Below are 56,631 nucleotides of genomic sequence, written 5' to 3'. Positions count from 1 at the left end.
TTATACAGATGCCTTGTTTCTTTCTGGATTAGTGGAATTCTAAAGCTACATTCAATGTCTACTAAACTACATTCAATTCAAACATAAATACTAAATCTATGGTACAGTCCTTCCTTGAAGGAGCTTGGAATCTCAGGGAGGGGAAAGTATTCTAGGCATGAAGGATAACCAAAAGAAAAATTCCCAGAGCTGAGAGATGGTTTGTTTTGTTCATGAAAAGGCAGTAAGCCAGTGTCACTGGATGGGAATAGTATATCTTAGGGAATAAGATATAAGAAGATTGGAAAGACCAAAGGGGACTAAGTTATGAAGAGTTTTGTACAACAGAGAATTATACATTTGATCATGAAGATGATAGGAAGCTACTGGAGTTTATTGAGTAGGGGGATGACATGGTTGGATGCATGACTGTGTTTTTGTAAAGTCACTTTGGCAGCTTATAGGGATAGGAACTAGGCTTGTGATTTCATTGATATGGGGAATTCTCAAATGAGGCAATTCCTTCTACCATTGTGGATAAGTACAGGCTCTGCAACTTAGAAACTTAAAGAATTGGTCAGAACATTAGAAGTTAATTAGGATATATCAAGTGTTCAGAAAGAACTAGTACCTCTGCTTGAGGACTTGCTTTTCAGGGTTTCTCATCCACCTCTGGTCACCCTTCACTTAATTCTCACCTGCATCTCCAAGAAGCGGTAGCATGTGTAGTGGCCACATCCTAGTAAAATCATCATGGCAGATAGGCTAAACTAAACCTAATTGATAACCAATGGACCTCAAATATGTTTGTGAGTTGGGGGGGGTGAATACCCCAAGAATATAAAGACTTCCCTTGGTGGAATGGGTAGATGAGAACAATTTGGTCCAATGGCCATGAAGGCAACTGAATTAGGCATGGTAGGATACATGGAGCTTGGTCAGACATCAAAGACTAAGGCCATCTACTGCATCCAGTGCTTGAACAGGGACCTGAAGATAGAGCACAAAGGAGAGTGCAAGTGATATTACTTCAAATGTTATCAACCCCTTTTGACAAATAGTATAACCACCCTAAAAAATAAACCCAGATCTTCTGACTCCAAATCCCATGGTTTTTACCATTCCACACTGGGTGATTTTAAACTTGTTTTCAACATGTTACACATTGCTTCTCACTTCCTTCTAGAACTAGGCTCTAGGGCAGCTAGGTGGCACAGTGGATAAAGCATCAGCCCTGGAGTCAGGATTACCTGGGTTCAAATCTGGTCTCAGACACTCAACAATTACCTAGCTGTGTGGTCTTGGGCAAGCCAATTAACCCCATTTGCCTTGCAAAAAAAACCTAAAAAAATTATACTAGAATTAGGCTCTATCCAAATTGTCTTTGAGATCTGTTTGCCTTAAATAACATGGCCACCATCTCAGTTTACTTCAGTTCTTTTTTTAAAGATGATTTCCATTACTGAATGTCATAGGGCTGCTCATATGGAGAACCTGTTTCTAGGAAGATATATTAAGGTAAAAAACACAAGCTATTATTAGTTTCCTTGTATTCTTTAAAGTCAGAAGAATTCAGAATGCAAGGAGGAAGATCTGTACTTACATTCTTGATGGGTCACCCTGAACACCAGTGGGTGTTAGTCCAAAGATGAGACTCGTTTGGGCCATCAAGAACATATAAGTGGGAAAGAACCTGTTTAAGGGTCCCAGCCCAGACACTAATTGCTTTAAAGCACACCAGATGGGTCTTCCTTCCTGCTCTTGCTTGGAACAGGAAGAAGAGTATGGGTTTTAATCTTTATTAATACCCTCACTTAACCTATTTGTAAAAGTAGGATCTAGAATGTACCAGAAAAAAGAGGCCTAGAGCCAAAAGAGCATTTTGGTATGAGGTAACTAATCTCAAATAGTAAACATAGAAATGACTAGCATGGAGAATATATCTGCCCCCACTCTAGTAGAAACATCTGTTAATGGTGGATTTTAACCCAAGCAAAACTAATCCCTAGAGGCAATGAAAATTTTCATAAGACAAAACTGACTATGGTCAAGTAGAAGTTTCCTTGTTCCTTAGACGGTTTTTAACCTGACCCCAGGACAGCTTTCATGAAATCCCTCAATGCCCCACCTCTAAATCTCTCTATAAACCCTATTTCCTTGCAGTCTCAAAGGAAGAGCTTGTCTTTCTTCCCAAAGTTAGACCCTCCACTTATTCTATTGATCCTATCCTTTCCAATTTCTATCTTGTTCTACTAGTCATCCCCCTCTCCCTCCTAAATCTTCATCCCTTCCTTCTTTACTGGTTCTTTACCACATACCCATAAGTATCCTCAGGACTTCTTTATCTTAAAACACTCACTCCTTTCTTTATCTTTGGCATTTTGGGGGGGACTATCTTTTCTCTTCTCAACCAGACTTTTTGCCTCCAACTCCTCACCACTCCCCTCATTCTTCAACCTGCTGATGAAGATAAAATGTTAAAAAATGTTGATGAGTTTAATCATCTTTGTTTGTGCCCCATTTTCGAATTAAGGCACTTGGTCATAAAGAGCTACTTCTGTGAAGACTTCTGCATATGGAAGTCATTTCCCACTTCCTGCCCTGGAGGGAGAGTTCCAATTAGTAACTCAGCTCACTCACTCTTTCAAAGGATATCTCTTGTAACTATGAGGTCTTTGTCTCGTGAATTCTTCACTAAACCCACCAATTCACACACAAGTCAAGACATAACCCACAATATCACTGGTCCTCTTCAAAAAGAAACAATAACCATCACCCTACTAAAACTATTACCTCTCTAGCCAGCAATGAGCTCCTAAGGATCAAGCTTAATCACATTTATTGCAGACTTCTCTGAATTTTTTGTGGCATTCAATACTGTTAACCATGCAAGCCTTTTTGATTGTCTTCGTTCCATTGGCTTCTATGATATTCCATTCTTATGACCTGCTCCTACCTGCCTAATCTATCCTACACCTCTCTTTCTGCTTCTTCATCCACTTTTTGCTCCCACAATTGTGTCCTTGGTCTTCTTCTACCCATATGTTCTAAATTAATGATTGCATACACTTCCATGAATTTAGTTATCATTGCTTTGCAGATGATTCCTGAATCTTTATCTCTACCCCAATTCCTCCTTTTCATCACTTTCCAAATGCTAGTTAGACTTCTACACTTGAATATTTCATTGTATCTTAAAAATGACATCTCCAAAAGGAATCCTATTCTACTTCCCAGGAATTAATCTCAACATAATGTCTTTATTTTTCTTGAAGGTACCACTTAAAATCCGAACTCTTCCAGTTACTGGCTGTGTGACTTTGGGCAAGTGAGTTAACCTCTCTTAACCTTAGTTTTTTTCATCTGTAAAATAAGGGTGCTCGACTAGATTAGCCCTAAGGTCCCTTCTACCACTAGATTTATAATTCAAGAATCCCAATCAACCAGGCTAGAAAATTTAATATTTTTTTGGCTTTTTGCAAGGCAATGGGGTTAAGTGGCTTGCCCAAGGTCACACAGCTAGGTAATTATTAAGTGTCTAAGGCTGGATTTGAACTCAGGTCCTCCTGACTTCAGGGCCAGTGCCCTATCCACTGTACCACCTAGCCACACCCCCCCAATCATTTTTAAAAAACATTTTTCTTTTCCTTACCATCCCCTCCTTTACCAGAGACTTGTAAAATCTTCTCAATTCTTCCAATGCATCTCTAAGGGAACCTTTTCTAGTTCCATTTACTTGCTCTGTAGTCATCCTAGCTTATGTCCTCATCTCTTCTCACCTAGATTATTGTAGTAACCTCCTAAGTGGACTTGCCACAAATCTCTCCTTTCTCTAATCAGTCTTATTACTGTGGCATCGTGAACCATTTGATGTACCACTCTAATCAGAGAATCCTCCATCAAAACAAAACAAAAGACCTTCCATGTCTCCCTATTGCCCACAGATACTAATACTTCAATGGATTTCTTCCAAGGGCACTAACTACAACCTATCTCCTTACTATCCTGTGAAATTTTTATCACAATTCTTTGGGGACCATTCTTGTGGGAAAAAAATATTGGGGAGACAAATCATATCCTTTTCCCAGGAGGAAATGGATAAATGTTCTCTGAGCTGTAGATTAGGAGGGCTAGAAGGAAAATAAGTCAGACCAGAGGCAAGATATGTTGTGCAATGTAAAGTGGTTAGGTATCCAAATGATACTCTATGTTCCCTCTTCCCCAGGAATTTCTTTTTTTTAGGGTTTTTTTTTTGCAAGGCAATGGGGTTAAGTGGCTTGCCCAAGGTCACACAGCTAGGTAATTATTATGTGTTTGAGGCTAGATTTGAATTCAGGTACTCCTGACTCTAGGGCTGGTGTTCTGTCTCCTGTGCCACCTAGCTGCCCCTTCCCCAGGAATTTCAAAAAGAGCAAATGCAGACAAGTAGATTTAGCAATAGACTTTGAGTCATAAAATAATAGCATCTTAAAGTTCTAGAGGTAATCTAGTCCAATTTCCTCATTACAGATGAAAAAACTGAAATACTGGGAAGATAACTAGTTTGCTATGATTATATGAATAGTTAATAGAGGAAGCAGTTTTCAAATTCAAGTCTTCCAACTCTGAATTCAGCAATCTATCAATCAACCAATCAATCAGCTAAAATCCTTTGATAAAAAAAACTTTCCTTATCCCTCTTCCCTCTGTTGACTAATTCCAATTTATCCTGTATATTGAGGTTGCTAGATAACAAAATGTTTAGTGTGCAAGGCCTGGAATCAATAAGACCTGAGTTCAAATTGAGCCTCAAAAACTTACCAGCTGGGTAGCTCCTATTTGCCTCAGTTCCTTATCAATAAAATGGGGACATACTGGAGAATACTAGTAATCTTTACTAATAAAATCCCAAATAAAGTCAAGAAGAATGGGACAAAAGGTAATAGCAACAAAGTAGAAGCAAGGAATAGGGACTATACTTTGTCAGTATAGTTTTTCAGTGAAAAATAAGAAAAACAGCAGATTGAAAGGATATGGGATTAAAGGAAGATTTCCTTAGGGAAGACATGTCTTTTTTTTTTAGGTACCTGGGGAAATGATAGTAGATAGGGAGAAACTGAGGATAGAGATGGGGCAATCAACCAAGGGAAATGGAAAGACTTGAACATAAGGACACATATGGAGTAGCCACCTCATCCTCTGAAAAGATGGCAAGTTAGGAGAGGTTAGAGAAATATTTGAAGTGGAGAGAAAAGATGATGACCATCCACAATGGATGGCCTTCATTTTCTTAGTAAAGCCGCAAGGTTTGCCAAAGGGGCACTAGGTTTTGGGAGCTTGAAAAGTGAATGTGCTAAAAATAGCCACCAAGGATCAATCATAGATGTAGATGGATGAAAATATTGCCATATAGTAGCAAGTGCTTATTTGATGTCAGGGATAGTTATAGGGCCTATGACTTACTAACATTGGAAAATCCCTGATGAAAGTAGTCCCTCTAACCAATTCAAATTGGTACCTTTTTTACAACTTAGTTTTCTAGAGCGCTGAATGGTTTTCCCAATGTCACACAACCAATGTGTATCAGAAGAGACTTGAACTCAGATAGTCTTGTTTCTTAATCTGGATCCCTAGTTAAAGTTCAGTATCATGAATTTGTGGTAGACCCATTTGGCACTGTGATTTATTTCAATAATGAGTATTGCCCATAAGACTATAAATTGCTAGAAAGATACCAATCTGAATTGATAGGTGTTTCCTAACCTGGAATTAATTCCCTACTCTAATGGGATCTGAGGTCCAGTCTTTATCTCTTATCCCAAATAGATGAGGATGAGAACAAAGGTAGAATAAGAAGTAGGGGAAGGGAAATGCAAAGATGAGTCCAGTTTACAATGGGAAAGAGTCAGGTGTGGGAGGTCCTTGAATGAATGAATAGGTTCTTTGGAGTTCAATGATTCTGTCCCAATCTTCCATACTCACATTGGTCCTTCCAACCATCCAAGGATGTAGGAGAGATATGTCTCACCAGAAGACCATGGTCCAGCTTGCTTCATTGAAAATAATTAAAATTAGGAGATAGAGTATCTTGTGGGAGGAACATCAAGGAGTCCAATGTTACTTGACAATAAAAATAAGTGAGGATGATTAAGATGTATCAAAAAGATTTTATATTTTCTCACTGGAGTTGATTAAATGGGGGTTGGGGTTAGTGGCATGGTCAGATTTGAGCTTTAGGAAAATCAATCAATAAATGATCAAGTAAGTGTTTATTAAGCACCTACTATGTATCCAACAAAGACAAAAGGAAGTCCCTAATGTCAAGGAGCTTACATTCTATTAGAACATTATTATGAAGCATTTATTATATACAAATCACATTCTACAAATTAGGCATATGAAAATAGAAGTTCAGCTATTCCAGATAATATCTATTCAATCAGCAAACATTATTAAGGCTACATTGTGTGTATCATGCTAGGGGAGATACAAAGATAACTGTTTAGTCTAGCAAGCACAATAAGGCAAATATACAAATAACAATATAAGTTTCATTTCACTGGTTTATTTGCAAGCAGCATCAATCCAAATATATCATACAGCACATGCATATTTGGTGTAAAAGAGAAAACTGTACAAAAATACAACTCTCAGCAGTAAACAGAACATACACTCAGTTCAGCACAATCTGTTCCTGATGATAAGATTAAAAAGAAAGAGAAATATTTCAAAACAAAAAATATTTAAAAAAAATCTAGAAAGCAAAGGTTCCAACAGTTCTATGATCCAAAAAAAAGTTCCCTGCAGAGGGAAGGTGTGCAAATTGTATCCTTCCCATTCAATTAAATTCAATTTGACATGCATTTATTAACTCTCTCTACAGTGTGCAAGGCACTAGATAGGGTAGGTCTTGGGGATGCAAAGACAAAATTTCTTCCCAAAGGGACACTGGAGTCTACTGGTCGATACAACATGTAAACAGTTAATTATATACACAGTAATTTCAGAAAGGAGAACCAACTAATACTTGGGATAATGAGAGACAGTGTGTGAGGAGACCAGCAAGTGAAACATCCCAGGTATAATACTGTCAGGGTCCTTCCTTTCTCAAAGGTCCAGTTACACAGGCCTATTAGGAGTTGGGGGCACAATCTGTGCAAAAGTCATAAAAGTCTGACAAGAGTTGGAAGCTCACATACTGAGTTTGGGCAGTAGGTAGGAGGGCAGTGCCATTCCACCCCCCACCCCACCTCTAGATAGACACAACACAACAAATCAACTGGAGCACATTTTTGCCAATGTTTCTTCCTCTGTAGGTTTCACATCACCAGAAGCTGGCTCAGTAAATGAAGGGTGAACTAAAGCTGGAAGGTACCCCAGAAGCTGTCCTGTCCATTCTTTCTCATTTTACAGATGAGGAAGCTGAGGTCCCTGAATCCTAAATGATTTGCAAACATCAAAGGCAGGATGTGGAACCAGACTCTCCTACTGCACAATGTTCTCTCAATTGTTTTACACTACTTTGTGAGTTTTTTTAGATGGTATCAGATAGCTGATCTTAGGAGTGTAGAGAATAGCTGCTTTCCTGGCTTCCATTTCAAATGTAGGGCATAAGAATTTCTTACCAAGTAGGAAACTCCCTATGAGGAACTAGTGAAGATAGCTAAGGCAAGGGTTCTTTTTAACATTCATTTAAAAAAGTTTTTGAGGTCCAAATTTTGCCTCTTCCTCCCTCATTTTCTCCTTCTTTGGGATAATAAACAAATTGATATAGATTACACATGTTTAATCATGCAAAATATATTACCCTAACAGGCATCCTTAAACTTTCATGTCAGGACCCCTTTTGTCAAAGGGGTAGCTAAGGGGCTCAGTGGATAGAGTACCTGCTCTGGAGTTGGAGAACTCGAGTTCAAGTCAGGTAGGTGTAGGGATGTGTGTGTTTGTGTGTGTGACCCTGAGCAAGTCACCTAACCCCAATTGTCTAATCAATAATAATAAAAACAATTGAAAAACCTCTCCCCAAAGAGCTTTTGATGTTTTGTTTGTTGATATAAATGACCAATTAAGACACCTAAGTGTTATTATAAAAAATAATTTTGACCTCTCAGATTCCCTAAAATGTGTGCTAGCACAAAGGAAAACAAATTCTGATCTTGGAGTCAAGACAGCCTGGGTTCAAAACCTGAACCCCCACTTTTTTTTTTAAATCTAGATTCCATTGTTCTAGGAAGTTCCCTGTGAGGACTTGATCAAAGCAGATCAATACTGTCTCTGGAATTTATAATCTTGGAGAGTTACCTGGAGCACTGAATGGTTGAGTGGCCAGCCAGGTCACACAACCAGGATGGGTCAGAGGTGTACTTTTCCCCTCTAAGGTCAGTTTTCCAATCACTGTACCATGTCTCTGCCATTTCCCAACATATCACATGAATGCATTTTTCTCATCTATAAACAGTGGACACTAGTACAAAGGAGCATCTAGGTGGCAGGATAGACCACTGGCCTGGACTCATCTTCCTGAGTTCAAATCTGGCCTCACACTCTTACTGTGTGACCCTGGGCTAATCACTTAACCCTGTTTGTCTTAGTTTCTTCATCTGTAAAATGACCTAGAGAAGGAAATGGTAAAATCACTCCAGTATCTCCATCAAGAAAACTCCAAATGAGATCACGAGGAGTCAGATGTGACTGAAACAAGTGAACACCAACAACAGTTGTGCAAATGGTATCTCCCTCACAAAGCCATGCTGAGTATCAAATGAGATAATGGGTGGAAAACATTTTGCAAATGTTAGAGTGTTATGAAATGCCAGTTATTATTAAAGTGTTTTGGCATGTGATTCATTTTCTTAATTGATTCATCATTCATGTCATGATTATAAATTTCATTGGGGAAAAAAAGCAGAGGGATTGGAAGGCAAATTGTAGTTGGAAAAAAATGGAGATAAATATCCTCCTATCCCCAAAACCAATCATCTAGGTCTTGGAGGAGATAGAGCATCACAGGGCCAAAATGATGACTTTTGCAATTGGGAGCTATGATATGGATGCTCTACAGCTCATTATGTGTCTTTTAAAAAGAAAAGCTAGAAAACAACTTCCATTAACATTAAGATCTCATTTCAATACCTCAAGCCTTACCAGGTTGCCAAGCCATTGAAGATGAAGGTGGAATCAGACTGTCTGTATAATTATATTCAAAGGGAGTCCTTTTCCAGAGATGTTTTGGCTGTTTGTTTTGCCACTGCAACTCATGAAGATCTACTAAATCACAGAGATTGCGAGTTGTTAGAAAGAACATTAAGTGAGAAAATAACTTTTTTTTGGTGGGGAGGAGGGTTCTAGTGATTTCATGGGTGTAATGAATGTCTACACCCTGTGACCAGTACAGATTGGCACCTTCTCTCTAATTTATGGTCTTAGAGAAATTACTTGAACCACTGAGAAGTTAAGTGACTTGCCTAGGGTCACACAGTAATTGTCAGAGACAATTTGAACCAGGGCTGGATTTTTATCTACAACCCTAAGATGGCTCTCACGATATTTCAATGACAGAATCTTCAGGATGTCTTTGGTCATCTTTGAGAACAAAGGATCAACAACAAGCAACAATTACTAGAACTTTTTAAATGTTGAAGAAGGGAGGGACCAGAAAGAGCCAGAGAGAGGCTTTGTTGCAAATCTTGTACATAGAAAACACAGGAACAATGCTGTCTGCTGAATATCTATCTCTTAAAACTCAACTAACTGATGTGACCCTCCCCTAGAAGTCTTCCAGGTTTTTCCCAGTCAGTAATAATCTTTCACTTTTAATACAAATTACAGCTTCACAGAACATTAGTGAGAAGAACCTTGATAGAATCCTAGAGCTTTGGTTGACTGGGACTTCCAAAGTCATTTACTCCAACCCCTTCATTTTATGGTTGAGGACCAGTGCAGTAAGCAAGGTGACTTACCCAAAGTCACTATGCAATTACTCTCACTGAATATCATAGTAATCCAAATGTCCATATCTTGGTCTACTGGACTATAAGTGCCATGAGATTAGAGAACCCATTTCATATAATCTTTGGATGGATCCCAGGTCTTACCACAAGTTTTCACAAAGATTAGAAACTTAGCAAATATGTGTTAAGTTGAATTTGTTGAGCACCCCAGAAAGCCAGGGAGGAGTAGATAGCAAGAGGAAGCTGGGGTGAGCTTAGTCCTGGAGGCTTCCTGGATATGGAAGAGAGGTCGTCCACACCAAAGGTATTGACTGTTCAGGAGCTGATCTCTAGTGAAAAGTTCACCAATAACAGAGAATGAGCCATCAGCATCCAAAGAGCTAACTTAGGGAGCAGAGGCAGCTATTTGACCATTAATAGGTGGCTGTACATTGTGAAAAGAAAAAGGGAGAGGCAAAAATCAAAATGCCACGCTGAGTAGAATGAAGCAAAAATAAGTTCAAGCTAACAGGAGGAAACTTTTCCTTCTTCTGCCCTCCTTTCTCCTGCCAATGGATGTTTCCAACAAGTTAAATGAGAGGAGAGCCCATTTAAAATTTGACTTGGACAAAGCTCCAACTCAAAACACAAGATAAGAGAGAGAGAATCATGGTACTTGAGAGGAGGGAAATCAATCGCAGAGAACTGGAGGACTTGTATGATGTTACACAGCTGGAAGCTAATTGGGTCATGGAACAAGTGAAATACAAAATTAGACCAACCAAGCTAGGGTATTTTATGAGTGGCTGTCTTGAGAGAACCCATAGCTGACACACATCCTGGCAGTAGTTCTTACTTTTCTTCTTGGAGCTTAATAAAACTTAATCTGAAATACTTGCTGAGGGAGGCTCCTGACTTTTAAAACAAGAGAACTGACAATAGATGGGTTGAGATTTCACAGAATCTAAGAGATGGAAGGGACTTCAGAGGCCATACTTGACCTCTGTAACATCCCTAACAAGGATCATCTAGCCCTGTTTGAACATCTCCCGTGACAGGGAATTCACTACCTTTTCAGGAAGCCCATTCTCCTTTTGGACAGCTCTAATTGATGAGAATTTCTTCCTTACACTGAATTTAAATCTTCTTACTAGTTCTGTCCTGTGGAGCTAAGCAGAACAAATCTAATCTATATTTTTCTCAGGAAGGTCCTTTAAATACCTGGAGATGTAATACCTTCTGAGATTTATTTTTCATAGACAAAGAGAATGAGGATGGCCCACTCCCACCTAGCTTTTTTGAAAGCCCTGACCATTTACTCAATGGGTCACCTAACATTAGCTTTTCAACAACTCCAGGACCTTGGTAAAAATTCTAGCTGGGAGAAGTTTGTTTTTAGTGCTTTTAACTCTTCTAGCCTCATTATGGCCCCTGATAGTTTAGTTTCCCACTCTCCCCAGGAGGACATCTTTTCTCATTATAATGTCCTTATCATAATGTTCTCATTCTTTTAGGTAAACTAGTAGAGTTAATGCATGAGAATAGCAAATATCTCCCTTCACCTCAAATATTAAAGGTGCATTTTAATTTGAAATGAACCCAAAGGAGCAGACAATGTGAGAGATTCAGACCCGGGGCAGGCTGGTAAGGTAGGACTAATTGGAAATACACACATACACTAATACTTTCTCATAAAATTCATTTCCCTTCCCCCCCCCCACACTATATTTTTCATAACTTCTCACCCAAACCCATAGTTCCCCTTTCAATATATATTTGAACCCCAGCTTCTTTTTCTTTGAAAATGTCTTACAGGATGCAATTCATGTTCTTCCCAGACAAGATGAAAGGCAATCTGAACTTTGTGGAGCACCACCTGTATGTGCTACTGGCATTTCAAGCCCCTGGGAATCTCCTGGCATTTATTCACACACTCAGCATGTGTATCTGAGTGGGTTTTCCTAGAGTAGGGACAGGGAATGTCCAGTCCATGGACATTGCAAAATTACATTGAATTTAAATCTTCTTGTTACTAGTTCTGTCCTGTGGAACCAAGTGAAATCATTTGGTCTGGGGCCTGCCAAGGCAACTGCAGGGAGGACTTGAAAATCAATAAATCTAGGACCTTTTTTAGGGATGAATTAAATAAATGTTTGACCTAGTATAGCAGTTTAATTTTTAAGTTGGTAATTTCATATGGTCTGCAAATGGTGTTATAAATATCCAAATGGACCTTGGCCAAAAAAAAGGCTTCCCCATCCTTGTCCCAGAACAATCAGAGGGTGAAGGTCAGGGGTAGAACTCAGTTGAGCTGCAATATTTGTCCATGGTTCACATTTTCACTTGGTTTTCAGACTTTATCTAGTTGAGCTTTGTAGCTGACATAGGTGGTAGAAGCCAGAAGCTAATTTGAAGAGGAGACAACCATAGATCACATCACTAGTACTTCTCAGATGAATGACTTGGCCAAGGCTAACATTCCTAGCTAGTCTCTCCCATTCCAAGAGAGGAAGGGACCTAACATGGCTGATGGAGTTTAGTTAGCAACTCTGGCTCTTCTCTGCGGGCTTCACTTTTCCCAGAGGCCTCTGGGCTGTTCAGTGGGTAGGACTCCTTGGACCCCTTCATCCCAGAGCAAGACAGGAAGCCAAAACAAGAACTACGCAACCTGGCCAAATCCCTATGGGTGTTCTCACTCACAAAACAGTATAGCACCGGGTCTGCCACACAGTTGAAACTGGTCAGGAGAAGGGAGAAGTGGTAGATGTTGAAGATGCCCTTGGCAAACTCACAGCTGTCTTCCCAGAGGCTACGCACAATCAGGAGGACATGGTAAGGCAGAAAGCAGGCCAGGAAGATAACCATGGTACTCAAAACTAGTCTTTGGATTTGGTCTTTTCTATTCTTCTGAGTACCATGGCTTCTCCGTACTGCCCGTAGGATGCCCCAGTAGGAGAAGAAGAGAAGGCAAATGGGAAAGAGGAAACCCACTGAGAACCGGTAATAATTGATGTCCCGCTCCCACGACCGGATGGGATAATGCTCAAAGCAGACCTTGTGATGGTCTTTATCCTTCACAAGCTCATTTTTCATGAGGAAAATGACAGCAGATGAGAGCTCCTTGACCCAGATCATCACGCTGACCCCGGCAGCAGCCTTCACAGTGCGGAATTGGTGGAAACGGAAAGGATGGGCCACTGCCAGGTACCTGTCAATGGAAATGCAGCAGAGAAAGCCCACACTGATGTAAATGTTCTCATAGAGAAGAATGCCACAGATCTTACAAGACAGGTCTCCATGGGGCCAGTCATCATGCTGTAGAACATACTGAAGCCAGAAGGGCAGGGAGCAGATATAGAGGAGGTCAGACACAGTCAGGTTGCAGAGGTAGACCCCCAGTTCATTCTTAGCCTTGATCTGCAGATAACCATAGTAGAGCGAGAGGCAGTTGGCTGGGAAGCCCACCACCAACACTAAAACATATACCACTGGAGCCAGAGTCTGGTGAATGGTATGGTCAATGGTACAGTTGATAGTGGGATTGTCCGTTGCATTGTTGCCCATTTTCTGGCCAAGAATGACTTGCCCTTCAAGGAGTTAAAAGATAATCTACCTTTCTCAGTTCCATTTTGTTTGAAGGGACTTGGAGTTTGGTATCCATGCCATCCCTAGGTCATGGTCAAAGGGTTGCTGTTATCTCTGGAACACATACCCCTAGAAACCAAACATAGAAAAGTCCTTAGAAGCATTAGTATTCAATGTTCTCCAAAGCATCCAGATCAATAAAGATACTTGAGTGTTTTTCCCTCCTTCAACCCCAAGATACTAAAATGCAACCTTCTCATTTGCTCTCTCCTTCTGGCAGTCTATGATTCCTCGCTGGGATATGAAAAACAGAAATCACTGCCAGAGTCTCCAGTGCTGAGCCTGGCTTCCATTCACAGGCTCAATAAGGTGTACAAAGAGTACAAGTAAGTACAAAGATAATTATACACATTTTTGGTGGAGCTGTGAACTGGTCTAGCCCATTCTGGAAAGCTATTTGCAACCGTGCTCCAAAAGTTATTAAATTGTGCATATCTTTTGATCTAGAAATGCCGCTGCTGGCTCTATACTTTGAAGAAATCAAAGACAGAGAGGAAAAGGATCTCTCTATCTATATATCTGTATCAATATAAATATGTACACAAAAATATTTTTAGTGTTCTTTTATTGTATCAAAGAACCAGGAGGGGGGATCTATTTGTTGGCAAACTGCTGAACAAATTGTAGTTCATGAATGTGATGGATTACCATTTCAGAAATATGGAAAGACTTGAATTAATATAGAGTGGAGGGAACAGAACCAGGAGAATAATTTATATAATAAAAACAATATTTTAAAGACAACTTTGGAAGTGGTCAAACATAATTCTATAGGATTCATAATGAAGCATATTATCTATCTTCTGACAGAAAAGTGATGAATTCAAGGTATAGAATAAAAGGTATATTCTTGGACACCACAAATTTGGGGTTTGTTTTGTTTGACTTTGTATATTTGCTACCAATGTTTTGTTTTTCTTTTTCTCAGGAGGGGGGGAATGCAGAAAGAAGGGAGCTAGGGATAGGGTTGTTCCCCCCAACCCAGAAAAAAATAGAAAAATAGAAATAGAAACTTTATTTTTTTTAATGCACAGAAGAAAACAGAAGGAATCAAGGACAGTCTTGAAAGTAATATGGTAGGGGCAGCTAGGTGGCTGGGGCAGCTAGGTGGCGTAGTGGATAAAACACTGGCCTTGGAGTCAGGAGTACCTGGGTTCAAATCTGGTCTCAGACACTTAATAATTACCTAGCTGTGTGGCCTTGGGCAAGCCACTTAACCCCATTTGCCTTGCAAAAACCTAAAAAAAAAAAAGTAATATGGTAAACTTCTCATATATTTAAAGAGAAAAGCAAGATATACATAACTGCTGTGCAGTTTCTTGTATAACCCCTCTCTACTCTAGTTTTGAAATGCTCACTTTAGTTAATGCTAAAGTTCAGAATTTTTAAAAATGTGAAAAAGTAAATAAAAATAAAATAGAAAAGATAATTATACTTTAAAAAATTTCATGACAAGTATTAAAGTTCATGACAAGTATTAAGCTTCATGAACTTGAAAAAATTACAAGAATCAATTAAGTCATTAAAAGTCAAGTTTGTCATCAACCCTTACTAGTCCTTCTTAGGATAGCCCCAGAAGTGGCTTAAATCTTGATTAATATACTCATGAATGGGGCGGCTAGGTAGTACAGTGGATAGAGCACTGGCCATGGAGTCAAGATTACCAGAGTTCAAATCTGGCCTCAGACACTTAATAATTACCTAGCTGTGTGGCCTTGGGCAATCCACTTAACCCATTTGCCTTGCAAAAAACTAAAAAACAAAACAAAAAAATATATACTCATGAATGAGGTCTCTTCTTGATAATGGAAAGAGTACTAGGTTGGAGTTAAGAATAGCCAGATTCAACTCTAATCTGTTATTTATTACTTGTATAAATCACTTCACATTTTTAGATGTTTTCTCAGTTGTAAAATGAGGGAATCATACTAGATCATTTCTAAATTCTCTTTCAGAAATGTGATTTTCTGATTTTATGCAGACTTTAGAACTGATCATCCATCAATCATTACCTCCCTTTGTCTCTGTTGAAAAGAAAATACAATTTTTTTAATGCTGGAAGTTGTCTTTTTCATAATATTCATTTTTTACATCTTGAATTTCAAGTTCTTTCCTTCTTTTCAGTCCTTTCCTCTCCATTGAGAAGGCAAGCAATATGATACCAATTATGTGTGTGAACTCAAGCAAAAATTATTTCTGTATTATCCATATTGCAAAAAAAGAAAAAAGTGCAAAAAAAGTTTCAATCTACATTCAGAGTTCATCAGTTCTCTCTGAAGGACAGCATTCCTCTCTCTCTCTCTTTTAAATTTAAGGCAATGGTATTAAGTGACTTTTCCATGGCCACACAGCTAGGCAATTATTAAGTGTCTGAGGCCAGCTTTGAACTCAGGTCCTCCTGACTTCAGGGCAGATGCTCTATCCACTGTGCCACCTAGCTGTCCTTAGGACAGCATTTCTCATCATGAATCCTTTGTAATTGTCATGGATCACTGCATTGATCAGATTAGCTAAATCTTTCACAGTTGATTATTGCTGTTCCTGTGTACAATATTCTTTTGGTTTGGCTCATTTTACTTTATATCTGTTCATGTAAGTCTTCCCAGGTCTTTTTGAAACTATCTCCTTCATCATTTCTTTTTTATTTTAAATTTTATTTATTTAATGCAATGGGATTAAATAACTTGCACAAAGTCATACAGCTAGGTAATTATTAAGTGTCTGAGGCTAAATTTGAATTCAGGTACTCCTGACTTTAGGACTGGTGCTATATCCATACAGCGCCACCTAATTGTCCCCCCTTCATCATTTCTTATAGCACAATAGTACTCCATCATAATCATACATTATAACTTGTTCAGTCATTCCCAATTGATGGGAATTCTCATAATTTCTTATTTGTTGCTATCCCAAGAAGGAAATTGCTCTAAATATTTTTGTACACATTTTTACAGGGGGCAGAGCCAAGATGGCAGCATGAAGGGAGAAATTTCCAGAAACTCTCCCCCAAAAGCTCCAAAAGTCATAAAATTATGACACTAGCCAAATTTTAGAGGGGCAGAAAGACTGAGTGAGAAGAGAGAAATGCAAATTAAAGTATCTCTGAGGTGCCACTTCACACCTCTCAGACTGGCCAATGTGACAAGAAAGGACAATGATCAATGTTGGAAAGGATATGGGAAATCTGGGACACTGATACATTATTGGTGGAGTTGTGAACTCATCCAACCTTTCTGGAGAGCAATTGCCCAAAGGGCAATAAAAATGTGCATACCCTTTGATCCAGCAATACCACTACTAGGTCTATACACTGAAGAGATCATGAAAAAGGGTAAAAACATCACTTGTACAAAAATATTCATAGCAGCTCTGTTTGTGGTAGCAAAGAATTGGAAATTGAGTGAATGTCCATCAATTGGAGAATGGCTGAACAAACTGTGGTATATGTATGTTATGGAACACTACTGTTCTATTAGAATCCAGGAGGTATGGGAATTCAGAGAAGCCTGCAAGGATTTGCATGAACTGATACTGAGTGAGATGAGTAGAAGCAGAAGAACATTGTATACCCTAACAGCAACATGGGGGTGATAATCAATCTTTTTTTTTTAATTTTATTTAAGGCAATGGGGTTAAGTGACTTGCCCAAGTACTCACAGCTAGACAATTATTAAGAGTCTGAGGCTGGATTTGAACTCAGGTCTTCCTGACTCCAAGGCTCTAGCCACCTAGCTGCCCCCTGGTGATGATCAATCTTAATGGACTTGCTCATTTCATCAGTGCAACAATCAGGGATAATATAATTTTAGGGTATCTGCAATGGAGACTACCATCTGTATCCAAAGAAAGAATTGTGGAGTTCAATAAAGACCAAAGACTACTGCCTTTAATTTTAAAAAAACCAAGCCTTATTATATTATGTAAGTTTGCTATCTCTTATATTTTATTTTTTCCTTAAGGATATAATGTCTCTCTCAGCACATTCAATTTTGATCAATGTATAGCATGGAAACAATGTAAAAACTGCCTTCTGTGGGGGGTGGGGGGAGAGAAGTGAGATAAGGGAAAAATTATAAAATTCAAAAAAATTAAATGCAAAAAAATTTTTTCAAAAAAAGAAAGACTAAGTGAAATAATTTCCTAGTCCAAGACAACTTGGTAGATCCAAGGGAAAAGTCTATTCCACCAGGATGGGATCAGAAAAAGTCATGGTACAGCCCGAGTCACAGCAAACCAGCTCTACCCTTCTAGGAACAGCCTGCAGGGCACCTGGGTCCCTAGGGGCACCTAGGTCCATGGCAGCAGGGTTTCTGGACCTCTTAGATGGGAAGATGGCTGGGGACAGTTTAGAGGGTTGGTGGGAGAACTCTGTGCACCAGAGTGAGAGAGAAGCCCAGACCAGCACCAAGCTCAGGGTAGCTATGGGAACCCATAGAGTCACCCAGCAGCCACTTCTAGAGCTATCCCTGGGGGTAGGACTGCTTTGCCCATACACTGATCCAGGGCCCAATCTGGACCCCATAATACCCTATTTTTATAATAATAAAACTTCACATTTCTTCAACATTACTTCAACACTAGTATTTTTCCTATTATAGTATGATGTCACTTATAATGTTGAGAATCTATAAAATGTCAAAAGTCAATTTTTTTAAAAAGCAAAGAAATCAGTTTATTCAAGTCAATAACAAAACAGAAATCTGAGAAATCAGAATAGAATATATACTAGACAGTAAGGGCAGCTAGATGGCATAGTAGAGTGCTGGGTTTAGAATCAGGAAGTCTGGAGTTCAAATGTGATTCTGGAAACTTTTTTGGTGTGTGACCTTAGGCAGTCTCTTAACCCTGCTTGCCTCAGTTTCCTCACCTTTAGAATGAGCTGAAGAAGGAAAATTCAGTATCTTTGCAAAGAAAATTTCAAATGGGTCCTGAAGAGTCAAAGACAACCAAAAAATGACTCAACAATAACAAAATACCAGCCAATAGAGTGGGAAGAGCTCTCCAACTGGGAGTGAGATAACTCAGCTCAATTAACAGAGTCTCAAATATTACTGAAGGAAAAACTCCCTGAAGTCTCCAATACAACAAAATGGGGACGAGGACATGATGGGAACACGTTAGTTCCACTCATGTCAGTGAATGGCATTATTCATCTTCTCTTTCAGAGCTGGAAGCCAGAAGCACCTGAAGCAACTGCAGAGCCCAAGAGACTCAAGAGATCAAAGAGGGGGAAGCCAGGTGGCACAGTGGACAGAGCACCAGCCCTGGAGTCAGGAGGACCTGAGTTCAAATCTGGCCTCAGACATTTAATAATGACCTAGCTGTGTGGTCTTGGGCAAGCCACTTAACCCCATTGCCTTGCAAAAGCAAAAGAGAGAGAGAGAGAGAGAGAGAGAGAGAGAGAGAGAGAGAGAGAGAGAGAGAGATCAAAGAGACTGCAAAGACCAAAGAAAGAGAAGAACCTGACTCTCTCCTCTCCCTTCCTTCCCAACTCCATCTTGTCCTGCCTCTCACACAAGTTAGATTTCTGTGGATCCCACACTGTTGGACTTTAGGACACAGGTTACATTCCTCTCCTAAGCCAGAACTTTTTACAATCCCCTGCAAAGATTAAACTGGGATAAGTTCAAAATGCATAATTAGACAATACAAATACAAGCCTTGACCCTTTGAAACAATGGGCAAATCTTCCTCTGTCCCAGGTACCCAACTTCAGTATTATTGAAACTGAAATAAACAAATATATACGAACATGTCACATAGGAGCCATGACACTATAGAGTATCATTTGAGAGGATGAGAGTGATAACAGGATATAATTTCAAAATCACATGAATATCCATAGCTCATAGGAGTTAATCAAAAGCAACAAAAATGGTTAACTAACGAAGCAAAGCTAGCTAGTTGCATTAACAAAAGATCCATATATAAAATACAGCTGAACCATAAACAGTAAGCATGTATGTTTACAATGAGTAAACAGACATTTCTATAACATGAACACAATACAAAACCTGGCAAATGAAAACCACAGCAAATTCTTTAAAAAACAAACTCATGCAGTAATTCACTTGTACAACTGTGAATATACAAATATAAGTAAGGCATATTTCACATGGGCAATCTCTTTTCTTTTCTTTTTTTTTATGTGTAAGTATATTTTCCACTAGCCTATTGACTAGTCTAAGAGGCTTAGCTCTCTTGCAATTAACTGATCTTTCAGCTCCCATATTTGAGCTAGTACTTGTCCATCTGGATCAAACTCGTGAGTCTATACCTAAACTGGCAGTCATACCAGGTTGGTTATCAGTATGTTTTTGCTCTATGGGGTTGAATCTATATTTTAAGAACCTTTGTAGCAGTTTTGGATGGGAACAGGCACGTTGACCTCATCATCAATTCTTTGTTGGGCTATGGGACCTTGTGAAGAGGAGATGGTAAAAATTAAGATTGTGGATTGTCATGCTGTCTTGGATATCAAGTTGTCATCATTTCCAATCTTTTTATAACTGGTATTTGGGTAAAATGTCTTAAAAGTCTATGGCAGACGAGCCCTGGAGTCAGGAAGACCTAAGTTCGAATCTGAACTCAGACACTTTCATCAGAATGTTGGCATTGATCAGAATTGATTCCAGCCTTCGAAATTCTAGCAGGATACTCTCAGTAACCAGCTGGGTCCCAATACCTCTGTACTTTGACCATCTACACAAGTGTGCAGAGACTTACAAGAAGATGGAGGCAAGAAACTTCAGCAAACATCAGAGAACCCTCAACTTTTCAACCTCTGCATTAGATACTGAGGTATTTGTCTTTGGGGGCTCCCCAGAACACAAAAATAGAACTCTTACATGTTCTACTTGCAGGAGGTTGGAATTCAGCAAGATTGTAACTCAGCAAGAGGACAGGTGCATTCTGACTACATGAGTGAAATATGGATTGTCCTTAGGGTGCAATCCACAGAATCCAGCTCACTGAATATATAGACTATTCAGAGAAAGAGTTAGGAAGATTCTTCTAGCTATGATGGGAGATCTCAGAAACCATCTCAAAGAAATGCTGGCAAATGACATCATCACAGAAACCAGAAGCCCTTATGCATTACCCATGGTGATGGTGCCTAAGAAAATGTGTGCTGATTACCAAACTCTGAACAAAAGAACTAAAGAGGACCAGTACACTAAGAAACATGACCCAGATTGCCTGCAAGGCAACCAGAGGTTTTCAAGTCTTAGACTTGTGTAGCCAGTATTACCAGATTAAGTCTCTGAGGAAGACAAAACAGACTACTATCATCTGTCTCATCAAAGTTTGACCAGTTTGAACAAATGCCCCAAGACTGATGGAGAAAGTGAATGGGGCTGTGAACTATCCAGAAGCTTTAGAGTACCTTGATGACATGAGAAGACTGATGAATATGTTAGCTAGATCGGCTAGAGGAGGCTGGTCTGAAGCTATAGACTGGGAAATGACATTTTGCAGAGCTTTTGTTAAGCATGTGAGTCACACTGTATCCCAACAAGATAAGGGAAGTAGAAGATAGAAACAAATCTCACAAAATCTTAAGACTTTTTCTGCCACCTCCATCAGTCATAAACATTTATTAAGCACCTACTATATACCAGTCTCTGTAAAGTAAGCATTTTACAAATATTACCTTAGTTGATCCTTACAACAATTCTGGGAGTTATGTGCTATTATTATTCTTGTTTTACAGATGATGAAACTGAGGCAGAGGTTAAGTAACTTGCCCAGGGTTACACAGCTCTTAAGTGTTTGAGGCCATATTTGAACTCAGGTCTTCCTGACCTGAATCCCAGCACTCTATTAATTATGCCACCCACCAATTTTGTGGGGGGAATTGGTTTTTTCTAAAGAGGGTGGAAGAAAAATTTCAGCTAATTAAATGTTCTGCTTAGTAGGTTCCTAATTAGTGATAAATCTGTAAAATGAGCTGGAGAAAAAAATGGCAAACCACTGCAGTATCTTTGCCAAGAAAACTCCAAGTGGGCTCACTGAAAGTTGGACAGTTAGAAACAGCTAAACAACAACAATATGATGATGCCTACATCGCAAGGTTCCTAGGAGGATTAAAGGAGAACATATATGTAAACCCCTTTGCAAACCTTGAAATGCTACAGAAATGTGAATTATTATTTTTGTCCCAAGGAGACAAAAATATGAACTGTCAGTATAAAACTAGCTCCAATTCTAAAAAAAAGAAGCTAAAAGTGAATTTGCCTACTCATTCATTTAGCTCTGATTGTTAGATTTACACATTTCAAGACTAAATGTGCCTCTTCTAACTTTTACCCATTTTTCCTACTTTTGCCCTCTTGGGTCAAGTAGATTAATTCTAATTTCTCTCCCATATGACAACCCTTCTGATAGTTGAACAGTCTTCAATTTCCTGTTCTCAGTGCCTTCCCCCATATCTTCTTTCCTTCAGGTTAAACAGGCCAAGTTCTTTCAACGGACCTATTATCTCCTGACCCCTCACCATGCAAGGTACCCTCCTTTAGTTATAGCCAATATTCCTTTTTAAACGTGGTACCCAGAACTGAACTCAATCCTCTAAATGTAGAAATTTTTGGGGTCCCTTTCAATTCAATGGTTCTATGATTCTATTAGACTTGAACACTTGAATTGGAATCCTAGCTCTAACATTAGCTTTGTAAATTGGAACAAATCATTTTACTCTTTGAGCCTTGGTTTCATCAACTATAAAATCTGAATTATAATTTTTTTGTTCCTTACCTCAGAAGATTGTCATGAGGAAAAGTGTTTTGTAAGTTTTAAAAAGATTTTAAAATGTGAGCAATTGCTATTCTTACTGGTTATAGGCTAAAAGCAACATCTCCAGATATGGATTCTAGGAATAGAGGAATCAAGAAAATGACTTGCCTAAGTTGACACAGAAAAAAAATGGTACTCCTTGGCAGATCCAAAATGTCCATTTGTATATAAATATAGCCACAGCACTAGGCTCTCTGGAAGAGATTTAGTAAGACTGAAAAGAAAAGGGAAAATACATAGCTAGCTAATTTCTCAAAGGCCAATGAGTTTTGTTTTCCCTTGGAGATGGAGATTTCATGAAAACTTCAGACATTTTCTGAAGCAGTAACTTCAGAAGGAAGGCGTAACTAATGCAATAGTTGTCATTCAGATCAAATCAATAGCACCAGGAGTGAAAATCTCAGCTTATCATGATAAGAATGTAATGTTCCTTTTGTTGTTGATGATGGCATTTTCCTGGAATCCCAAGCTTTGTTTCAGAATGCAGAAACACCTGAAGAGTCCTTTGAATAAATCAATCTTAGAAGGTCATATTGACTTTGAAAGCAATTCTCAAGAAACTTCTCAAGTGAGTTTTGAGGAGTTTCACTCTTGACTTGGGGTGGTGTAGGTCTATCTCTCATTGTTTATTCATTCAACAAATGCAAAACTTTGCTAGAAACTGAGGAAGATACAAAGGTAAAATAAGACATGGCTCCTGCCCCCATAAAGCATATAGTCTAGTAGGAAGATAAAACATAAAAAATTTTAACACAATATTATGTGGTAAATAAATCAGCAAAATGGAGTTTCAAGAGATCCAGTCACCCAAGTGTTTTTAAATTAAATTCTATTTAATATTATCTATTATGTACACAATCTTGTTCAAAGTGCTAAGGCTACAAAGATGAAATTTTAGTGACTAAAATGTTTGGACCCCTTGACCCAAATATTCCACTACTAGGCTTAAATCCCAGAGAGGTCATTGATAAGAAGAACATCCCCACATATAACAAAATACTAATAGCAATGCTTTTTTATGGTAGTAAAGAATTGTATCTGGAAGAAAAAAATCATCTAATATCTAATTATTAATTTTTAAAAATGAAAACAATTACTACCAACAATATGCCTATCCTTCCACCTTTACACAATCTTTCTGTGGATCCTTTTTACATGAATCAAGGGCATTCTCATTGAGGGTAGAGAACAAATAGGCTTCCACAAGTAATATCCAACATTGGAACATTATCTTTCTCATTTTTCAGGTGAATGAAAGATGTAGAGAATACAAGCTCCCATTCGGCTTCTGGTTGATGACTAAGGAAAAAAAACCTGATTTACTAAGTCAATTGCTAACCTAAAGGCTCTTTGCCAAAAAGTTGTTTGTCATTTATATAAGAATCTTTCAATATTCAGGTAGTCATCCAGCATTTATTAAGCACCTACTATATATCAGCCATTGTACTATGTACTGGTGATACAAAGAAAGGCATAAGATAATCCCAGTTCTCAAGGGAGTTGACATTTTAAAATATAACAACAAATATAATCCTGTTCAAGGACTCCACCAGCAACAATTACAAATACCAGGCAGAGAATAAAACTAGGAAATGTGTTTGCCAAAGGCATTTGCCATTATGATGAGGAGATTCCCATATCCATCCCAGTTACTCCTGTCTACAGATGATATTGAGCTGGCTACATCAAACCCCCATTGTACCAACCACATTAAGGAAGGGAATATCATTAAACACTTAGCTACTCCAATCAATACAATGATCCAAGACAATTACAAAGGATACAGAATGAAAACTTCTATCCACCACAGAGAGAACTGATGAACTCTGAATGCAAATTAGTCTTGTCTTAATTTTTCTTGGAGTTTTTTTGGCAATATTGTTAATATGAAAATGTTTTGCATAATTTCATATATATAATAGATACATTTCTTGTCTTCTCAAAAAGCGGGGAGGGGACTGCAAAAAAGGTAGAATTTTGGAACTCAAATTTTAAAAAAAATGATGTGAAAAATTATAAATTTAGGAGGGGAAAAAAAGCATGGAAATATTTTAGAGGATCCTGAAAGGAAGTTTGTTAAACTCAAAGTTTGACCTAAACATACACATATAAAGAACAAATGCATCAAACTGCCCAAATTGTAATATGCATTTGGTTGAACAATATAGAGTTTGTTCATCAATGTGGCTATCTGAGATAGTCAGTAGAGATGAGCAACTAATGTGGGTCGAGTAGTGATTGAGGGGAAAAAGTAGACTGAGTTGTTTTTTAAAATGGCAAAGTTTCTTAAAAGATTCCAAACTTCCCAATGAAACAAAGGTCTGTATTTTTGATGCCAAAATTCTACCAACACTGTTGTAGGGAAGATGGTGTATATAAGGCTGCAATATATAACCAATAAGGGACTTTGAAGAAGAACAGAAGTTATCTCAGGCATCAAGGAAATATGATAGAAAAAGAAGATGGGTGTAGTCATGTGGTGAGGGAGAAGGATGAGCAATAGAGTGAAGTTATCCCTGGTAACCTCTCAATGTCAGGAAAAATTGAGGAAGACCTCCACCAAGTTCAACACCTGTGTTGAACTTTTGGGATCATATGGACATGTGTAGCATAGGATGGGCAGGCAAGGATGGTTAGGATCTGCATCACTTCCAAAAGCAGTGAGATCCATCAGTATAGCATTCAAGCCCAAGTTTTAATGATTAAAAGATGAATATCCAATTGATAAATGATAAAAGGAAATAGTCAGTTTTTGAAGGAAAAAAACAAAGTCATATATATTCATATGGAAAAATGCTCTAAATCATTACTGATTAGAGAAATTCAAATAAAAAAAGAAATACAAATTAAAACAACTTTGAAGTATCATCTCACTTCTATCAGCTTAGCTAGAACGATAGAGGAGGGAAATGACAAATGTTGGAGGGAATGTGGAAAAATTGGAACACTAATATATTGTTATTGGAACTGTAAATTTTGGAAGAGCGATCTGGAATTATGGTTCAAAAGTTCCCTAGCAATAACATTATTAGCTCTGTTTCCCAAGGAGATTAGAGGGGAAAAAACTACATGTTTTAACATATTAATAGGGGCAGCTAGGTGGCGTAGTGGATAAAGCACTGGCCTTGTAGTCAGGAGTACCTGGGGTCAAATCTGGTCTCAGACACTTCATAATTACCTAGCTGTGTGGCCTTAGGCAAGCCACTTAACCCCATTTGCCTTGCAAAAAAAAAAAACCCTAAAAAAAAACCATATTAATAGCAGTTCTCTTTGTGGTAGCAAGGAACTGAAAATTAAGGAGATGACCATAAATTGCAGAATAACCTGATATATGATTGTGATGGAAAACTGAGTTGTAAGAAATAATGAGCAGGCTGATTTGAGGAAAACATGGCAAGACTTACATGAAATAATGGAGCAAAATGAGCAGAACCAAGAGAAAATTGTATACAATAATAGCAATATTGTTTGAAGAGTAAATGTGAATGACTAAGCTATTGAGTTATGTCAATATTCAAATCAACTACAAAGGACCTATGAAAGAAGATGCATTACACCTGCAGAAAAAGAACTGATAAATGGAACTGTGTAGAGTATAGCTGACCTGCTTTAGTAGGGGTTTGGGAGGAAAAGGAGTAAAACAGTTGGAACTCAGATGTTAAGACAAAAATAATACAAAAAATATGAGTATTCATCAATGATACCTCTTCTTTCCACTTGACAGTGAAAGGTTCACCTTATCATTGGTACTCCTCCTTCACATCCTCTATTGCCTTCTCTAAAAAAGGCAACTTAGCATTTCATCAAGTTCCTTTTCCTGTTTTTATGGCAGGAAAGCACCATATCAGGAGGCAAGAGATCTGAATGTTGGCCTTAGATTTTGTCATTAAATAACTGTAGATTTTAAGCAAATCACTTCCTCTCTGAGCTTCAGTTTCCTCAAATATAAAATACAGTGCTGCACTAAATAGCATAAATATGGTTCTTTCCATTTCGTCTACGATTATCTGAATCTAGTATTTGTTTGGATTTTTGGTCCCTATCGGAGAGGAAAATCATGAAATCATGGAGAATTGGGTAGATCTTGAAGAGTATCTCTTCTAATCTCTCCTAGAATTGGAATCTCCTTTCTAACATCCCAGACTGAAGTTTCTCAGTTTCAATCCAGGTATTATGACATAAATGAGGAAATTCAATCATCCAACTTCGCTTTGAAATTATTAGAATGTTCTTCCACAGAGTTAAAATCTGTTTCCCAGGACTACCAAGCCACCAGTCTTAGATTTACTTTCTGGAGTAAAACAAAAGAAATCAACTTGATAACCTTTTAAATATTTGGAGAGAGTTTTCTTGACACTACTTCCCCAGCAATTCTCCCAAAATAATCTTTCTTTCCTCAGACTAAACAACCTATTTTCTTTTTTTTTAACTTTTTTTTTTGTTAGGCAATGGGTTTAAGTGGCTTGCCCAAAGTCACACAGCTAGGTAATTATGAAGTGTCTGAGGCCAGATTTGAACTCAGGTATTCTTGACTCCAGGGCGCGTGCTCTATCCACTGTGCCACCTAACCACCCCTTATTTTCTTCAACATTGGACAAATCACTTTAGTTATATGTGCCTCAGTTTCTTCATCTATAAAATGATGGATTCAATGACCTCTAAGATAATAAATTTGATCTTGGTGTAGAACAAATTAAGAGATCTGAGTTCAAATCCTAGCTCTAACACTGTGTGACAGTAGATAAGTTGTGGTCCTTGTCTGGACTTCCAGGTTGCCTAGTGAGAGCCCCTCACAGCATCATCCTTCTTTGGTTGTATTATAGTTTGTCAGTGTTGTTCCCCTTGGTGGATTGCTTTTCCCAACAGAGGACGCACCCAATTTCCTGAAAACTGCTCTCTTTTGGGGCAGCTAGGTGGCGCAGTGGATACAGCACCAGCCCTGGAGTCAGGAGTATGGAGTACCTGAGTTCAAATGTGACCACAGACACTTAATAATTACCTGTGTGGCCTTGGGCAAGCCACTTAACCCCCTTGCCTTGCAAAAACCTAAAAACAAAACAAAACAAAACTGTTCTTTGACAAGCTGAACAACCTGGTCTCCACCCCTTGTGTTCTTTACAAAAGAAATGTAAGCCTCAGTTCCTTTTGGACAGCAATCAAAACCAACTGCCTTCTGGAAATAGACTTTGTGCTGTATTCTATTTGGCAGTTTCCAGGGACCCCCCAGATGAATTCCTTCACCTCCCCTGGGGCAAAGTAGACTGTAGGGTAGTTATAGTCTTTAGGGGTTTGGAAAAATAACAATGACATTTTGCTCCAAAACCTAGAATTGTGGTACTCTGTATAAGACCAGAATAATCTCCTAATTAACTTTGCCCCTTCCATCCTTTTGTTCTCTCCTCTGTTCTGCAGGATAGTCTTTTATTACTTCAATACTTCAAAGATAGTTGGACTTGGACTCAGGATGGCCTGAGATCAAATTTTGTCTAATTCACTTACCAGTTATATAAACCTTGGCAAGTCAATTGACCTCTCAGCCTCAGTTTTCTCAACTGTAAAATGGGGACAATGGTAGCACCTACCTTCCAAGGTTACTATGAGGGTTCAAGTAAATAATATTTACAAAGCAACTTGGCTCAGTTGAGCTCAGCTCACATTTAGTACACCTAATGTTGATTTCCTCCCTTTACTCCAAAAAGGGACCCTGGGATATAGAGAAGTCCCAAACTTCCTTTTTGTAGTTCTACCTTAGTATCCTCCAGAAATGTTCTTAGTTCTATTAGCCCATAAACAATGCTGCAAACCAATATATCAAATGATCTTTTCCTTCCTTACCTCCCTCTTTTTATACACCTTTTATCCCACCTGTGTGGGACACACAGACGCAGACACACACAGACACACACACACACACAGACACACACACACACACACACACACACACACAGACACACATTCACAAATACAATTTTAGAACTGCATTAGGGAATCAAATGTGTTTAGGAAAAAATAGTTCTCCATTAACTAAAAGAGAATTATGCCTTACATGGTGCAATTCTATCATGATCAACCTGTGTGGGGACCACTAATGAAATAATAATAATAATGATCTACTTCATAGATTTAGAGGAAGAAAACACCAAATCCACAATACTTCCCCTTCTCCTCTGCAACACATACTTTTTTTTTTGCCAGTTTTCAAACTGAATCAAATGCTTTTTCATAAACAGTACAATGGGACCTTAAAGTCATCAACTGCAAAATGCTTAAGATATCCTCCAGTGTTGGAAATAGCTTATGAAAGCTTAGTTATTCCTTAACTGAAGATGCCCTTGGAAAATGACTTGCCCATGATCACAGAGCTACAGAGGTAGCTAGTAATGAATAATAAGTTTTATACTTATATTAACATTCTATGGTTTACAAAATGATTTAAATATATCTGATCCTCTCAGCAGCCCTGTGGGATTGGTATAAGTTTGATTATCCTAATTTTACAGCTGAGTTCACTGAGGCTCCAGAGGGGAATTAATAGAGCTAGGACTGTATGAACCTAGGTTTTCTAACTACCCTCAGTAAGCTTTCCATTAGACCAGGAGTTTTCTACATGGAGTCTATGAACGTGTTTAAAAAAATTATAATTATATTTCTACAAACTGGTTTCCTTTACAATCCAACATATTTAATTTTATACTTTTAAAATCATTACATTTATAAAGTTTAAGATTTCATATGTGTTGTCTCCCCCAAAAGAATGTGAACTCCTTGAGAGTAGGAGTTGTCACTTTTTTAGTTTGGACCTCCAGGACTTATTAGTACAGTACTTTGAACTATACTAAGTTCTAAATAAATACTTCATTCATTTGTTGTTCTGAGGAATATTGGTTTGCAGCATTGTTTATGGGTTAATAGAACTAAGAACATTTCTGGAGGATACTAAGGTAGAACTACAAAAAGGAAGTTTGGAACTTCTCCATAGATTTCAGCAAATTGACAAAGGCATCTATGACATAAGAAAAGTGATCAACTGGCTAGTTAGGCCAGTCTTCAGTGTATTCACTCAATGAATGGGCTAGACCTCGAGTATGTTCTTTTTCACATTCTTTGGTTCCCTATGTCTGCCAGATTCATTTTGTAAGTCACTCATTCATGTAATACCTACTTCTTGAATGTCTAGTGAATACCTAGTACTTTGCTAGGTACTAGGAGAGGCAGTGAAAATAAAAAAAGAGCAGAAGGTATGGCCCCTATCTAGGAGTAACTTAAACATTAATAGGAGAGATTAAACAAATAAATGTAAAACAATTAGAAACTTAAAGCAGGACTAGGAAATCTTCAGGTTGAATGACCCATAAAGTATGGCCCCGGGCTGAGGCAGACCTCAGTGACTGATTGAATTTCCCAAAGATTAGTGCTCCTAAACCCACCTCACCCCAAAATTATTTTTTATTTTGCATCAATTTTATACTTAGAAGAATAGTGCCAGACTCAAATAGAAGTAGATGCAGGTTGCATTTTGACTTAGAAAACCACAAATAAATATTATCTGTTATATTTTTATTTATTTTATTAGATATTTTCCAATTACATTTCAATCTTGTTCAAGGAGTTTTGCTGCTAGCAGGCTATGAGTCTAACATTTCTGCTTTACAGGCATCATTGGCATGGTAAAAAGGGACCTGACTTCCAATTTAAGATGACCTGGGCTTAAGGCTAGCCTTTGGCATACTGGCTGTGTGACCCTAGGCAAGTCACTTAATTTCTCCCAAATGGCTCTCTAAGTGCCCCCAAGTAAGTCTATATAGAAGCAGATTAGCATCTGATTTGGCAATAGGAACTTAGTACCATACCAGTACTTCTGTGGCTACATAACCTATCAGTAAGAGGTTTTTGACCACTTGATTTCCAATTATATAAACATATATATATATATATATATATATATATATATATATATATAGTGTACTATATGTACTAAGAATATAGAAATTATTATATGTATTTATATATAATATATCTTGCATATGATAGAGAAATAATATATTATGCAGATGTATAGGCCTTACTAATAATTCTATAAAATTTATATAAAAATAGTTGTAAAAAAGGATGAGATAAATATGAAGTTATATTTTACACTAGAGTCAATAGGGAGCTTCTGAAGTTTATCAAGAAAGCTAGTGATTTTCTCCTTTGGGAAAATTACAAAGGAAAATATATGCAGGACTGATTGGAGAAGGGGGGAGATAAAGAAGGGAGATTAATGAGGAGGTTATTACAATAGTCCCATTAGAAGATGATGAGCTGGTAGCCATGCAAGTAGATATAAGGGGATAGACATGAGATATGATGGAGAAGGAAATGGCAAAATTTAGCACCTTATAGATAGGTAGGATGAGAGAAAGTGAGGAGTCAAGGATAAGACTAAAGTTTTAAACCTGGATGATTGGTAGGATGGTGGTCTCCTTGACAGAAATAAGTAGAGTCAGAAGATGTGTGGGTTTGGGGCAAAATGTATCATTGGTTCAGTTTGGGGCATGTTGAGTTTGAGATGTCTATGGAACCTCAGGTTTGAAATGACCCATAATGGGCAGTTGGTGATATAGGTCAGGAGTTTGGGGGAAAGGTTCAAGCTAACTATACAGATCTATGTGTCCTCCATATAGAGATGATACTTAAACCTATAGATTCACCAAGAGGGGCAGTGAGAAGGGAAGAACATCCAGAATCAAGACTTATGGAATACCAGCCATAAGCAGAATATAGTCTATAGTTGGGGATTCAGCAAAGGAGACTAAGGAGAGATCAAAGAGGTGGGAGGAGAGAAAGCAGGGTTGCAAAAATCTAGAGAAGAAACAGGAAACAATCAGGATACAATCAGGAAACAATCAGGACAGAGATCAAGAAAGATAAGGGTTGAGAACAGACTAAATCTGGCAATTAGAAGATCATAAGAAACCTTGAACAGAATAGTTTCAGTTGCTTGATGAATCAAGGAAAAGAGGGGTGTGGAAGGATGGTGAATGGAAGTAGAGTGGGCTTGGGAGGAGGAAATATGGAAATGAGAACTTTTTAAAGTGCCTACTATGTAAAACTGCTTTAACAAATCTTATCTCACTCGACTCTGACCACAGTCCTGCAAGGCAGGGCCTATTATTATACTCTTTTCTGTAGTTGAAGAAACAAGCAAACAGAGATTAAGTGATTTTCCCAGTGTCACACAACTAGTAAATGTCTGAGGCTGGATTTGACCTCAGATCTTCCTGACTCCATGGCACAAGGGATAGAGTTATGGGCCTGAAGTCAGGAAGACTTCTATTTCCAAGTTGAAATCAGGCTTCAGTCACTTTCTAGCTTGTGTGATCCTTGGAAAGTCACTTAACCCTTTTTGCCTCAACGTCCTCATCTGTGGAATGAGCTGGAAAACATAATGACAAACTGCTCCAGTATCTTTAGCAAGAAAACTCCAAAGGAGATCCTGAAGGGTGAGACACAACTGAAAAATAAGTGAACAACAACTTCGTAACTCCAGACCTAGTAGTCTATGCTACCAGATGTCTCCTAAAAAGAAAGATAATATAATCAAAACTCATCTGTGGCTGTTCTTCATTTTTCTTTGTTTCCCACCAAATAAGTAAAAAGTGTGTGTACATGCATGAGTTTTGTGTGTGTGTGTGTGTGTGTGTGTGTCTGTGTGTGTGTGTGTTGGCAGGAAGAAGGTAAGGGGCACTTCTACCCATCATCTCCTGATGCAGGGGGAGAGAGGATAGAAGGATAGTGGACAGTCATAGCTTTGGATTACAAGGTGCTCAGGAGGTAGAATGATAAAGGGTAGGGTAAGAATTTTGCATTTATAGCTTTTGTGAGTGGCTGGATTTGGATTTGTTTAGGTTATAACTGCCCTGAGGAGCCCACATCAGGGTGAGCAATGGACAGGGCCATAGCATGGGAATAATGAAGGGAATTGAATAGTTAGATTAGAGACAAGACCATGATATTCTCAAAGTCTGGTGGATCTCACACTCGTTGGAGCTTAAACTACAACCTACTTAGGAATCCCTGTAGGGTTCCACCCTTCTACTTTGGAGACCACTACCCTATACCACTGAAATTCTAGGTTGAGATTAAATTTTTTTTAAAAATCTGCATTCATGTTATTTTTCACCCTTTTCCTTCTTGAAGGCACAGGCTACTTAATTTTTCAGATTGAATCTTGTTCTCCCATTTCTGCCTATTGAAATTCTCCCAATTCTTCAAGACCTAGGTTAAATTTGTGGTGTTGTCATTGTAGGGAGCTTCTTCCACCAAGTCACTAGTCTGGAACTTAGAGCTTTAAAGGTATGTCTGGGACACTGAGAGGTTAGGGTCTTGTCCAGTGTATCAGAGACAGAATTTGCATCCAGACCTTCTGGATGATGGAGTTGGTCCTCTATACACTGCACCACAGTGCCTCCAAGGCAGTTTAATGATTACTTCCTTAACGAAGTCCTTACCTCCCCCCCCCCTTTTCCACAATCCCCTCAGCTACAAGACAACTCTTCTCTTTAAACTCCCACAGTGCTCTCTTTGTGCACTACTGTGATCTATCTAGGTACTTCTTGTAGCATGTGGCTCAATTGGGACCTTGGCATACTTAATAAGCAAGGGTTCCTTGAATTAAACCCACATCCCTCCTTTGTAATGTGGCAAGTCAGAGATAGATGTAGATAAATACCAAAGGCCAAACGTAATCTAAACAGCGGTTTAGTCATTAGCCCTCTTCCTTTGTGGTATACACATGCACACACAGAGACATTACTCACAGTGTTGAGTAAGGACTCCCCAACACTCACCGGGTTGTACAATTTCCCTCTAAGCCTCCCTTTAGCCTTTCACCCACTCAAAACAAGGTGGCTTTCAATTCTAAAAGAGCTAGGAAAAAAAGAAAAGGACTTCTGGGATGTCTCACACTCTCCAAGAAGTGTTTTTGGTTACTCAGTTTCCCCCATTCCTTCAGACAATGACATCACCTTTAGGAATTAGGAAAAGCTTCACACTTTTAACTGTTCCAGGACTCTCTCCTATGCCATCCTGATTGGCACACCCACCGATCCTGAGAGGTTAGCAAGGATGGTATTATTCCTATTTTACTTAAGAGGTAAATTGAGTTCCAGAAAGGTTAAATGGCCAAGGTCATAAGTAAGTTACTAGAGTAAGACAGGAGCTTAGATCCTTAGTCTCCCGGCTCTCTGTTAGAGTGTTCTTTAAGATCATATATGTAGAGTGGAAAAAGAACTTCAGAGGTCATTTTATCCAACCCCCCTCAGGGAACCAAGGCCAAGTGACTTGTCCAAGGTCACACAGGTTAATTAGTGAAAGTGGGGGGGGGATTTGAACCTAGCTCTTCTGGCTATAGAGTCAATGTTCTTTCTTCTATAGTAGTCTTTCCTCAATGCCCCCTGCCCTCTTGCCTCTGCTAAGTGCCTTAACCATCTCCACAAACAGGGTAGCAATGACCATTAGTATACGCTGAGTGGTCAGTAGTCCACAAAATTCTTATCCCCTGCAAGAACCCCCAAAAAGGAACTCGAATTAACAACAGTGCTTCCTCAAACCACCCTTTCAGTCCCATCCCTGAGCTACGGAACAGTAAATAGGAGACACAGACAGACACACACACACACCTTGAGATTTCCCGACTAGGATGACTCCAATCACGGTTGACAGCTGACCTTGTGGCTGCACCAAACATTCTGTCCAGCCCAGGGCTCCCGGTTCTCTTCTCTCTGACAGCTACCACACATGAGTCAAGAAGCTGAGAGCTGCCCCCCCAATCAAGCTATCTTCTGTACGCACACGCACTCACACACACTCACAATCCTCTCTGCCTTTCAAATCCCACAGCATGACGCTGACCATTCTCAGACCCAAGACCCAATCATGTGTATGCCTCCAATCTGCTGGCAGCGTGGCTTGTTACCCCAGTAACCACCTGCCAGGAAACACCAAGGAATGAGGCAGTAACTATTTAACTCCACTCATCCATAGACCTAAAAATCACCCTGTACTTTCAACCCAGCTGCTCATTCCTCCATAATGAATGAGTTCTGAAAAAACCCAAATTTAAAGTGACCATGCCATGAAAAGCAAGCTGGTTACAAAGCAGGGGATAGATGCTGAATTTTGTTCTACAGGCATATACTAAGGAAGATTACCATGGTGCAGAGAGGAAGGGAGGAATTAAAGGCACAATGCTGGCAGTGTATATACTATTTATGTGATGACACAGATAGACATTTTCCTTCCCAGGACAAGTTCTAGTATGTCTACTTAATTAATGATAACATCATATTTGCATACATTTTTATAATTTTTTTACAAATCATTTTCTCACAACTTTTTGAGAAAGGTAGTATAAATATTATTCTTCTTTTATTAGATGGGGAAACTGAGGTTCAAAGAAAAGAATTAACACCATAGAATTTAGAGTTAAAGGGCACTCCAGACATCATCTAGTCCAAACCTCCTCATTTCATAGAAGGGAAGATGTTGGCCCAGAATCGGTGAAGTGAGTTGCCTGGGATCACACTGCTTTGTTTTTTTTTAGGTTTTTTTTTGCAAGGCAATGGGGTTAAGTAGCTTGCCCAAGGCCACACAGCTAGGTAATTATTATGTGTCTGATGCTGGATTTGAACTCAGGTACTCCTGACTCCAGGGCCGGTGCTCTATCCACTGCGCCACCTAGCCACCCCAATCACATAGCTTTTAAGAAAAAGAATCTGAATTTTTTGTTATAAAGACTGGCTTTCTGGAAGGAAATAGCAAGAGGGATACAGGTGGAAATTTAGGTGATATAAAAACAAAAGAGATGAACCTGAATTTGGATTTAGGTTTTTAAAGTTCAAGTCTTGTGCTTCTTCCACTCAGGTAGCCATTGTTAAGATACTGGATGAAAGGTCTCACGACCCTGTTCAACCCATAAAGATTTTTAAAAACCTGCCCATTTTCCTCACTCTGTTCCCTTTAAAACAGTTCTTGACCTGAATATTCTTGAACTTCTTTTCAAAAGTATGTTGAGGCCCCAGACACAATAATTGCCTTGCTGTGTGACCTTGGGCAAATCACTTAACCCCATTGTCTTAAATTTAAAAAAATATCTTAATAGTGGTATTTCGATATAATTGGTTTCCTCTGTAATCCTATGTACTTTAATATATGCATTTAAAAATACCATTCTGAAAAGTGATGGAAGACTTCACTGTAATCAAAAAATATTCGTTTCAAAAAAAAGGTTAAGAATCTCTGCTTTTGTGCATATCCTTTTTTTTTTTTAGGTTTTTGCAAGGCAAACAGGGTTAAGTGGCTTGCCCAAGGCCACACAGCTAGGTAATTATTAAGTGTCTGAGACCAGATTTGAACCCAGGTACTCCTGACTCCAGGGCAGGAGCTTTATCTACTGCACCACCTAGCTGCCCCTGTGCATATCCTTTGACCCAGCAATACTACTACTAGGTCTGTATCCCAAAGAGATCTTAAAAAAAGAAGGAAAGACCCACATATAAAATATTTATAGCAGCTCTTTTGGTGGTGGCAAAGAATTGGAAACAAAGGAATGCCCATCAACTGGGGAGTGGCTAAACAAATTGTGATGAGTACTTAAGATTTCAGAAAAACCTGCAAACACTTATATGAACTGACTGAGCAAGGTAAGCAGAACCAATAAAACATTGTACACAGCAACAATAACATTGTGCAGAGATCAACTCTGATGGACTTAGCTCTTCTTAGAAATACAATGGTCCAAGACAATTCCAAAAGATTTGTGATGGAAAATGGTAACACTAACCAAATTCAGAGAAAGAACTATGAAATCTTAATACAGATCAAAGCATACTATTGTCACTTTTTTGTTTTTCCTTTCTTCTGCTTTTTCCCCTTTTGTTCTGATTCTTCTTTCACAATATGGCTAATATAAACCATATCTGGCCACTGAACTTAGATGGCTCTGGAGGAGAAAATGAGGTTTGTGACTTAGCACAGCCCCTCTCCTTCACATTCATGTCATGGCCTCACCTCCCTGATGTCCTGTGGATGTGGAATGTGTAAATATATTAATCTTAGTAAAATAAATGTTGAAAATCATCTTTACATAATATTTTATTTTATTTTGGTTTTTTTAGATTTTTCAAGGCAACGGGGTTAAGTGGCTTGCCCAAGGTCACAGGGCCACATAGCTAGGTAATATTTGAAAAGAAATAAAATACCATTAAGAAAAAAGAATCTGTGTTTTAAAATATGAATTTTAACTTTCGTGCTAGCAAAGAACTAGAAACAAAATAGATGCCTATCTATTGGGGAAATGGATAAATCAAATGTGGTACACATTAATGCAATACTGTAAGATGACTAATATGAAAAAAGAAACAGTGAAAAAGAGTAAGCAGAACTAGACACAGTATACACAATTATTCTTACCACACAAATGGTTAAGGAACAAAAAAGAAAAAAGTAAACACTGATTTTAATGACCAAATCTGAACTTTAGAAAGAGATCAGTAAAAAAAAAAATCACATTTTTGTCATAGGTGAGAGACATTTTTGATTATGGAACACTGGCTATATTGTCAAACTTGGCTGATGTCTTGTTTATTTTGACTGGACTCCTTTTTTTCATTCCCTTGTTTGATCTTTTTTTTTTTTGAGGGATGGTTTGCTGAGAAGGAAAAAGGATTTACTTAGAAATAATTATGAAAACAAAGGATATCAATAAATTTATATATCTTAAAGTATGTTAATGCAGTTATGCAAACACTACTTCACAGATTCAAATTAAGATATAGGACAATGATAATCTTAATTCAACTCAATATACATTTATTAAATGACTATGTTCAAAGCACTATACCATGATGCTGTAATACAAAAAAAAAGCTCAAGTACAAGCTCCCTTTATTTTCTCCCTCCTGGGAAAATAAAAAATCTAACACCATTAGGGATTCCACAGGAAATCAAACTTATGGGACATCTGTCTAAAGGATTTTCCAGGGATACCCAGAGATTGCTGTCTGTGGCATCAGTTTAGATTAGGAAAGTACCTTAAATATCCCTATATATCAGTGGATTTATGATCCCATCTTTGTTAGCTCTGATTTCTAATAGGGCAGATTACAACCCTTTCATTGCTTTTTCAGTCTATATTATTAGTATTTGTCCATGGTCTCCCAGAAATCCTCCATGTAGTAATAAGTCTTACTCTAGATCCAAGTCTATTAAATTGAGGTCCATGATATTGGGGGGAGGGGATACATCTTTATTTTAATAAAATTAGTTTTCTTTGTAATACTATCTGGAAATGAGGCAAAGTTCTCAGAGTTATGGGGAAGGAGTGTTCCCCTATCCTCAAAAAAACTTACTTGATCAAATCCTCCCTATTATCAGTTTCCTCCCTTTCAAAACTGTTTGAGAAGGCTGTCTACAATTGGAGGATCCATTTCCTTTTCAATCTTTGCAATCTGCATTCTGACTTTATCTTTCATTCAATTGAAACCAATTCTTTCCAAACTTCTGCTTCTTAGTCTTCCTGGGTAGGACAGATAGAGTGCTGGTCTTGGTATCAGGAGGACAGGAGTTTGAATTCCAGTCTCAGTACCAGCTGTGTGACCTTGGACAAGTCACTTAATCCTGATTGCCTGGCATATGGGTCATCTCCTGTCATCCCGATTCATACCTGGCCACTGGACCCAGATGGTTCCGGAGGACAAAGTAAGGCTGGTACAGCACCACTTCTCTCAAATCCAATTCATGTGCAGCACCTCCCTGATGCCATGGTTTTCTTTGAGAATGAAGAACAAATATCACTGGCTAACCCCAAGACAGTGTAAGGCCTTCCTCTTTTCTCCTTTTATAGTATTTCTCTTGATGAGCTCATCAGTTCCTAAGAATTCAACTTTTATCTCTATGCAGATTCTCAGAATTATTTGGCCAGCTTACACCTTTCTCTTATCCTCCAATCTTGAATTTCCTACTTCCTATAGACATCTCAACAAAATGAAATAATCTTTTTTTCCTATAACCTCTCCTCTTCCTAACTCCCCTATTACTATATAATAATAATAATAATAACAACAATAATAATAAATAACCCAGGGATTATTCTTGACTCTTCAATTTTCACTCCTCACTCCCCATATCCAATCTGTTGCTAAGTCTGGTCAATTCTACCTCACACATACCCCATTCTTTCCTGGGACACGGCCTCCACCTTGATGACCAGCTTTATGTGACAGAAATTAATACTAATAACTAGATTTGGAGAGAGATTCAGAATTCCCCCTTTTCTTTATTCTCATTTAAGACCTCAGTCTCTGAAAGATGAGCTAAACTTCTCCTGTATCTGACCCTATCCAATCTTTCAATGAATCTCTAATCTAAGGTGAAACTCATTCAATCAAATTTGGGTGGAAATAGCTCTTTTGTCTAAATTGCCCAAGGCTGGGGGGTGGTCTGGGTATAGAGATAGTCTCTTAGTCCTAAAGTAAAATTCACTCATTAACAGTTAACAATCAGAGTTGGTTCCCACCCTGTGAACACATATTCTTTGAAGGTAATATAAACTATGAATCTGCCATCATGAATGTCTTTGGCCTAAGAGAGGCAGCCAATTGAGCTTCCTTTTATTAAATGCTGGCATTATTAATAAAATGACTGAATTATCCAGAAATTGTGTCTTTTTAAAAGTCACACATGCCTGGACTATAGTAACAGCCTTCTTGCCTCACATTTTCTCCACTCCAGTGCATCTTTCACTCAGCTGCCAGTGATCTTCCCACAGTACAGATCTGATTATGTGATCAATAAGCTATAGAGGCAATAATTGCTTCCAAATTCAAATAGAAAAATTTTGTTTTGCTTTTAAAATGCTTCCCACCTGCCTTCTCAATCTCACTTAAACTTTACTTCTCTCCAAACATTCTAAGAGTCAGTGACATGATCTCCCTTGCTGTTCCTCTTACAAGACAATTCATCTCCATGCATTTAACTTTTTAAATTTAATTTTCAGTTCTAAATTCCCTCCCTACCTCTCTCTACCTCCTCTACCCATTGAGAAGTCAAAAAAAAGATAACCTGTTATTACAAATATAGAAAGACAAAGCAAATTCCTGCATTATTAGTTAAATACAAAAAGAAGAGAGAAAAGAAAGATATTCTTCAGTCTCTCTCTGAATCTATCAGTTCACTATCTGATGAGGGACAGAATGTTTCATCATGATCTCTTTAGTATTGTGGTTGATCATTATGTTGATCAGTTAAGTCAAAGTTGATTATCTTAGCAATATTGTTCTTGTTATAGAATTGTTTTCTGATTCTGCTTATTTCATTATGCATAAGTTCATACTTTCTAGATGGTTTTTCTGAAACCATCCCCCTTCATTATTTATTATAGTATAATAGTATTCCATCACAATCATATATCACAATTTGCTCAGTCATTCCTCAACTGATAGACACTCCCTCGGTTTCCAATTTTGTTATCACAAAAAAGAGCAGCTATAAATATTTTTGTAGATATGGGTGTCCTTTCCCTCTTTCTTTGATGTCTTTGGCTCTCCCATATGATTGAATGCTCTTCAAACTTGCCTCCATCTTCTGGTTTCCTTGATTTTGTTCAAGTGTCAATTAAAATTCCACCTTGAAGAAGTCTTACACCATCTCCCTTAATGCTAGAGCTTTTCCTCTGTGATTACAATGAATTTACCCAGTATATATGTGTTGTTTGTATAAGTGTCTACATATTGTTTCATTCACTAGATTGTGAGCTCCTTGAGGGCAGGGATTGTCTTTGACATTTTTTATATCCCCACTGCTTACCACAGTAACTGAAAAATAGTAATCATTTAATAAATGTTTGTTCGCTTGACTTAACTTGCAGAACTTAAAGCTGGAGCAGCTAATATATAGCCTGAAAGATCCTAGGAGGTAGTGCCAGAGTAGCTGTTCTTTGACCTCATCAGAAAAAATAGAGTTGTTGACTCCATCCTTTTCTTGAATATCTTCTATAACATTTGTTCAAACAAATAAGTCAACAATCACTTATTAAGGACTTAAGAACACAAATCCAAAAGAGATATGGGTCTTGACCTCAAGGAACTTATAGTCTATTAAGGGGAGACAATATGTCCATAGACAAATAGAAAATACAGAGAATACATATAGGGTTATGTGTGTGAGTACATAAATATATAAATCCATGGTTTATATATATACATAATATGCATATAAACACATGTAGTATGTATATACATATGAATATATGTGTGCACATTTACATGTATGCCCACATACTCTAGAACCTACTGTATGCTAGGTAAGCAATGAAGATACAAAAACAAAAACTAAGCAGAACTTCCTTTGAGGTTTCTATCCTAATGAGGGAAATTGTACTCATGTATACACACATACATTATATATACTCATATCTATATATCTATTTATAGATATAAGCAAAACACATCCAAAAGAGATGTAAGATCACCTAGGATAGGAAGAGGGAGGGAGAATGAACTAGGAAAGCCTTTCTGATGAAAGTGATATTTTATCTTAGTTTTGAAGGATAGAACATTGTAGTCATTTACTCAGAAAATAAGCATTTATTAAGCTCTTACTATGTTAGGCACTATTTGGGAAACAGCCAGAACAAAGGGATAAACACAGGAAAGAGAGTGAGAGTCAGGCTTTAAAGAATTGTGCTGCTTTGTTCTCAAAGAGGGCCAATGACATCATGGGAGATGACTAGTGTGTGCATTGGATTTAAGTGAGATAGAGTTGCACAGTCACTCTTCCTAAATCATTGAAGTTTAATGGCAAGAGGAAAGTCAATATGACTGATGATATCCTGGGATACAGTGGTAGACTTTTAGCATCTTCCACATCTAAACAAACTTTCCACAAGGCTTGCTTCAGATTCCTTCATGGACATTGGAAAAAACTGTTCTCATCTGTCCATTCCACCAGGGGAAATCTTTATATACTTGGGGGTAGACACCCCATTAATACACCAACAGGTTTGAGATCCATCACTTACCCTCAACCTGTGCAGGTTCCTTGAAGCTATAGAACTTTAAATGTCAAATAGAGGAGTTTATATTTGATTCTAGAGATAATAGACAATAATTGGAATTTAATGAGAAGGAGGGTGGAGTAGTGTGCTGGAGAAAATAATTAGATTTTCAGTGTGAGCATTTCATCTCAGAAATAAGCAAATGCTAAGGATTAGGCATTGATTTACTTTCTGTTGATTGTCTTTTAAAGTGATGGAGAAAATATGAACAATATAGATTAAACTTAAAAGTATGTCCTATAGTACAATTTTTAGTCCACAGAGACTGTTGTTAAATATCTACTAGCATACTCCTGGGAGGTTAGACAATTAGACCTCTGCTTTAGGAAAGTCACTTTGATGGTTGAGATTTATTTTAGTACAAAGAGAATTAAGTGAGGGAGACCAATTGCTATTGCAATAGTCTAGACAACAGAGGCTAAAATCAGATTACAGCTTACAGAACAGAGAGAAATGTGTCCAAAACAGAAAGGAAACAAAAACGACAAGACCTATGTGAGGATGAAAGTGACCAATCAAAGACAACTCTGAAGGTTTATAAGTTTGAGTGACCAAAAAGATGATGGTGCTTTCCCTCCAAAAAACCAAAACAAAACAAAATAAAATAAGGAAGCTTAGGAAAGGGATATGCATAGATGAAAAATAATGAGTTCTGTTCTGAAACATGCCAGTTCTGAGATGACGATGGAACACCCAGTTTGAATTATCCATAAGGCACTTGATGATATGAGGTTAAAGCTCAGGAGAGGAATTGGGGCTGGATATATAGATCTGGGAGCAATCCAATAAAAGGTGATAAAGATCTCAATGGAACAAATTCATAGAACCACAGAATGAAAGAGCTAAAATGAATCTTAGAGATGAATGAGTGGAGACCTCTCATTTCAAAAAAGAGGCAGAAAGGGCAACAACTTTCCTGAGACACAAAGCTAGACCTCCAGCCACCTGGTCCATAGTCCATTTCACGACAGAACACAGAAAGGAAGAGATTTGGGTCAGAGTGGTAACTAGGAATTGTTTCAGTTACAATAGAAGTAGGTAATTTCAGATTTAAAGTTGGAAGGCCCTTAGCAGTTATCTAGTCTGGTCAGACTCTGTACTGGTTATTTCACTTGACCTTCACAACACCCTTGGAAGGGAGGCATTTATTATTATTTTCATTTTCCAGTTGAGGAAACTGAGGCAGATTGCGGTTAAGTGATTTGCTCAGGGTCACATAACTAGTAAGTGTCTGTGACTAGGGATTTTAACTCCCATGAAGAAACTGAGATACAGGGAGATTAAATGTCTTGCCAAAGGTCACATAAATAGAAAATGCCAGAATCAGGATTTGAAACCAGGTTTTTTGACTGCAACTAGGTGGCATAGTGGATAGAGTGCTGAGCCTGGAGTCAGGAAGAATCTTCTGCAAGCGTTCAAATATGGCCTCAGATACTTCCAACTGGGTGACCTTGGGCAAGTCACTTAACCCTGTTTGCCTCAGTTTCCTCATCTGTAAATTGAGCTGGAAAAGGAAATGGAAAACTACATTGATATCTTTGCCAAGAAAACTAGAAATAGAGTCAACAAAGAGTCAGACATGACTGAAAAAGTGGGGACGTAGAGTCACTAAAACCATCACATCTGAGTGCCATGTGAAGAAAAACATGCCTGGTGGAAGGTATTTGAATCACACTTGCATGTCCTTCTTGAGGTTATGAGGTTCATACGTCATCCCAAGTAACAGAGATTCAACCAGCCCATTAAATTCAAGTCTCTTTGGTATGAGGCTGGTCAAGCTTCAACCTGAGAAATGTAATCAACCCCTGGGTGTGGGCAGCACTCAGTGTAACCCTGAGGATGAGTTGCTCTCTTTCTTCATTGTGGTATTGGTCAGGACACATAATAAATGGTAATTAAATGCAATAATGCTGAGAGTAACAGATTCATACTATGCATTCATATGGAAGAAAATCTACTGGCTCCACAATTAGGGGAGGTTGAGTGAGGTAGGAAGGAACATTAGACCAGGAAGTCAAAAGATCTGTATTTGACTCTTATGTCCATCCTATGAGACCCTGGGTAAATCATTTTACTTTTCTAAGACCGTTTTCTTCTCTTTAAAATGCATAGAGACTTCTACTAATATGACATACTCCCTCACCAGGCTGCTGTTAAAAAGGCCAAAGTAGAAGTGAGAAACAGCTAGTTGGCTCAACAGAAAGATCGCTGGACTGGGAATCAGGAAAACTTGAATTCAAATCCAACATGACACTAGCTCTATGACCCTGGGCAAGTCACTTAATCTGTTAGCCTTGATCCGCCGGAAAATGAAATGGCAAACCATTCTACCCAAAAGAGGGTAACAAAGCATTAGACACAACTGACTGCCTAAACAAACAAAATATAAATGTGAGATGATGATGACGAAGGGTGAAAAATACATCGGAGCAGGGTATGTGTCCTAGCTTTGCAGTGAACAAATCACTTCTCTGAGTCTGTTTCTTCATCTGTGGAATGACAGGGCTAGACTAATCAGCTACCTCTTTGTTACCTTCTTTCTATATGTATTGTCATAAGAAAAATTTTAATTTTCCACAATGATAGCCTGGGAATCAGGTTCAGGTCCCAAATTTATCACTAACCATGTTACTTTGGATAAATCTCTTATCCTCTTGAGTCTCAGTTTCCTCTTCTGTAAAATGAGCTTGCTGATGTCTAAAGTCCCTTCTGATTCTAACTTGCTGCGGTGCTACTTAGGCCTGAGTTGGAAAGTTGGGCTAAAGGTAGAAGAGTTAGAAGCCCAGAAGGTCTTAGCAAAAGCTCTCCTGTAGAATCTTTGTCAAAAATTAATTTCATTAATCTCAAAGAAGACAGAAAGGTATTCTATTGGTCAAAGGCTCTGTCAAACCTACAGAGCAGAGATTATTAATGCTGTTTCAAGGCCCTCTTTTGGTACTGTGGTAAAAGATAGGAACTCTTTTCAATACATAATTTTTCAATAATTAAAGGGAATGCTAGATTTCAGTTGGAGATTAGTAACTATTTTTCTTATTATTTAAGTTCACAGAACCTCTATTCATAGAATTCCTAAAAGGTCTGGGGACCCTATATTAGGAACCCCTTAAATTATGCTGAAAAAGAAAAAGCTATCCATCTCCAAAGAAAGAATAAATGGGGGTAGCAGCTCGGTGAGGCAATGGATAGAGCACCAGCCCTGAAGTCAGGAGGACCTGAGATCAGACATTCAAAAAAAATATTACCCAGCTGTGTGACCTTGGGCAAGTCACTTAACCCCCTGCTTTGCAAAAACTAAATAAATAAACAAACAAATAAATAAATGGAGTGTAAACATAGAGTGAAGCAAACTTCTAAAACTTTTTTTCTTGTATGTGTTTTTTTTTCTAACATGTCTAATACGGAAATAGGTTTTGCATAACTGCACAAATATCACCTGTTTGAAATTGCTTGTCTTCTCAGTGTGGGAGAGGAAAAAAGAAGGGAGGAAGAAGAAAATCTGGAATTCAAAACTTTTAAAAAACGAATGTTAATTGTTTTTACATGTATTTGAGAAAAAAATTTTTTTTAAAACAAACCCCTTTCTGTAAAGTTTAGTAGCTGACCGATATATTCAATAAAGGTTAAATTTCTAGTCTTTTCCCCCCCAGTTTAAATTCATTTACATGGCAAATCTGAGAGAATATTGGGAATTTCTAACTGTAAGTCAGGTAAGTAACAGAAATCTCAGCGCCCGACCTAGAGGGTAAAGGAAAAGACTTAATCTTAGGCTAAGTAGACCCTGCCTGACTTTTGATGGCTGAATATGCTGGCTCATAGCCCACCTTTATCAGAGATTAACAGAGAAGAGCTTTCAAGTCCCCACACCCTATCAGACTAGAACTGAGCAGGGTGGAAGGAGACTTGAAGTCAGGAGATTTCAAAAAAGAACATGACACTGGGGAGTGACTTGCCCAAGAGAGGCCCAGAATAGAGACAGACATATACATATATATATATATATATATATATATATATATATATATATATATGCAAACACAAGCATAATTGCATATTCACACAGAGCAGAGAGTACTAGAGAAAGACTACTAGTTACGGTCAAACTAGGAACAGGAAACATCAGGGCTTGCAGCATTGGGGCATATATCTTTTAGTGACCCTTCCTGCTTAGACCCTGGCTCTGTGCTCCTCTGTATGTGACCCCATTTGTGAACCCTATGCATGTCCACTCTTTCCACAGATGGCATCTGTAAATTGTTGGAGGTCCTTCGGGTTAATGCAAGAATTTTTTTTGCTATTAAATGTCTTTTCTTTGAATTAATGATTGTATTATTTGATTGACTAATAGAAATAAATTCATTGGAAGGCTCTTGTAAGCTACAGTATTAAATATATGTGGATTAAGAAAGATCCTTATACCTGAGGGGCCCATGTTCTAGAGAGGTAGATGAAGCAGGTCCCATAAACAGTTTGGTGGCAGAATAGAGGGTCAAGTCTAGAGTTAGGAAGACTTGTGTTCAAATTCAGGCTCAGAACTACTAGCTTTGTGATCCTGGGCACGTTTTTTCATCTCTGCTTGCCTCAGTTTCCTCCTCTGTAAATTGGGGATATTAGCAGTTACCTCCCAGGGTTGTTGTGAAGAACAAATGAGATAATAGTAAGCCAGCACATAGTAGGCACTTTATAACTGTTAGCTATTGTAGGCCCAGGGTGGGTACTCTGAATAAGCATTTTAAACAATCTTCCAAGTGCTTTAACAAATATAAGGTTTGCTGTCTGAATGGAAAACTCTGTTGCTGGCAAAAATGCTTGAAAACAAGAGTTGCTTCACTCTTGGGGGACAACACTTCCTGGCTCCAAAGAATATATATTTACTTAAGAAACCTGAAGTTCATCTACAGCCCAGCTTGGCAGAATTACTGTAGATTCTGGATCTGAAATAACAGGAGAGGCATAATTAACCCCGTGCTATTTAAGGAGGCCTGAAGCAGCAAGCAGCTACAGCATTTTCTAAATTGGCTGTCATCATTTTGCAGCTGCTAGGTGAAGGACAGGGACAATACAAATTAAGCTGAAAGAGGCCTCCCACACAATGATCCCTTGGAGTCTTGACATCCTTCCTCACTTCGGCCCTTCTTTCAGCTGTAGTAAATGGAGAGAGAGAGAGAGAGAGAGAGAGAGAGAGACAGAGACAGAAAGACAAAGAGAAAGACAGACATACAGAGAGACAGAGACAGATAGACAGAGGCAGAGACAGAGACAGATAGAGAGACAAAGAAAGACAGAGACAGAGAGATGGACAGAAAGAGAGGAGGAAGAGAGAGAAAGAATGAGAGAGAGAGATGGAAAGAGACAGAGGTAGAGAAAAAAACAGACAAAGACAGATAGAGAAAGGGATGAAGAGAGACTTGGAAGAAGATAAAGGCATAGAAAGAGAGAAGGAAAAAGATAAAGATGGAAAGAGAGAGAAAAGAAATAGAAGCGGAGAGAAAGAGATGGAAAGAGACAGAGAGAAAAGGAGAAAGAGAGAGGAGAGAAGAGAGACAAACAGTGGAGAGAAGGAGGGAAATGAGAAAGAGACAGCAAGGCACAGAGATGGAATAAGATGCCAAGTGGTGGGGTGGGTGGGAGAACAAGAGAGGAGAGAAAAGAGAGAGAGAGAGAGAGAGAGAGAGAGAGAGAGAGAGAGAGAGCACAGAGTGGGGTGGGGGAAGAAGGAGAGACAGAAAGGGAGAGGGAAAGCAAGACAGAGAAAAATTACACCTAGAAAGTCAAGCAACACAGGATATCAAATCAGATATCAAAATCAACCAGCGAAGACAGGTTCTAGTGATTGTTTGCCTAAAGCATCCAATCAATACTAACCCCTTTTAGGGCATTTAGGTGGCCTAGAAGATAGAGCACCACCCTGGAATCAGGAGTACCTGAGTTCAAATTCAACCTCAGACACTTAGTAATCACCTAGCTGTGTGACCTTGGGCAAGTCACTTAACCCCACTGCCTTGTAAAAATAAAAAAATAATCTACTAAAAATACTAACACCCTTTCTTTGAGGCATGCCTCATTCAGTGGACACAGGATCCAACTTAATGCCAGAAATGCCACTAGGACAGTGGTGGGACCAACATAGAATTTCCTATGTTTCTTACCCCAGGGACACAGAATCATCTGGCCAGTGACACTGAGGAGTTTGTTTTCCCTGAAAGAAGATGTAAATGTTGATATTTTCATAACTATATTTCAATATAGTTTTCTTTGTAAACATGTATATTCTCTTAGACATTTAAAAACAGTATTCTGAGATGGAGTCTTTAATTAAGTTGCTGAAGGGTTCATGATACCAAACTAATGTTAAGAATTCCTTGCCTATGGGGTGGCGCAGTGGATAGAACACTGGCCTGGAATCAGGAGTACCTGAGTTCAAATCCAACCTCAGACACTTAATAATTTCCTAGCTGTGTGACCTTGGGCAAGCCACTTAATCCCACTGCCTTGCAAAAAAAAAAAAAAGAATCCCTTGCCTAAAGCAATTTGGAGAATCAACTCAAGTTTGCATCAAAGCAGGAGGGATCTCCTGTGTAGAGCCATAGGGGTGACTCATAAGAAAGATGTAAGAGGTATTTAATTCTGTGTGACCTTGCTCTCTCTGCTATACTGTTATGGTACTTCTCATCTCCAAGAGCATTTGTCCACTCAAACTAGACCTCACTGTGGAGATCTAGATTTTCTATATAAGGCTTTTCTTGTTCAGTCATTTCCATTGTGTCTGACTCTTTTTGGTCCTCTTTGGGGTTGAGTTAGCAAAGATATTGCCATTTCTTTCCCCAGCTCATTTTACAGATGAGGAAACTGAGGCAAACTGGGTTAAGTGACTGATCATATAATTCTCCCACCTTTGTAAAGAGAAGGGGTTTCCTCAGTTTCCTCCTGCCAAGCTCTCGGTTTGTTTCTTCCCGTGAAGTTCTCCCCAGGAGAGCTGCTCTAGTGTTCTACTCCAAAACTACTGTGCTGATATGTCCCTCCTGTGGCCACCTAAGGGCACATGGTCAGCTTTCTGGGAGAGCAGGGGAATGCCAGAAAATCATTTTCTAATTCAACAAAGGGATTTTGAGGTGTTAGAAAAAGGAGGATTTTGTTATATATATGTATATATATATATATATATATATATATATATATATATATATACTTGTCACTGGCTACTCTAGATAACTAGGTCTAGAGTTGGAAGAGAACTTAAAAACTAACCCCTAAAAAAGCAAAGTACAGATGGTTATACTGATGAGCAAAACTTGAACTCAGAACTTAACTCTATGGAGTTACCTTACCACTATACTATCCTGTAGCTCAGAAGTTTCTTCCAAAAAAATGAATGAATCTGGAACCATTAATCACTCAGGAAAAAGAACAGTGACCATACCCATTCTCAGTCTTGAACTAGATAGATTAGAGTTGGGGTTGGGGAGATTTAAAGTAGAAAGACTAATTAAATGATTATTTTAATTATTCTAAGAGATTATTTAAATTGTTCGATTAAAACTCATTTCTTTTTAAAAGAAAAAAGCTATTTTGGGAGACTTAAGTATACAGTGTTCAGTCATGTCCCTGGAGGATTGATCCCTGTCCTGACAGAAAAGTGATAGAAACAAGGTACAGAAAGAGATATTTATTTCTGGACATGATCATTATACAAATTCACTTTGACTACATTTATTTGTTTCAAAGAATTTTTTCTTTCTTTCATTTTTAAATTGGGGAGTTGTGGTGGGTTTGATTAATAATAGTGATGCCAAAAAAAGAAAGCCTTTGAAATATATTTGAAAAGCATGAAAGAGAAAAGAAAAAAGTTCAGAGGTCCTTCCAGTATGAGTGAAAGAGGGGGCTCAAACTCAGAAAAAAAATGAAATGGAAAAAAAGGAAGGAAGGATGGAGAGAAAGAGGAAGAGGAGGGAAGGGGAAGGGAATAAGTAGAAAGACTAATTAATTAAATGATTATTTTAATTGTTCTAAGAGGTGAGGAGCTGATTCAGGATGATGTATGTGAGGAGCAAGAAGATGTTGTAGAGGCAAAAACGACAAAAATTTGATTGGATGTGTGGGGAATTAAGATTGATACTGAGGTTAATTGGATGACTGGAAGGATTGGTGGTGCCTTTAGTAAAAAAAAAGGGGATGTTTGGAAGAGAGGTGGGTTTTTTGCTTTGGATACATTTGGTTGATAAGTCTATGTCACTTTAGTATGTAACTTAGTGTTATATTCAGAGCATTATGTTTTTGTATTTTGGTTTCTGGGGTTTTTGGACATTTATGTGTGCTGAACTCCTTCACTCACTAGTTCCCCAAGGGGGGGCCCCATCTCCACACCCCTTAGAAATTCAAGGTTTGCTTTAAGGTTTAGACAAGTTACACTGCTTCAAAAACACTGGAAAGAAAATCAGCTTTGACTTAATCTATATTTTTAATGCTATACCAATCAAATTATCCCAGGTATACTTTAGAAAACTTGATAAAACAAAATTCATATAAAAAAAGATAATACCTGCAATATCAAGAGAAATGATGAAAAGAGTAAGGAACAAAAAGGGAATGGGAGAATAGCACTTCCTGACCTCATACTATGTAATAAAGCACGAATCATCAAAACCATCTGGTATTAAGTTAAAAAAGTAGAAAGGAAGATCGACTGAATAGACCAGAGGAGAGAAGCAGAAGCAATGAAACTCAACAATGATGTTCAATAAGCTGTGAAACATAAATTAGGGATAAACTGCTGGGAAAATTGGAGACAAGACCAAAAGAAATTGGGCTCAGACCAACATCATACATTATACTCTACAATACATTCTAGATTGATACAAAACTTTGATATTAAAGAATAGAGTATAAAAAAATTAGAATATAATATAAAAATTAGGAGATGACACACAACTTTGATATTAAAGAACATAATATAAAAATAAATTATAAGCTATGGGTAGGAAGTAGATTTTTTGTTTTTACTGGAAAACTTTTTATTGCAGTCAGAATAGGATAACTAGATGAAGTTTAGATGATGGTAATTTTGTTGACAACATCTAAATCATCATAGTCTGCAGCAATTCAAACATAGGCCTTCTCCTCTAGGAAACAGATTCTTAACCAAACAAGAATCAAAGATAAAATAGCCAACTCTGATTGCATGAAACTGAAAAGCTTCTTCACCAACATACTTAAGGAACCTAGGTTAAGAACAGAAATGGTTAAATGGAAGAAAAAAATCTTTGTATCAAATTTTTCTGATAAGGGTTTGGTATTCAAACATTAATTCAACCATACCAACAATTAAGATATACGTATACATGCATACATAGATAGAAATGTAGATATCTATAGATATAGATGACATTGCTAGAGCAATAGCTATATGTAGCCAAAAGCCATTTCCCAATAGTTGAGTGGTCAAAGAAAAATTGCTAACCTTTAGTAACCAGATGAAAGCTTGCTCAAATCACAAAAAATAAGAGAAATGAAAATCAACAATCCCATGTTTCACAAACCGAAAACTGATAAATATGACAAAAGTTAAGAAATGTCAATGTGGGAAAAGTTGGGGGAAGATGGTCACCCTGGGACAATGTTGGTGGAGCTGTGAATAGGTGCATATTTTTAATAAATACATTGATAAAAATTCTTTTTTTTTTTTAGGTTTTTTGCAAGGCAAATGGGGTTAAGTGGCTTGCCCAAGGCCACACAGCTAGGTAATTATTAAGTGTCTGAGACCAGATTTGAACCCAGGTACTCCTGACTCCAGGGCCAGTGCTTTATCCACTGTGCCACCTAGCCTCCCCTTAAAATTCATTTCTTTTTAAAAGAAAAAAAGCTATTTTGGGAGATCTAAGTATTCAATATTCAACCATGCTCCTGGAAGATTGATCCCTGTCCTGAAAGAGAAGTGATAGAAACAAGGTACAGAAAGAGATATTTATTTCAGGACATGATCATTGTATGAATTCATTTTGTTTACTACATTTATTTGTTTCAAGGAATTTTTTTTCTTTCAGCATGAGTGAAAGCTCACAAAAAAAAAGAAATGAAATGAAAAAAGAGGAGGAAGGATGGAGAGAAAGAGGGAGAGGAAGGAGGGGGAAGAGGTAAAGAAGGGAGGAAGGGACAGGGGAAAGAAAGAAGAAATGAAGGAAGGGAGGAGAGAGGGAGAGAAAGAGGAAAGAAGGAAAGGAAGGAGGGAAAAAGGAAGAGAAGAAAGAAGGAAAGGATGAAAAAATGAAAGGACAGGAGGCATGGAGGGAAAGATGAAAAGATAAAAGGGAAGAAAGGAGAGGAGAGAGAGAGAGGGGAAAGGTGGAAAAAAGGAAAGGAAGGAAAGAAGTAAGGCAGAAAAGAAGGAAGAAAAAGGCAAGGAAGGAAGAAAGTAAAAATGAAGGAAAGAAAGAAGAAAGGAAAGGAGTGAAGTAAGAAGAGGAGAAGGGAAGGAGGAAGGGAGGCTCTTCCTATAAGCTTATTACACATCACTCTCCTTCACAAACTCTACCTTCCAGGAAAATTTTCCTACTTGCTGTCTACTCAAAAGGGTGCTCTCCTCGGTCCCCCAAGACAGTCCCAGAGGCAGGGCTTTTTTCTTTTTCTGTTTGTCTGCAGGGTCTAGTGAATAGATGTTGCTTGATAAATGCTTATTGATAAATATCGATTAGCTTCATTCGCCAAGTCCACTTTCTAAGTTTACAAAAGAGAAAATTGGGGGAGATGGGGGGAGATTGTGAGATGATTTGCCTAAGGTCATACATAGGAAGTAGCAGCTGTTGGGATTTAAACCCAGGGATTTTGAGGCCAAGTCCCATTGTTTTTGCCGGCACTCTACACAAGAACTCTATTAAACTGAATACGAGTTGCCCAATAAGGGCTAGTAGAATGGATGTATTAATAATATTGTCTAGACACAGTCTGTGGCCTTGGGGAATTTATTGCCAAGGAGGGGACCAAGAAGCAACAAAAGTAATTCATCCCCCAATATCAAACAATAAGTGTGGACAGGAGAGGTGGGGGGGGGTAGGTCTGGTGAGGGGTGGGGGACCAGGGTCTTTAAGTGTGCTAGAAAGTTTACACAGTTATTGCACTTCCCCAGGGAATTCACATAAAACACCTAGGCCTGAGGCCATTTATCAGATCCTCAGTTCCTAAGTGCTAAGCTCCAGTGGATCCCTCTGCCCTCTCAGACTGCCCAACTCCCTGGTCAGTTGTTGAGCCCCCTCCTACTGTCCTCTGCAAACTAGCTTCCCTTCATTAAAGTGGTGCCAACCTCCCCTCCTCCCCCAAAGCTTCCTCAATCATCATCTAATGTAATAGCAATTATTTTTGACCACTAGAAAGCTGGCCCTAGATTTGCAACCCTCCCCAGGGAAATATAGGGAAGATGAGAAGTTCATTGAACTAAGCCAAGGGTTGCAAATTTTCCTGGATGCAGCTGATTAGTTTCCAGCTAAGCAGTCGACTCCTTCCTCCCAAGAAAGGTGCTGAGCTGATCAAGGACTATCTGGGGAAACAGATTTCTTCCAAACTATGGTGTAGGAAAGTTTTTCTCTGCTAGTCTTAAATAAGCTGCCATGTAAAGAAGATGAAATCTAAAGGAAAGCCAACATGGCCTAATGGATAAACCACTGGACCTACAGTAAGGAGGACTTGGAATTCATCTGATTATTAAGCAAGTCATTTAATTGCTCTGTGCCTCAGTTTCCTCATCTGTAAAACAAAAATTTATGATCCAATGAAAAATCCTAAGGTCCCCTAGGACACTGATATTTAGAAATATAAATGAGGAAAAATCAGAGTACTATTCCAGGCTTTGTAACTTCCTCTTTCTAAGGTTTTATAAGGATGATAACCCCTGCCCTGCTCTCTTTACAGGGATAAAATGTAAGAACAGATGGAAAATCCTTCAGAAATTGATAAGGCCTGGCAGGGTGGGTCAAGTCAACAAGCACTTATTACTTACTATTTTCACTTACAATTATATCTATTTACATTATGTTTAATTACTATTATATTCATTACTTAGTATTTTCCAAGGACTCTTGCTAAGGGTTGGGGATACAAAGAAAGGTTCCTAGTTCCCAACTACAAGTTTCCACTTTAATGGGTTAAGAAACACACATTAAACAGGATATGTGTGTTTGTACAAACAGGACATATCTGATCCTGGAGGGAATAAGGAACTATTAGAGTTGACTGGGAAAGGGGAGGAAGGTGTAACATGGTCAGAGATGTGCTTTAGGAAGATAACTTTGAATGGAGGATGGATTGGAGTAAGGGAAGAGACTTAGGAAAACCAAATAGAAAGTTATGGTACAGTGAAAAAGTGTTGCATTTGGAGAAGCCTTGGGTAGGGCCCTGGTTTCATCTGTTAAAAGAAGGAGTGAAAGTAAACTTGATGGCCCTTTGTGATTTCCTCACCATCACCACCACCACCGGCTCTAAATTTCTGATTCTGGGAAATAACATTGTTATCAGTGATCTACGGTGATTTCCTCCTATGAGTGTTGACCTTCAAAATGCAGACACTGGAGAGGAGGGCAACCCTACCCAAAGGATTAAATAGTTTAGAGAACTTTCAGGGCCCAGGAAGAAGAAAGGATATACACTGGGGTAGGGAGGAAGAAATAGAGACACTAACAGCTTTCCTGGAGTATTTGAAATTTAATATCAAGTCTAGGTGATTTTTTTTAGTGTTTTTTTTTTTTGGCAAGGCAATGGGGTTAAGTGGCTTGCCCCAGGCCATACAGCTAGGTAATTATTAAGTGTCTGAGGCCGAATTTGAACTCAGGTACTCCTGACTCCAGGATCAGTGCACTATCCACTACACTACCTAGCCACCCCATAAGTGATCATTTATTTGCTCTGCTTAGACATAGGACTGGCTATGCTACCTACAATCAATGCTTAAGGTAAAGAGACACAAAGAAAACAAAGAAAACAGGATAGTGAGAATAAGGAGTTGAAACTCAGCCAAAATGAAGCTGCTGAATGATCTGTGCTTTTGAACCGTCCAAACAATTCTTGAATTCCCTGCTTCCCAAGTTGTTTCAATGGAAGGTAGCCCCTGGGAACAGAGGTCCCTCCCAAATTGAACCCCAACTTTGAAATAAGCCTGGAGACAATTCTCCCATGGTGGGGTTTACCCCCTGAATCTTTTAATAAACTCAGATTGATCTGTTTCTCTTTCTACTCTGATAATCCTGGTTTAGCACATCTGTGTACCTTTCTCTACTCCTGCTGGGGTCTCCCGGTCACCCCCACCAACTCCACTTCTGATTATACCAATTCCAAAGTTCCCTCTAGGCTAAAGATGCATGTGTGCCTCGGGAGAGGGAAAATGTGATTGCCCCAGCACCTATTGGAAAATTGTCACCCGCTCACGAGGGGGGAAATACTGACAACCCACAGCTGAGCTGCCCAAGGGCTTTGCAACTTGAGCCACGAAACAGAGACAGAGACTGAGAGAGAGACAGAGACAGAGAGAGACAGAGAGACAGAGAGAGACAGAGAGAGACAGAGAGACAGAGACAGAGAGATCCGTGGGGCGGAGATGGGGAGGGGGGCTTCCTGTTAGATTCAGCCCAGAGTGGGAAGGAGGAGCTGATCTCATGGGACCATTAACCTGTTTCCCCTTTTTTCCCTGGACTGCAGATTCCTTTCCTACCGTGACTCTTAAGGATGCTCCAGTCGGTCAAGCACCCCCTATCCCAGCCCCGCTTCCTTTCCTCATCTTGGGTCCGCAAGTGTGTGTATCCTTTCTCCATCTCCAAGTCCGCGCGCCTGTGTGTGTGTGTGTGTGTGTGTGTGTGTGTGTGTGTGTGTGTGTCCTATCTCCACCAGGTCCCTGTGCATGGGCGTGCCTTTTCCCCTAGGTCTGGGGGTCAGGGTCCCCGCTTTGTTAGCTCCCCCGGCCGGAGGCGGGGTGTCTGGGAGGACACACTTCCATTCAAACTTGCATCTCGCGGCCCCGCGGCCCCGAGGGCTATCACCAAGAGGCGGCCCCCCACTCCCTCCCCACCTCCCCGAGTCTCGGCCCGACGTGAGGAGAAGGAGACGCACCTGAGAGCGGCCCGGGGCGACGCGGCTTCGGCGGCCGGGACGGGTCCGGGGCAGTGCTCGGGCAGCGGGCGGCCGCGGCCAGCCGGGCTACGCCGCCCACATCCCGCAGCCCACAGCCCGGCTCAGCCGGTGCGGAGAGGACGTGGCCCCGCGTCATCGGCCCCAGCTCCCGGACCGGCGTCTGCGCCTCGGGATAGGCCCGTCCCAGATTCGACTTTCCCCTCCCTCCCACACGCCGGCCAGACACCCCGACAGAGAGGGAGTCAGACCAGACCCGCCAGAACACGGCCCTGGGGCTACCTGGCCTCCTGGGATCTCTCCATCGGGGCTTTACAGGGGAGCTTCACGGTGTTATCACGAAGGACCTCAAAAGTGTTTGGGGCCGGACCTCACATTCTGCAGATGAGGCTCCAGGGGCATGCACCACCTCCTCCTCCACATTGGGGTGACACCGAGCACACACACACACACACACACACACACACACACCTCCCTTCACAAACCTGGGTGGCCTCACACTTTCCGTGCACACAGTCTAACCACAATGCCCATCCGCCCCAATATACTTCCTTTAGACTCTTGGTGACGGGCCACCCTGAATTAGTGAAACGGAAACCACTGGTGCCCCTATACTCACTTTGGAGGGTGGAGCAATTAGCAGACCCAAGGGAAACTGGGGCACCAGTTAGAAAAACTGATAAAAAACAAAAAGGTCACAGATCTTGAGTATTAGATTTCCAACACTGGGAAGGAATCTTTGAGGCTGTATAATTTCATCTTTAATATGGGTTAAAATGCAATAACGTTGAAGTCCTTGAGTTCAAATGCCAACTAAATTTTTTCCTACCTGAGCAGGTCTCTCTCTCTTCTGGGCCTCTTATTTCTCCCCTTAAAAGATGAGACTTGGTTTGACTAAATCATCTCTATGGAACTTTTCATTTCTAAATTCATCAATTCATTAATTTTGTTTCTTTAACAGGATAAAGATAGAAGAAATTATTGAAAACTATTAACCCCTCTCATCTTTGGTTCTTTTGTTCTGTCTTGGGAGGGTACTCATCTTTCTATCTGGATCATTAAAGTTAATCTCAGAAAGGGGGGGAAAGGGATGCCTATAAGAGAAAAAGA

At 38.9% G+C, this 56,631-nt stretch overlaps 1 protein-coding gene across 1 annotated transcript; it reads right to left on the bottom strand.

Annotated features, from left to right (window-relative positions):
- Nucleotides 1–4,591: 4,591 nt before the first annotated feature.
- GPR68 (G protein-coupled receptor 68) lies at nucleotides 4,592–56,056 on the bottom strand. Its single transcript, XM_074235499.1, has 2 exons — nucleotides 55,804–56,056; nucleotides 4,592–13,601 (listed from the first exon to the last, which is right to left on the bottom strand). Exon 2 carries the CDS (start codon nucleotides 13,449–13,451, stop codon nucleotides 12,405–12,407), a length of 1,047 nt encoding a protein of 348 aa, XP_074091600.1. The 5' UTR covers nucleotides 13,452–13,601; nucleotides 55,804–56,056; the 3' UTR covers nucleotides 4,592–12,404.
- Nucleotides 56,057–56,631: the final 575 nt, after the last annotated feature.

Source organism: Macrotis lagotis, chromosome 4 (assembly GCF_037893015.1).
Source record: "Macrotis lagotis isolate mMagLag1 chromosome 4, bilby.v1.9.chrom.fasta, whole genome shotgun sequence".
In the NCBI taxonomy this organism is placed as follows: Eukaryota; Metazoa; Chordata; class Mammalia; order Peramelemorphia; family Peramelidae; genus Macrotis; species Macrotis lagotis.
This window is presented reverse-complemented; position numbering and strand designations above follow the sequence as displayed.

Coding starts and splice junctions, on each gene's coding strand:
- GPR68 (XM_074235499.1), bottom strand. CDS start 13,451: ATGGGCAACAATGCAACGGACAATCCCACTATCAACTGTACCATTGAC.